Source organism: Ptychodera flava, unplaced genomic scaffold (assembly GCF_041260155.1).
Source record: "Ptychodera flava strain L36383 unplaced genomic scaffold, AS_Pfla_20210202 Scaffold_28__1_contigs__length_4768798_pilon, whole genome shotgun sequence".
In the NCBI taxonomy this organism is placed as follows: Eukaryota; Metazoa; Hemichordata; class Enteropneusta; family Ptychoderidae; genus Ptychodera; species Ptychodera flava.
Window position 1 is genome coordinate 1,583,990 of NW_027248350.1, and position 72,089 is coordinate 1,656,078.

Consider the following 72,089-nt stretch of genomic DNA (forward strand, 5'->3'; position numbering starts at 1 on the left):
GGATGCCTACCTTGATTTGAAATTGCTCTCTGTTTGTCTGCGTGGTTACGGCAGGTTTGGATTTCATGACAAAGAACCCAGTACATCAGTGTAATACCGTACATTGCCACTGTATATGTTGGTATTATTTTCATCTCAAACAGATTTTCTGCAGTCAGAACAACCCCAGTTGTGCTCTCCCAGCAATATTGATGTCGGAAGTCTGAGTTCAGAGAGTGACAAAGCCAAGGTCAGCCTGAGTGTTCAAGCTGAGCCGGAGCAAGCTCCAAAACAACACCGTCATCGCAGGTCAAGGGTCAGGCGAATTCTGAGATGGTTCACAAAGTGCATCAGGGCAAATGCAAGGTTTCTTTCAATATTTTTACGATTATCATCATGACAATTCAAACACTTTTGAACATTGTAAAAAACAGTAACAGTATACGAAAATGAAATTATTCCCGTAATTGATATTCCCAAAGTTTTCAGATCACGAGCTATAGTGTGGAGAAAATCTATATCACTCACCAAGTTTAATTATAGCTCTGATATTCTCATAATTAATGATGGGTAATGTCTTTACCTAAAAGTCATGTTACCATGGTGATAGTCAAAGCCCTTTCCACGGCAGAATGCTTCTCAGGGACAGAAATTTGGATTGCCAAACTGTTACTGGTACCGGTACATTTTGATCCACCCCTTGTTAGGCTCATTTTTAAGCTCATCATAGCCAGTCAAGAAGTAACTAAAATTTACACTTGCTAATTCTTGTTGAAATCGAAAATTTCATTCGTTCCCATAAAGTTAAAACTAGGATGGCGGCCATTCACGCCATTGTAAATTTCAAGAGTCAGTAAATTTTGTGTAATTTGTCTCTCTAGTAAAAAATGTGCATGGTGATCCCTGATATTTATTCTTGATTTTGAAAGGCAATATATTGATTCAAAGTTTCCTTACGGAAAGTCTGAGAGCAAAAGGTCTCAATTTCAAGGCACAAATTACTTTATACTTTCATGATGTGTCACAATATAGCGTAAATTTGTAAGAATTTTCCATTTTGCCTATCTCTTATTTTACAGGACAGTGATGTCGAACACTGATGTCCGGAAATACAGAGGATATTCATATAAACTTCACTGAAAATATCCTATTGGTCAGTGCTACCACCATTTCGCTATGATATACATCCCAAATTAAGCTACAGTATCATTGAGTGTCAACATGGTCTCAGCATTACAGCAGTACTATTCACAAAATGGTCTACATTCTCATTGAAGGAAAGACTAGTTCATTAGAACATTATATGGATCAGCAGCAATGGAACTCTATTATATTTATCCCACAAACAGTAGAACCAAGCATGGACTTGTAACAATATTTACCACATCTCTGGAACAAAAGGTATTAAGTATTTCACACATCATGTATATATATCTGAAGTATTTATCTGATATGTAATTATATTTATATAGGAAATCCAGTTGCTTTTGTGTAATAAACTATTTTTAAATTAGATACACATATGTTTGTAACTTGATTGATTTCTTGTGTTTGGAAGAAATAAAGCAATCTACGTAAGTCACCGAACTTCAACATTATTGGACAAGTATGGATGTAAAGCTACTGTCAACAGAGGGACTCCAGAATAAACAGACAAACAAATATAGGAAAAAAAAATAACTGTAGACATAAAAAATGACAATAATGGCTGAGCAAAACACACACAACATATTCAAGATGTGACATCTGCACCGCTACTCACTAAACTGATATAGATTCTGTCAATTAGGTGTTTCAATATGCTTTTGGGAGTAGAACAAGAACTTCAAATTGACATTCAGAGCAAAAAAAAACGGGAAAGAAAAATTAAAAGTTAAAAGTTACAGTAATTATGTAGTATCACAGAGGTGTAGGGCACTTTACAGAATTTTCTTTTAAAAACATTGTTTTGAAGTTTCATCAATAAAACATCTGTGTCATTGCAAGCTACTAATTTCAATAGTATGAGGGCTATCTTGTCGTGCTACCGTGGTGAATATGACCTTGGGATGACCCTTAGCCTTGACAATGAATGGTCCATAGATCTAACTCTGCATATTCACAGTTGACGAAATCACTTGTTGTAAAATTTGACTGGTGTGCAGAAGAGAGTTACCAAGCAGAGTAGATGAATATGGTGTTGATACATACATCATACATACATACATATATCGCGGTCCAAGTTTCATGTGGGGGTCAATGACCTTTGTAGTATCCCTTTGACAGAAAATAACCATCCAAATACAGAGTCCAAACACTTCTTTATTTAAAAGGCAAGGTATTTGCAATTTGCATTCACAATACAAGACGGGCTTTTCAAGCGAATTCATTTGATAAATAATCATCTACAACTGTGTTGCACTCTACATTTCTACATGATTTTGATACAATGCTATCAAACAGCGGCTGTGACCCACTTCCATAATTTTTATTTCATCAGCGACAGTAGAAGCAATTTCATTGGCTATTACTTATGGTTATAAATCATACAGCGCTGATTTGTAGCAATGGCAAAGCTCATTCCCAAGTTCATTATACAATTACCATGCTGATTTCTATTGCATACAAAGATTATATTCAAGTTTTCAAGAAGAAGTAATAAAGAAATTCAAAACAATTATCACAGAGTGACACAAAATTGCACAGGTTATGCAAATTATCACAAGTTACAAGCTCAATAAAATATCATCTGTCTGGTGAGGACATCTTAGCATAAGGACTCTTTGGTGTACATAGAAATGTCCTTCAGAGAGCCTAGGGAACAATTATTCTGTTTCTCAGTCTTTTACATTATTCTTTAGGCCTTCCACTTGCAGCACTCACTTTAACCCTTTGAACCCGGCTCGGACAGAAATGTCCGATGATGTCATAGAGTACCAGGGGGTCAGGGTGCAAAGGGTTAAAGATTATGGAATAAAGTTTTCACCTGCTTAGCTTTGTGAAAATCTGGAATTTAATCTTCGCCTACAGAAATAACCCAGGGATGGTGGACATTTTGAATTTCAAATATTGGTAAATATCGGGTAATTTGTTTCTGTAATGTTGAAATTTGCTCAATGAGCCCCGATTTCTTTTCTTAATTCTGAAAGATAATGTTTTAAAATTTTCAGACAAAAATTTCAGAATGGATAAATTTTTCTGTTTTCAACAGAAAGGTTGAACTTTGTGTCATTTTGATTTGACATCTTATTTATTTCACAGAAGAATAGCGATGTGCAATTATAAAAGCAGAACAAATACTCCATTTTCTTCAGGACAAGTGCAGAGATCACATGACCTTCTCTGGTGACCCAATTCGACCTCAACAATGATGTCATTCAGGAGTCACATGTGATGACACAAATCTCTCAGTGAACGCATCTTTCAGATCTCTCATGATCCCTAAATGATATATTGTGAGGTGAAATACCCAAGTTAAAAGGGAACTTTCCTGTAAGTTGAAGTTGGACTGGAAATTTACCAAACAATGACATTCAGAGAGGATTACAACATGCCTGCCCAAGTTCACTACTATAATACATCCATAAATATTCAGGGATATTGTATGTATTTACTCGATGTGCATTCAAATCTTACTTCTGGGAAGTTTGTGCTATCTCACATAATCCCTTCCCTGACTGCCAGTGCTCAGTAGAATCCCAGCCAAACTTCAACTTACAGGTAAATTTCCTTGAACTGGGAAATTTTTCATTCATGGTTGTACAGAACTTGTATACGTTTAAATTCTTCTCCTGGCAGTATTAAACACATCAGTCAGAAACATCTCAAAATATGACGAAACAGACAAAATATACAACACCTTTACTCTACAATGGCACAATAAAATCTCTCTCATAACAGTTCACACAGCTATGTCTTTCAATTCACCCAGTGTTGATATCATTCCTGATGAAGAAACTGCACACACGTAATTGCAGACATATGTCATCAAATTATGAAGTTCAAGTTGTCCACAATAGGGCAGTACATTTAAAGATGTCAGTAATGTCATTGTTTTTCTATACAAGTATCAGTAATTGCATAATGTATCCTTGATTATATTAGAAGCTTTATCAATACAAGCTAATTTTGTGACATAATGCCCAAGATAATTACTGATAATCTATCCAATTATCCAGTATTGTGGCCCGAGATATTTTCTACATCTACAAATTTACTGACTATTGCCAAAACTAAAAAGTAGCACTAATGTACCTCCTTCTGGCCAACAATGGACTCAAGCAAACTTTGTACTCCATAATGTACTCTTCTTCACCTGGTACATTGTGTCATACAAGTTTGCGTTATCCATTATGGGCCAGCGGGGGTACATCATTGCATAAACAACGAATAGCAAATACATCATACGTTAATTAAACTTCCCTACAAGACACAACTTGTTCCTAATTACTTGGAAGGTCATGAGCTTTCACACTGTGAGGTCATGAACTTTCACACTGTGACCTCATTCATTGATATTGTTAGAATTAATTTATATTTTTGTTCCTCATTTTGAGCAATAACTTACAATGAATAGTACCGGTAATTTTATAAATTACATCATAAGAATTACCCATCTGTGACTATAGCCCAAGAGTGGCTCTTTGCTAATCTTTCATTAAAGTTTTCAAATTTACAGATTTATGTTTAAAGGTCTGTGAAAGCTTTGAAGCCATTTGAAATGTATAGGTTCATATATGTGTGGTTGCACCACAAGTTATTCATCAATTATATCATTGCATATTGTATGCGAGTCTTTCTGTACGCAAAGCCACTTAAATTTTAGTAAAAAATGTTAAATTATTATAGAGAAGAGAATAAGAAACTGTCCTCATTTTGCATAACAAATAAAATGAAAGCTGATCAACAGATACAGCCATTGTCTGTCTTAATTCTTGTTTCTGAATCGTTCTATGAAACACTGAATACCGGCATTAACTATTGACAATATCTGCCAATAATCACATGGTGCTGAATAATTCACTTAACTAGTTCAGTGTTCCAGCATTTTACATATTTAAGACAAATTACACATTTGTCTGAAATTTCTCATGAGATGTTTAGAAACCACTCTAACACACAAATTGCACTTGTACATCATAACCATCAATGTAGACTGAAATATCTGTCGCTCAAGCGCTATGCTCTCGTAAAAGGGGGGGGGGGGGCATAGACAGCGCCCTCGAGCGATGGATCTTTCATTCTACCGTCAATGTTGTGATTAAAATTATAATAAATAAAATAATAAAATAATAGTAAAATAAAATAACAATAATTACATGCCAGAGGATTCAACTACTAGTTGCAAAATAGACAATAACGAGCAAAATGATAAATTTTATCTGAATTTCTCTTGAAAGTATCTGACTTTGCATGCCTTTATATACCACAACAAATCGTAAAGCTACAATAGAAGGAAACATGAAGTAAAACTGGTGTCCATGATCAAATTCAATTTTCTGGTATGTTCGCTCTTCTGCATTTTTCAAATGCACCATGGCTTTTAAAATCAGATAAACTTAGATTTATCAAGAAGGCAGGGTGACCACTGGAAATTGAATCAAATATGGTGTAATTTCAATCTGGACTCTTTGTCTTGTGTTCTTTGTTTCTCTACCACTACAAATAAAAATCCTTGACCAAAATTAATTGAACAGTAGGAAATGACGAACTGCCAGAAAGTCTCTCATTTGAAAGATTCTTTTTCTTGTAATTGCACAATAGTATTTCTGTCACAGAAGACACTTCAACCAATATTTGGGTCTATCTACGGTACATGTGGTAAATTATGTCCTGCTAGCTTGTGATGTTACCAAGCTCCCTGACACTGGGTCCAAGGTCATGTTCTTCTGAAATCATCCTGTGATCCTGCTGGTTTGTGATGTTATTGGGTGTATCAACACAGGGGCTATGAGACTGAACTTCAACAGCCATATCTCCATCTTGCTGGTTTGTGACATTAATGGGTTTCTCCACACAGTGGCTATGAGACTGCTCTTCAAAGCCCAAATCTCCATCTGGCTTGTTTGTGACATCACTGGGTTCGTTGACCTGTGGGCTAGGCTTATATTCTTCTGAAAGCACGCTTTGGTCCTGCCTGATTACAGTGAGTTTCTCAACACCAGGGCTGAGTGATAGTTCTTCTGAACCCATATCCCCGTCTGGTTTGTTTGTGACATCACTGGGTTCGTTGACCTGTGGACTAGGCTTATATTTTTCTGAAAGCACGCTTTGGTCCTGCCTGATTGCAGCGAGTTTCTCAACACCAGGGCTGAGTGACGGTTCTTCTGAACCCATATCTCCAGCTGGCTGATTTGTGTTATCATTGGATTTATTGAGAGGTGAGCTTTGTGTTTCACCTGAAAAGTTAACTCCATCCTTCTGCTGACTTCTAACATAACTGTTTTCTTCTGAGTAACGGTTTGGAGTTTGTTCTGCGGAATCCATACCTTCATCCTGTTGTGCACTATCATCAAAATGGAGAATCAGAGTTTCACCATCTTGCTGCTTCCTGGGTTGTCCCTTTTCCTTTGAGTGGCTCTCCATGTGCGTGACGAGGCTGCCGTGCGCTATGTAACTTCGGCCGCACACCTTGCAGACATACCGCCGCTCATTTGTGTGTACTCGTTTATGCTGGGTCAGAATCCACTGCTCAGAGAAGTGTCTGCCGCACTCATCGCACTGATACGGCTTACCGTCCACGTGAAGTCGCATGTGCCGTTTCAGGCTGGCTTGCACCGTGTAGCTTTTGCCACACTCCGTGCAGACGTACGGCCTTTCGTTTTTGTGCGTCCGTTGGTGTTGAAGTAACAGCCACTTTTCCCGGAAGAATCTGCCACAAAAGCTGCACTCAAATGGTTTGTCGTTGGAGTGGATATGGATGTGCTTCTGAAGGCAACTGCTGCGGGAAAACGTTTTGCCGCACTCTTTGCACGCAAACGGTCTTTCGTTTGAGTGAGTTCTCAAATGGTTCTTGAGAGTGCTCTTTTCATTGAACGTTTTGCCGCATTCTTGGCACGCGTGCGGTCTCTCGTTGGTGTGGGTCAACATATGCGACCTCAAATGATTTGACTGAGAAAATGCTTTACCGCACCGATTACACAGATACGGCTTTTCCTTTGTGTGCATCCTGGTGTGCTTTGTTAAACTGCCGTTCTCGCGGAACGCTTTGCCGCACACTTTGCACTCGTACGGCTTCTCGCCGGTGTGGATCTTCAGGTGCACCTGAAGGTGGACCCGCAGCTTGAACGCTTTGCCGCACTGATAGCACAGGTACGGTCGGTCACTCCTGTGGGTGCTCATGTGGCTTCGCAGGTAGAAGGGTTCCGTGAACGACTTGCCGCACTCTTCGCAGACGTGTGGCCGGGTGTCAGAGTGAAGTTTCATGTGCCTCTTCAGAGAGTGGTTCTCAGTGAAGGATTTGCCGCACTGCAAACACACAAATGGACGCATATTCAGGTGAATCTTCACATGTCTCCTCAAATTCTCCCGGACACTGAAAGTTTTGCCGCACTCTTCACACGCCAATACACTTCCATCTTGCCGTGTTTTCAGTCGGTCATCCAGATTACCTTGCACGCCATCATATTCTACAGCTCTGTCATCTTGACTGGCGCTTCCATTCATAAAATCAAACAGAAAGGGCCTGGAAGCAGGTATAGTCCCGTCATCCCCATCAACATTTTCAATGCATATTTGTCCATTGTGTTCCAAGTATACCTCACTGTCCTCTGCTGATGGCTGATACTCAACAGACACTTGAGAATTTTCCACAAGTTTCTGAACAATGAATGGTATATCTGGGCAAAAAAAATGATGACAAGGTAGAATTAATTGGAGGTAACAAACTGAGCTGCCTGTTTGTGTGTGTGTGTGTGTGTGTGTGTGCATGTGTGTATGAATATGGAGAAGGAAAGATAGATGTACCGGTACAGTGTATACCAGTGTATCTACCATATACTGTGTCTCCCAGTATACAGATGTGTGTGTGTGTGAGAGAGAGAGAGACAGAGGTGGGGAGGTATGTGACAAACACTGGCAGAAATTAATGTATTGAAATCTCGAATTTATTCTGTAGAGTACTGTACATGCGGAGCATATCATTTAAAGATTTATAGGAGTACTGATCAAATTTACATGGGACAACTGTAAATTCCCATACTGTTACTATTTTTTTTCTACAATACAAATGTATTTTCATACTCGTCTTCTTTAAGAATGTTGAAATGATACAAACCTCTAAATTCCCAAACACAATACATTGTACTTATACAATATGCAATCTTACTATTAACAGTGTTCTCCCCAGGATTTTGTTTAAAGAGGGCGAAGACGTGGTGCAAAGCACCACATGCGACTGTGTTAGCGGTCACGGGGGGGAGGTGAGGAGGGGGGTGTCCCCCCTCCTGCCATTGGAGCTTTTTGAAAAACAGAGATTAAAATAGTGTTATTTGGTGGCACTTGGGGAGTATTTTTTCAGATTTTTTTCATATAAAAAAGCTCAAAGGAAAAGAAATCTGAGACAGTGTTCCATAACTTTTATTCCAGTTCACTGATTTCAATGAAGATTATATTTTTTGAAAACGAAAACATAGCGACAGACATACATTTATTCATTGATGTCAAAATTATCACCATAACACTTACGCTTATTGTGTTCTCAGCCTGATACACGTACACGTCCGACCGAGTCTAACAATAGATCGTTTTGCTTTTGGAAGGAATACACAAGCAAAATTCTAACCTCCTATAAAAACTTCAGAGTACTCTGCTGTCCTTGGTTACCCTCAAGTTCCTAGGCATGTTTATACAGCTAAGTCGGTTACCTAATGCATGGCCCCTATGGAGGGACCGACCGTGGCTAACGTTACGGCCTGTGCCATGCAAATATGGCTGCCATCAATCACCGTCCCTCCACCCATGCACGAGGGAGGAGGGACGGTGCATCAATGAATGAGTTGCACATGGGATGATCTCGGATGACATCACAAACTCGCGAGATTTGCAAGATCGATGAGATATGTTTGAAGCCTGCAGGATCGACGCTCATGCTTGAATTTTGCCTGTAAATCACTGTCAACTTTTTTCCCCGTACATTTTATTGTTTTATTTTTTAAAAAAATAAGTCTTTTTCTTTCTGGCAAGGGGGCGCTCGGAATTTACAAGAGGGCGCCACGCCCCTGTTACCTTATTTAGGGAGAACACTGAATAACAAATGGTCCTACCTGGAATTCAGTTATCAAAATAAGAAAGGATACTATAAAAATACATGTTTTTTTCACATTATCACAGGGTGAACACACGGCATTTCAAAATGACTTAGTGAGTTGAAGGGAAACCCTTTCTTTACAGAAACTGATGAAGCTGAACTGAAAGAGTGCCATGTACATGTACCGGTATTTAGGTATTACTTGTGAGAACTACTGCTAGATCTTTTAGATCCATGAGTTACCTCGGTGTATTAAAGTCAGGACTACAATATGCATCGTAAAATACTGTGTACTTCAACATTTTTCTGGATGGTGAGTAAGAAAATGTGTGTTTGTTTAAGTACAAAAACAACTTGGAAATATTATCACAAGGTGTTTTTGTGTTGCAACTACTGGACTGTGTTCAACATTCAACATTTTGCTGACGAACAACAACAAACTTTTCAGGATAGAATTCACGATTGGTTGGCTGTGACAGAGTGTTCGAGCAATATTGATGGAGTCACGACAGTGTCATGACTATATTTTATCACGATCATAAAAATCATGTTGGCAAATTTACGGATGCCTGGTTAAAAAGATATACTGACAGATGTCATTTGCACATGCTTGATAGCAGAACTAAAACAGAGATCAGCTCTGATGTTGTCATTTCTCATATTTTGAATGTTCACTGAAGGACAGTAGCAACCTTTCATGACTTTCTTCACTACTTTGTTTTGATGTCAACTACATTTCTTGTTCTACTCCCAAATATGATAGATAGTATCGAGTTTGTTAACTCAGTCTATACATGTGTAGACTGTTATTGTTATTGTTGACAGGTGAATTCCAATGTCTAGTCAAGACCAGCATTCAAATGTAAATAATAACAGTACATGTGTTGACAAGCTAATTATTTGGCACTGCAACACCGTCTAGAAAGTCTGACAAGAACTTGTAAGGAAAAAAATTCAGTAAAAGGTACAGCTACTGTTTCATACTTAATAGTGCTAGAGATTCAGATAGTACACTGACAGAGACATTTGCTCTTCATTGGTGTTGCTAAATAATAGTTAAGCAAATGGGACACAGTAACTGCTTTGACTTCTGAAAGGACTAGGCAACCAAAATACAATTAGACCGCCAGCTTTGTTGTACTAGTAGTAAAGGACCTTGTACGATTTACCGGTACTCTGAGTCGGATCTGGTCTCTGCAATGACCAGATGCCAACCCTTTCACCACTATGGTATGGCCCAAACCCATAGTTAACAATGGTGATTGTGGACCTGTTTACAGGGAATTGGGGGTAAACAGGTTAATTGAGTGCGCACTTCCTGAAAAGTGCACAATCTCAGTGTCAGTGTACTGTGTAAATTTCCTGCACTCGTAAATGAACATTCAAAAATGTGAGAAATGACAAGAAAGGTAATTCTATCCAGCAATGTGCTGTTCCTTACAAGTCATACAGTACAGCTGTTACAACAGTCTGACCTTTCACAGTGACCTCTGACCTATCAAAGTGGTCTTGTATATCTTACTATACTTACCACTGTCAGACAATGTATCATCTTCATATTGCTGAATTATTTTCTCACAGGAAACTTGAAATAAAGTGCCAAAAATGTCGAGCATGCCCACTGTTCTAACTTCTTGAAAAATTTCTTGACAGTCTGAAATTATTTAATAAATTCATTTGATTAATTTTTATAAATGTTTCTGACATTGATGAAGGATGCTTGGTTATCAATAAATTGGAATATAAGGGGAGAGATATTCCAATCTGTTTCCTAAATGTACCAATGTATCCATTAACAAGCATTTTCATATGATAAGAATGATATGAATACATGCAAATGAAATATTGTCTAATCATGAATGGAAAATTTTCATTGGCTGAGACCAGAATACATGTAAATCAATGTTAATTAAATCATGGATGGATAATGTTCATCGGCTCACACCTGCAGTTGCTCATATGAAATCATGAACCATTCTCCAATGAAGGATTTGCATGAATTGTTATAGAACACCATGGAGAGGCTCAGATGAAGTGGTTTTCCGAGATAATTTGACATTCATTTCCTTAAATGTTAGCCTGCCAAGTTCATATGTTACCAAGTGGTTAAAACGATCAGACATAACATGTCCAATTTGTTGATTTAAGATCTCTCTAATGACAGTTCACACAGCTACATCTTTCAATTCACTCAGTGTTGACATCATTCCTGATGAAGATTCAATGGAAACTGCACACAGGGTTTTTTTTGACAACAATTGAAACTACAGATACTGTAAACGTGATTTTTACGGACATACACATTGTCAGCTGACGTGGCTTGCTCACAGAGAAGTGTCGGCCAGGCACAGGGCCAGTGATGTGCCTATGCTATACTGCATGCTCGGACTGCAAACAGCACCACCAGAAGAATGGTAGCATGGAGGAAAGGGCGCAGGAATGGGACTTATTATCAGCTATGTGAATGCAGTTGTCTATGGACAAATATGATCTCTGTCAAGGACAGAAATACATATGCAGAACCTCCCCCCTATGTATGGCAACTGCTAGCTGCATCAGTAATTTTGGTTATCAAACACTCCTACAGTCCTATGCATGTGTCCCTCCCTCGTTCTACATTCTACAATGCCAAGCAAGGCAGGGTCCAGGCAGCTCACATGCATATTGTACAAGTCAGCTGACTGTCCTCATACCACGGTGCATGCTAGGTACAAGAAATGTGAGAAAAAGGAATGGTTGGTTGAAACACTTCCCCCAAAACGTCATCCAACTGTGTAGCATTGCCTTTTCGAATGTCTCAGAAATCTCGTGCCAATCCTGCATGTATGTTTAAGGTGGTTGGAAAGGCTATTTTTGCACCAATTCTTTTCTCAGAGTTAATGTCAAGTTTCAAGTGTTAGAATCAAGATATTTAGTTCAAATTTTCAGGATAACTCCCTTAGTTAATATTTTCTCCAAAGAATATAAAAATTGTATATTTGCAGCCATGATTTTGAAATATGACACCAGTAAATATAAAATTTAATTTTTCATATTTTTTTACATATTTGAATTTAATATTAATTGGATAGTATTAATATTACCAAATTAGTTATAAATATGTTGACACTATTTATTGTAAGATTTGTACGGCAGGATTTGTAAATAAAATTTGTTTTTACGATTTTACATGGGTTTATATATCAAAAAATTATTAAAATTCTTTCAAATTTCAAAATGTTATTTTTCAAAAGTACTTCAAATACAGGAAAATTGTGCCGTACAAATCTTATCTGTAACCTTGTTAATAGGCTGTAAAAATTCCATGTCCATATCTCATTTCAAAGTTGGATTAAATTGGTATACAATTATGTAGGAAAACTGTTATTCTGTCAAAAATGTTGAAACAAGCCATACGGTATTTGCTCCCTCTTTTGAAGTCATAGAGCAGTTTTTTTTGGCTAATCTCACTTTTGACACCTCTTTGACACTCAAAGAATCTAAAAATGCATTTACAATAGCAGTCACTCACTCTGAATGCCAGCACCACCTTGTCAAACTTTCCTGAAAAACAGCAAATAATGACTTTCCCTTTTCAAACATTTTATTAAAAGCTAGGGGACCTCTACCATAGTTAATACACTAAGGACTCCCCAACTTCTTCTTATTTGGTCAGTTTTTCAGAAGTTTTAACAAGCTATAACTCTGCAATGCCTTTGTGCCCAAATGTCTAGTTTTTTTATTCCACAGAGAATGTTGACTACTTTATATTTTAATAGCTTTGTTGAAATTTATAACTGACGCTCTAGCCTTTCCAACCACCTTAAAGGGACAAAGTTGGTCATTTTTCATGAATTTTGTTTGATTTGAGATACTACTTATATGTTTGAAATGTTGAAAGATACTGAATGAATGGGTGACCATGCATATAGTCGACCCTGGTTTTAGGCAAATTAAATGAAACCATCACGAAAATGAATTAATGGTCATGACCATTGATTGATTTTCGCAATGGTTTCATGTATCATGTGTAAAACCGGGGTCAAATATATACATGGTCACTCACCCATTCATTCAGTTTCTTTCAACATGTCAAACAATATAATTAGTATCTCGTATCAAACAAAATTCATGAAATATGGCCGACTTTGTCCCTTTAAACTAGATTGGCATATAATTTGGTCATGTACTAACATGAAACTGATGTCTGACCCTACGGATATGACAAGTTTGTGGAATAGAATGTGCCCTTATGATGAATGAATAAATAAATGCATTAATAAGTAAATTCACATACAGAAAACATAAATAAATGAATAATGAAATAAATAAATACATGAATATCTTCCTCTTAACAAACCATAGACTTTGCTATGCTTATTGTGCTTTCTTGAAACAGTAAAAGCTAGCTGTATCAACCTATGACGTTGTGGGGTAGGTATACTAGTCACTACAGTTAGGGTGACCGGACGAGAGGCCCTCCTATTCCCTACAATGGGGCTGACACAAGTTTTCTAAGAGTGAATGCTCGAAATCGAAGGCATAAAGGGGGACCCAGGTAGTGGTACATTGTACAAATTCACCTTAAGTATGCAACAGTTTGTGCACATTTATGTCTATGAACAAGGTAATGACGTGAAAATCTTGAAGTTTATGAACACATTTTGTCAACAAACGTCAGACGGGACGCCATCTTGGAAGTCGTCTACTCGCACGCGAATGGTCACTATGAGAGATCGCGGGAACGGAAACACTTGCATTCACAGTGAATGTTGTGAAGACTAGGAAGTCAATGAGTGCAAAAATTTGCTAAAAAGGTTTTTTTTTCTTCCAAGAAACTGCTGACGAAATTTTACTTTGAAACGGCTATGACTTTTGGCATCATTTCCAAGGAGGGAAGAAATGGCCATGCGGGCAAATTGTACCTTAGATATTTTTCTACTTGTTTTGTGCTTTAAAATAGCTCAGCTATGCAGCGCAAATTAGCGCCCACGGTTTTTTAAAAGCAGGAAGTAAAGTTCGCAATAGTGCCGTACTTGAACAACGTGCTTTTTCACTGGTGCGCACCTGTCTCTGACCAGAAACAATGGCTTGTATCCATGATACTGTAAACACAAAGGTCAGCCTAAGGACAATCTTCCATTTTCTTTCACTGTGACTCATCAACCCATACAATATTCTCACAGAAATAATTTGGAAACTATCAATGCACCTTTCACCAGACTCATTATTGTACAGTTAGTCATCTTTGAGCCATTTTAACAATATTTGATCCGATTTTTGGTCATATTGTCTCATTATTCCTCATTACAATATTCAAGGAAAGAATTTGGAAACTTAGATTTTCCAGAGGCTGCCAAATTGTGATTATGCTAATTAGCCAAATTATTTTTGCAGATTTGGACTTTGTACCAACACTTTCAACAGGTGCCATCAAGATTTTGGCAAAAAAATTCCGTTTTAAAAAATCGTCCGGTCACCCTACTACAGTCTAGCTGTTGTGTGCTTTCAGGTTGGATGCCAACCAGAGCCAAACATACCAGTATGGCTTTCCGAATCCAATCTCCATGATGAAACCCCAGACACAAGCGGTGTCAAATCAAAATGTGGTACACACAAAAAAACCAGACCTTTTTTATGTTACTATTCGCTGACCACCCTAGGCGCCTGTGGATGAAACCATCAGCTATATTCTGGTCTACAATTTTAAATTTCAGCACTTTATATAGCTGCAGTGCTGGAGCTTGAGGTTTTGCCTGGGGCGGACGGCAATGACCCAAATACCAAGGCAAACCTTGAACTTCAGCTATATTATATAGCGATGTACATTATGGGCCAGCATCAGCAGGTCAGGATCGGCCAGGCCATGGCCAGGCAGCGCGGGGCCGCAAGCTATAGCCCGGGCAGCTGCACTGGAGACCCTAGTGACACAATCTTAGACGTAAATCTCAATAGTTCCATAAACTTACCAAGGTCGCTGATATTTGTGACGTCTGCACGGTTCTGTTCATTATCATATTGATGATGCATGGAATTCTCCGGCAAGCCATATTGGATTGAGTCATACTTCTCGACCGAGATAAAATTACAGTCCGCATCAACTGACAGTTTTATACCCCTATTCGGCAACATATTATAAACAATACCAAATTAACCCTACTTCCCGAAAGTATGATTTGCTGAGGTCCACACGCAGCACCTGCAGTACACCAGGGCGTTAGGAAAAGTACCCGATGCACAAAGCCGAGTGAGATTCAGCTGTGACCTGACCTGTGACCTCATTTGACCTCGTCTACATATGACACTGAGGGCGTGTTTCTCGGTTAGCCGACTATGGAGGACCTGGCAGCAGCTAGCAATAGTTGATTATAAAAGCAGACAAAAGTTTTTCAATTTACTACCGCATCAAGTTCAATTTCAAATCTTACTAACTTAACTTTTAAGTTCGCACTAACATAGAGTATTAGGTAACGCAATCCTAGTCTACATGGTTTTCTTTTGCTAAAAGTTTTGCCGTTCATTGTAGACAAGCCAAACTGGTTACCTCAAGACGTTTTGACCGGATAAGAGGATCTTCAAAAAGCAATTTCTGCGTACTGAAGGCTCATTACACATTCCCAACTATGTTATGTGTTCCGACCGCAAAAAAGAGCGTGAAATTGTCCTGACAATCAAGAATGAAACAGAAATTGTAAACATCTTACAGATCTTACGGCCTACAGTTTATCACACAAAATGAAAAGTTGAACAACTGCATTGTGAAGATATTTTCACCATTTAGACCGATATGATCAACCAGCACTGTTTCTAGCATTTTTTTGAATTCAAACCAACAAGCGCTGAAAAGTGGAATACAAATTCTGAGACACTCTTTGGAAGATCCATAGAACAGTTCAGCCAAATATCTCGAAGCATTGAAACAAAACATGGGGGGAACCGATTTTTGAAAGGCTAAGCAAATTACCTGTCACGTGATCGTTGTGTAAACGACGGTGGTTATCAAAATGTTCCCCTATATCAAGGCTTTCAGAAAAAAATATATAATTTACGGGGGTTCTGAGCTTATTGACCACCAGAGAATTGTTAGCTCAAAAAGGTCAATTTCTTGTCTTGGAACCCGATTGTCTATGCAACATAAGAACACCATATTAGTGCTATTTTAGGGTATATTTTGGCGAGAGATCATGCATTTTACCTTAAGATCGGTAGATCATCATTGAAAATCGCATAATTTGTGTTTACGGCACCTCCTTACACCCAATGCCAATGCCTCCGTAGTATTTTTCTTTGAAGTTGGTAGCTTTGATAAAGCCGACTATGGTCTAGTTTCCCCACACACCATGGCAATTATGAGTCTTCATCAAAATCGGGCATTTCATGGAAAAACTTACAACCGAATCTGTTGGGATAAAAGCCGGGCTGGATTGTCTTACTTAGTAACAAGATTCTTGGCAAAACACTGCCGAGAGAAAAAAAAACGACACAACTAAAGAAAACTCGGCCCAGCCTGCATTATAGAAAGAGTTGGGGTTTCTTACGAGCCCTCCTAGACCTTTTATGACGGAAATTGACCCCCTAGGATTACGTGGATTTGTACGGCTTTTCAATATGGACAAATGGAACGTTTTATTGAGGCTTGCCAAACTTTGAATTCGCACGTCAGCCACTTAACTTAATTTCAGGGCAAAAACTCGAGCTTTGCTAAGCTTTACCACAGGCGGCCCAAACACTATTAATAAGCTTATTATTGAGTTTTTCTCAGTTTTCTCTATCAGTTCTTCTCCTTTTCTTCATGCTCTGACTGATCGTAGTAAATAAAAAAAAATGACTTTATAGCCTAACCTAGCCTCTTGACTCTTTATTTATTTTACACCCCATTACAAGGACGTTTATCTCTCATATACACACATCTTGTAATTAATTAGTCAACATGACTAATTATGCTAATCCGTGGACTTATCAGGGATTTTATAGTTTAGTCAACATCGCGAAAGATAGGAAAGGTTACTAAAACGGGCACTTACATCTCTATCTTTGCAATGTGGACCAACCCTTGATAAGTCCACGGATTAGCATAATTAGTTGTGTTAACTAATTAATTACAAGATGTGTATATGAGAGATAAACGTCCTTGTAATGGGGTGTAAAATAAATGAAGAGTCAGGTGGCTATAGGTTAGGCTATATAGTCATTTATTTTATTTACTACGATCAGTCAGAGCATAAAAAAGGAGAGGGACTGACAGTGACAGACAAAACTGAGAAAAACTCAATTATAAGCTTATTAATAGTGATTGGGCCGCCTGTGGCTTTACTTGCAACTCAAAATCCGTTTTATCCATAGGCAATTTATTTATATCTTATCTGTTCCATTCCACTGTGAAAGGTGAACCAGAATGATATTCAGCTGTGCGCAATTCGCCAGCCTGTGTTTCAAACTCACCAAAACTTGGTTTCATCTTTCCCTAAGCGATACGTGAAACTACTGTAATGTTGGCCGTTTTTATTTTAGTTAGAGCAACCATAAACAAATATAAAAGAAGTTCCCACCGAGACCTATCCCCATATCCTAGAAACAATAGCTATAGTATGTATTAACGAATGGTCTTTTCATTAATTCTTGCATTGAATAACTGAATTCAATTTTCGATATCACAGAATTAGAATATTCATTGCAAATCCCTGTGGAATCAACGACTAGGGGAGTAAACTCCTCCTTTTTTTGAAGTGTGATTATTATGGAAATTTAAATTTTTAATAAGATATGAAAACTTTCGTAAAAGAAGCGATCTTCCCAAAATTGTCATCGAGATCGACATTTTTATAGTGATTCTTCTCTGTGACCTTAAAGCCCAAGGCTGCGATTTTGCGAAAGACGGAATGTTATCGATACTGACTTTTATTCACCATTGCGGTTTGCTATTCAATATAAGGGGCAATAGCTCAAACATTTTATAACATTTTAATTAGTACTTATTTGTTCTAGAAAACAACGTGTGTTTTCTTCTTCGCATCCCTATAGTTTATCGAAATACCGAGTATTGCCGATGTAAATATAAAGACTATGTGTTCATCGTGTGACTTTATTGTTGACCATGCCATACCAGTGGGTTGTAGGACTAGTCGTCAACAATAGAATTGTGACGTCACACACGTACAAGTTGCGTTGACACGTTGAACACAGAGGGCGTTTTGACAAGGTGTGTTGGGATTAGAACAAGATCTTTACAAACAGAGATAATAATAATAATAATAATAATAATAATAATAATAATAATAATGAGTTCTTATATAACGCACACATGTGATCAAGGCGCTCTACATTTATTATTACCCCTTGTCACTGGATCTTTGATACCATTCAATTCCCTGGGGAGCAAAAAACAGCTCACAAGTGCAGCCAAATCGGCGCAGCAGAGCTAAACGCACACACTGCAACCACTGTCCTACCTTGGGCCCATCACTCCTGGGTGGGGAGAAGCAATGAGAAATAAAGTGCCTTGCTCAAGGACACAGCACCATGGCCATGCTGGGGCTCAAACTCACCATCCTGTGATCCCGTGCTCTAGTAGCCCATGATAAATGCAGAGAAAACCTACCATCAGTATCGCTTTTAAAATATAGATTTATTTTTTTGGCAAAAAAAAGAACTGAAATGATAAACAAACATTCAGACCGGCGGTAAGGTTTATCTTTGGACACGTTTGGATCGATGCCAACATGGGCCATGGCATACGTACATTTTACTTGTTTGTTATGCAAACCAGCGTACATGCACCAAGAAAACCACACAAAAAATCGTTAATTGAATTGGTTACAAACTATAGGCAGCGAACTATGAATAATCACAGTTGATAATGCGTAATTACAAATGAATGTTTCATTCTTAAACAATACTTATTGTTAATTTTTAAGCTCTGAGATGAATGTCATTATGTAACGCGTCCACCAGCGGCATTTAATATCATGACTTTCATTTTTCAGGTGAAATCTCCACAATTTTCATTGGATTATCTGGCAGAACGGCGCAGACCACTCCATTCATCTTATCCGATTCCGTTATCAATTTCAGAACAGCATCGGTGACGAAGGACATTCTGTGGAGATAGAATACGTGAGAGATAATAAAGATTCGAAAATAATACGTATTTCCTTCATGTGCTGCAATAGTTTACTTTCATGACCACCTAAAGGGGGCGCTCTTTGTTATCAGCTGACCAAACGGATCAAGTGAGAACACATGATTATCAGCACTAAATGCGAGAACAAGGAATTGAGGACTACCACTTTCGTTTTATATAATCTACGTTATTTTAAGCAAATATGGATTTTAAATTGTACAAAACAAACAAACAAACAAACAAACAAACAAACAACAAACAAATAAATAAATAAACAAACTAATAATAAATAAATAAATAAATAAGAAAATAAATAAATAATAATAAATAAATAAATAAATAAGTAAATAAATAAATAAATAAATAAATAAATGAATAAATATTTTCACGTCTCATCAAGACATTCCGACAGTTTCTATTTTCTACTTAGTTTGCCAGTATCTTAGTACGATGTTTCACTTACGGAACTTCCTTATTTTTGGAGATCATTTCTTTAAACTCGTCCATGTATCGACAAACGGCTTTCTGATGCATAGGGGTGAAGACTTTTCCCGGACAACATGCCGCAACGTGCACGTTATTCTCTACGAACATCGATTCTCCCTGTTCGGGTATACAACATGAGTTCGTACTTGTCGTTGTTATTACTTCTTGTTGTTTCTGCTCTTTGGTATGTACAAATTTTATTTCTGCTCCTCGCTTACATTCGAGGTGCATATAACAGCCTGCAGGGCCTTAGCCAAATGGTCCATTAAAACGAACAAACAAACAAACAAATAAATAGATAATACTTTAATAAATAAAAATAAATAAATAAATAAATAACTACTGTCATTTTCGACGTGCACGATGACAACTGAATGAATATTCTGTATGAAACAATATGCATTCAAATAAAAACAAGCCTTATCGTCTCCAGAAAGAATACATCGATAATATAATCTTACGACTTAACTTCATTTTAATATAATTTTGGAGTAGCTGTTGACTTCTGACGAAATGTCATGTGAAAAGTGCTATTATGTGCAAGTATACCTACCGCTACATTTCTTGTGAACGCAATCACCGCGTGTTTTGTAGTACCGTATACAGGGGATACTGGGTTGACGATGAAACCTGGGAAAGAGACACTTAACAAAGCAAATGGGAATATTGTTGCCGAGTTCAAACAGGAGCAAATTACTTCAACCATGAAAGAAACTTCCGTGTGAAAACAGGTTTCAAATTCAGGGAATGTAGCCGTTTGAAAGTATCTAGTTTATTTTTATAGCGTGATTCAAATTCATTATTTATACTATTGTTTGTCGTTTACGTTTATGCGTCGAGAAATTTTACAGTGATTTGTTTGTTTGTTGTCATATACATGTACACCTATTTTGTAAAAGTTTCTGAAGTACCACTAGGAGCAAGCAAGTCTATTCGCCCATATAGCACTCGCTTAGCGGCTCACTCGCCTGACGGCTACAATTGCTATTATGTCGCGCATTGTACCCTAAGTCGCGCCTACGTCGGGGTTAAAATCCATACCATTGCTCGATGCAGTGTTGATAACAATACCGCCATCTCCACCGTGTTTTGTTCCCATGTGTTGCACCGCGAGGTATGTCCCCCTGATCACACCTTTCTGTTGGTAACAAGAAAATGTTTTCACTCAACGAAAGAAGTCATCACATGAATAAATCGTCTGCAGGAACACTGTAAAGTACAAAATTTGCAATGTTTCAAGGTAGAACGCGCCTCGGGGACAGATATTCGAACTCATATTTCTACAATTCTTTTCTGATCTACCACTTGTGGGGGCTCATTTTAAAGCTCTTGGGGAAAGAAAAATTTTCACCGTCTTAGGTTTCCGAAAATCCAAAATTTAAGTTTTTCGCCAACAGAGTTTACACAGGAATGGCGGCCATTTTGAATTTCAAATATCGCAAAATGTTGGGTAATTTGTTTCACTAGTTCCAAACTTTGAAAGGCGACCCCCGATTTGTATAGTTGATTTAGTAAGAGAGTGGTTGGAAGTTTCATTCAGGAAAGTTTAAGCCTTTCACTTTTGAGGAACATATACTAGTTTACTAAAGGCATGAGTCTGGCGTCAGATTGTCTTGACAGGAAATTTACTTACTAGATTACGATTTCAATGCAAAACAAAAGGCTGATGACACCTCCATAATCCTCTCACAGACTAGAACAAACTCGATCTCAGGGATCGAGTCCCCTACCTTTAACGTTTATGCTAAACCCTTTTCAATTGTAACACGAATGAAAGGTTACGCCTGAGGGATCTTTCCTGCTTCAATAAAAGCAAACGATTTGCCGAGTGACAGAACTGGGCTATTCCATGTTCTTTGGTTCTTATAGTTGGATGTTTGAAACACAATTCAAAAAGTGATGTACAATGTATACTAATTCAGAGACGTGGATTTTGTTAGTCGTCGCAGCCAGCCAACGAATGTCGTATAATACCCTATCACAGATTTCTGAATCTATTCAATTACTAAAACTGTATCTTAACTGGTGAAACCAATGGACTTGAATTAGGTAAGAAAATACGCTATAATCAATATTATTCAGAGAGGGCGCCGCAAATTCCTGTGTACACTTTGCAAGCCATAACTGCTATCGTAGCGTAAATGTTCATACAATCGATGTTCATGATTTTCAGAGCTAAATAATATTAGGTGTTTCATGAATTTATGAACACAAGTGTAATGAAAGAAACTGAGTACTTTGCTATGGAAAAGTAAGTCTTCGGCTCTACCTGAAATTAAACAGTAAATAAGACACGACGGCTTCTTACAAAGATGGTTGCAAAGAAAGAAATTATCCGAAGTTTTCATCCAAAATCTTACCAAGTTGGTGTCCACTGTTTCTTCCCAGTTAATTTCATCGTATATTCCAGCATTGTTGCACACCACATTTAAGTGTCCAAATGTTCTCATCACTTGATCAAACGCACCTGAAAATCAATGTGCAAATATCATGACATGACTCGTGTATGTACACATACATATATGTATATACACAGAGGCACATATATATATATATATATATATATATATATATATATTATATATATATATATATATATATATACATACATACATACATACATACATACATACATACATACATACATACATACATACAAACATACATACATGATATAGTTGGATTGCATCATCGAACACGTCTTCCATACATATATTCTACATTTCTTATAGGGAGGATAACTTTGTATAGGGTTTGTTCGCCTATTTTAGTTACTTTCCCCTCTTTAGTCTACATGTCTATCGTTTACATTGGATTAATCTGAATCAATCAATCAATCAATCAATCAATGCGAAGCACTATACTCCTTGAACACCGTTGTTATGAGTACAGGCTGGCAGTATTTCGGGACACCCTCGTATTATGACAACTCAACTTGACAAGTTGTGGGGACGGTGGGGTGAGCTATTCTGAGAGCTCCCCATTAATCGGAGTTCACAAAAGACCACAGTGAAAGATCTCGTGATGAAGTCTCGCGTTGTAAAACCGACAGCCATTGGTATATTTCGAGAAGCTAGCTGATCGTCCGTGTTTGTTCGCAGGTCAATATTACATGTGTGCTCATCATTGAACGACAGAAGAAAATAGGAACAGCAGGATTGTTTTCGAAAGTAAAAGTGCTAGTATACCTTCCATGTCAACTTTGGATTTTACGTCACATCGGACAAACAAAACCTTATCGTCACCATATTGGTTCTGAAGTTCTTGGACGGTAGCTTTTCCCTTTTCTTCATTGAAATCGAGGATCGCAACACCCTTTTGAAAAAAAATCAAATGATGATGCACGCAATTGTCGTAATGTGGTCAGAAAATATGCTGGTCGGATCTTTTTAAATTTAAATCTAATCTCCATTTTCATTTTATTTTCAAAGTGTTTGTATTTATTTACTTCAATAAAGTAAATTATTTTGTCAATATGTGAAAGATTGCATCTAAATAAAGGCAGAGTTAGAAAGCATTTACCAAAACACAGAATAGACGGCACGGTAGGAAATTCAGTCATAAAAACATCTCGAAATCTATGCTTACAAGACGTCTGAGCTGTAAACAATGCCGTTTTATTGTGCCACAATATTGAGAATAAAAAAATTCGCTTTTCTACAATATAAGCTTATGCAGCCTGCAACGCGGAACTCTACAATGAGGTGATTTCAAAAACGGTCAAAAAGGTGCATAAAATGCTAATTTATATAAAGGGTTGAAATGGGAAAATCTTAATGCTCGACTTCGAGGTGTGAGGTCAAGCGGTACCGTTAACTCTTACATATTAAATGTCATTAAGTTTATCTGCTGTACAGAAAACTAGTACAAGAAACAAAGTTAGTGACATCCACCGTTATGTTCATGATGAAAGCAAAGTCAAGAGGGGCTACTTGAGGTTGTCTTGAACTGCAACGTTGAATTATTGCATTTATTCGAGTCTTACAGATGCTTCATTACTAACTCTTACATTTATATAATAACTTAAACATGGGACTACGTGCCCATTTGGACAAATGGTCGTCTGCCTCGAGGGTACATAGTCCCATGTTTGGGCTATAATGTTTTTATTATACGCCTCTCTTACATAATTTTCACACCAAATTTTTGGGTTTACCAATTATAGGCTTTATTTCCATGTTAGACAAACTCTGTTGAAGTAATAGAATGATATCACTGTTATGTGGTCTATCGAGTTTTTCCAGTCCAATGATGATGACTGTGCGGCCCCCGTCGTCATCAACGAGTGAGTAACTATTGAATCCTATATAGCGCACGACATTCGATATACGAGGCATGTAAAATATTATGGTGCATGCTGCATGTTATGTGACTAAATTTGCTGGTGTAAGGAAATGACAACTCTGACCATCACTGAGTCTGTGTCAACCATAAACGAAAGTTAGCTGATTTGTGATAATATTCTTTTCGGGAAAAATGTCGTCCTATGTTTCAGTGGCTGTGAAATTACGACACTGCCGTATATTTTGACAAATTGGAAAATTTGTCATACACGCTGCTAGTAAGGACTGACTTTTGATTTATGAATTATTTAGAGCTATAGGTCACGAAGCTGGTCTGGTCCAATACGCATGACTCCGCCATTACCTTATTTCTCAAAAAAAAAAGATTCTCTCTTTTATATAATTGAGTGATATCGACAAACACAGCTTGTGTATCCTATTTGAATTTTAAACTTGACCTACTTACGAGACTGTGAATCTTGCAAATCCATACCTTAAGTCTAGAAACACAGGAACTGTGTATTATCGTATGTGGTCACGTGATGCCATGTAGTCAATCAGTAGCGACTCTGATAAAATCAAAGGCTACTACTCTATTCTGAAGCTTGTTTAAAAGCTTTACAAATGGCCACCGTATTTGTTGACACAGTCTTCAAGGACCGTAGACCGTTAAGGTTTATCGCTCAAAGCGTGACTACTTATGCAAAGTGTGCTCTTTGCATATCGTTTGTGTATGCAAATCCGAAAAATAACACATCAATGTAGTACGTTCAGGTACCTCGTGTCGCTATTGTATAGCCGTTCGTATACTGGGATTACGCTGGGTCCATATATTTTATATTTTATATTTATCCTTCGAGAGTGACCTAAAATTATTATAGAAGGATTTATAAATACGCGAATCAAATTACAATAATCGTAATCAAGGAAGAGTAAAAGAAGAATTGTTACTGCGACATCGCTCTTGTAAAGAATTATTTCAAAATGAAAATAAAAACTTTCTTAGACTTGATCACAAACTGAAATACCATCGCTTAATACCCCAATGTAATTACGTCCTGGAGTCTGCAATTTACTGGAGAATCTATGAACACGTGTATCCCAGAACTCAGTCCAATTTTCTGTCTGTGGGCGAAATTCGAGGTGCATGTATTCTGTGGAGTACTCTTTTAGTTTCTTACAAGAAATCGAGAATTATCACTGGCTTTAAATATCGTATAAAACTTGAATGGCCAGCAACTGTAACTTTTGATGATTTTCCTTCCATTTGCTTTTAATGTCATCTACAATTTTTTGTTCCGGTACTCCCCAAAGCATTTTGAGATACAGCATGATGTCAACTCCGCCAGCATGTGTATGGACGGCATTGATTCTGTTGACAAATTAATTCTGCAGCTGATTCTGGCCGGGCGCGAATTCAATAAAAGGAAGAACGGTATTTACTATATTTTATACGACGTCTCGACACTGTGAGGGCAGGTTTTTGTGCTGATCCACGTAAAAGACGTTATCAGGCATCAGTTGTCTGAACTGTTGCTACCAGGCATCAGTTCCGAAAACTAACTGCAAAAACTATATATGCGCAAGCGCCAACGGTAATGTAAACAAAAATGTCGTCTGCGGCCGGGCGAAATGATAGCAATGAGGTCCTTGAGGAAGGTAGTAGCATACGTCTGTTACCTGTGTTACTACGCAAGCCTGCGAGTCACCCCACAAACAGTTTGTTTTTTGGCGTGACTCACCGTCCCTCGGGGTACAGATGTTTGCTGTTACCCTAATGGCTAGTCATAGCTGTGGGAACGCAGCTATATCATGTATATATGTGGCTGGGTAGGCTGCGTCTATGCAGGTTATCAAAAATTCAACCCCGCCAAGGGCTGACCTTTTGATGACCTGCATATACGGAGCCTACCTAGCCACAGATAGCTGCGTTTCCAAAGTTTGACTTGTTAATATGTGTATATTTTAACATGCTTTTAGGGAGTAGAACCAGACACTGTAGTTGACATTAAAAATGTAAACAGTGAAAACATATAAAAAATTGGGACTTATGGGCCTTCAATAAAACGGCAATAATAATGTCAAAAACAGTGTTGGTCTCTTGATAATTTGAACGTAGATCTAATACCTTGGCTTGTTGTTCGAGGAATTTCATGGCAAGTGCCTTCCCCATGCCTTCTGCACCGCCGGTAACCACCGCAACCTTCCCTTCCATGATCACGCAGTGCCTAGCAAAACGTTCATGAAATGTTGAACCAAGGAAAATCGACTGCTTCAATGACTAAGTTTACGACGTCACTTCCGGTATTTTAGTACACCGCTATATGTTAGCCAGTGAGTGAAAGTGAATAAAATCTACTCGAAAGCCTTTCAATGACCATATCAGTTTAATATTCCAAAATTAATTTTCAGGGTAAATTTCCCCTTTAACGGATTCAGAGTGCGGATGCGCTATTTTGCGGGTTGCGGGCTGCGGGTTGCGGGCTGCGGGCTGCGGGTTGCGGGCATGAAAAAATGTGTGATTTTTGGTATCATTTTCGCTAGTAGATAGAATAAATGCTAAAATAGTGTCTAGATGTATTTGTTTATGGAATAAAAGCCGTGAACTTCTTGAATAATGCCGTTATTTTAGCTTACATCTGGTAAAGCACCACCAACGTCAGAATAGTCCATTCCCATCCAACATTCGCCGTTGCACAGCGCACTGCCGATCGAAGCTTTCGAAATGATATGACTGAACACGGATGAGTAATAATATGAACACAAGACAGATTTCACAACAACTCGCTATATTAACTTTTTATGTAATGATTAGGACGGATAGTTTAAAAGTAAGTTTCGGATCGTTGACAGCACAGATGAACTGGGAGATGAACTTCGGTTCGTTGAAACTCGACACGCCTAATAATTTGTTACTTTTTTATAGAATGCCATGCCCTTCTCACACTTCAGATTAGTTCAACCGCCGATAAAGCACAATTTTCAGAATCGTTTTCAATGCCGTTTAAAATTATTTTATTGTGGTGAACACGATAATAGTCCTAGGAAACTTTTCATAGTCACGCTGGATCAAATGCATATGGAGCGACTATCATGCTGCAGGTGCAAGTCATAGAATATGTTCATGATATTAGGAGATACACAATTATTGAGAGCTGCAGAACACAAACTCATCCAAAAATATTCCTATTAGATCGATTCCTGAAAATAAGTCAACGCACCGACGTGTTTTTCCCGCTGAAATTCTCGCGTAAAATGTTAGCGGAATGTCGTTCTCTGTGGTCGTGACCTCGGTTGAACCGAAACGGCAAAGTAAGCTAAGTCCATTGTCGTACGTCTTTTTCTTTTTAAAGATTTCATGTTAAATACACGGCATTTAAATACACAACACTTCTACGCTTTTGAAGTCAAATCTTTCCTTACACATTGCATTTAAGTAGGCATTGTTTAATTTTCTGTATGTGTTGCCCTAGAACCGAATTGTGAATAGATGCATTACAAAGAATTTACTTCCTATGGCCTGATACTAGAAATGTAACAATTTTCATTCCGCGATAAGTGGCGACATTTCCGAGCCGCGAATTTTTTTTGTCAGTCTGTTATTATTTCTCACTCACATCCATGGCAAGAAAGAAAAGTGATTTCAGATCCCAAATTATTTGTGATGGCCAGGCAGCTCGGAACAAATAAATTGGTCCTCGGAATCGCCGCTTTTAGTTTAGCAGATTTGATTTTTTTTCAGAAACATGACGTATTTTCACCCACTTGGTATGGTCTGTTATAGCATCTTTAGTCCAAAAAATCAATTTTACAGCATATATGTTTTTAACAGCCTTCAAATGTACAGTATTATGTTAAAATACACAATATGGAATATGTTGTGTTTCATTAATTTTAACCATCTTGACCTGATGTTGAAATAGGACTTGGCAGGAAAAGGGATACTGTACGATAGACCTGATCATGATTATTGATAATAGACACCTTCTAAAGGTTTTATTTCTTATATACTAAATGCCATATTACATATATTAGAAATCTAGCCATAATTCTAAAAACCCGCAGCCCGCAGCCCGCAACCCGCAACCCGCAGCCCGCAACCCGCAGCCCGCACTTTAGCAGATACCGATTCAGAGTGGGGAACACCTTTGTAGTACCCAGACTGGCCAAGTAAATATTGGTGTAGGCCTAAAAGGGTAAATTGACCTGGTTAACTTTGTGTAATTGACAGGATAGTGTATTAGTTTTCTTGCTAAGGGGCCGGTTCAGAGCCCTCTACGGAGCCTCACACAGTGGCTACATGATGACCCGCCATTTGCAATGCCATTTCATGTCTATAGTTGAGATAGCCTTTAGACAACGTTTTTGGTTTTGTAGTACCTAGACTAGGCAGTAAATATTGGTTTTTCTTTTTTTATGGTATGTGGGCATGTCTTATCAGTTTAGCAGGGTCTGAAGAGCCAAAGGTGTTTGACAGGACAATGGAATCGCTCAAGTAATCGGTCGAAGTTCAGGTCGCAGGTCGACCGTTTTGCCTCTCACCTGTTCATTTATTTACAGTAGATGTTTTGTACCATTGATCACGTCGAAACTAGGGGTTCATGAATAAGTTGGGAGGGGGTCGTCGTTGACAAAAGAATAAAAAAGGCAAAAATTGATCGATTAGCATGTAACCTGACGCAGATAAGTGTACCTGTGGACAACCTCCCGACCATAACTCTACCAAGAGCTCTCCTTCAAACCTGATTGGTGGCGCCAATGTACCTTATAGAACTTTGTAAGAGGCTACATACTCGTACAAGACAGTTATTGCAAGACATACTTGCTACTTTGTTACGCCAAAATGTATATTTACTTCGCAGACCATGCGGTATTCAGTAGTCATTAGTGATAACAAAGAAATATGAAAATAATAATTAATAATAATAATAATAATAATAATAATTATTATTATTATTATTATTATTATTATTATTATTATTATTATTATTATTATAAAGAAATATGAAGAATATGAAAATTATTGTTTTGTTGTTGTTATCATCATTATTATCATCATCATCACTATATAACACCATTGGTAATATTGATTTCCTACCAAATTTCGCCAGCTTAGCATTAGTAGATAGAGTACTTTTCGCTAGGCTGGCGAACTTTGGTAAGAATTCAACCTTGCCAATGGTGCTATATAGTGATGATGATGATAATAATGATGATAACAACCACAATAACAATAATTTTCGTATTTTCCATATTTATTTATAACAACAATAATAATGATATTTTTCATATTTCTTTATTATCATTAAAGACTGCAGAATACCCTATGCGCAGACACACGCGCGCGCACATACACATATATGTGCGTGTTGAGCTCGTGTCCATCCGTCTATATATCCATCTGTCTGCGTGTCTGTCTGTCTGAGCTGTCTGTGTCTGCCTGTGTGCGAGCTGTCTGTCTGCTTGTCTGTATATGCTATTCAATACTGCTGAGCAATATTTAATGGACGCTTGAGACATCTTTTTCTAAAAACAGCAATCTTTATCCAGTATTTCTAGGTCTTCGGCCAGAGTTTTACTCACAATCATTTGCACAGTTATAAACCTTAACATGGCTATACTCAAGATTTACCACTTAAAATTTACACCTCATTGTTTTCTTTTTTCCATAGCATAAAACGCACAAATTGCTATTTACGTTCAGAAGAGTCACATCGAATAAAGTGCCATTCGAAAGCAAGGTTTCATAAACCTTAGCAGTTGATGGTACATCCTTGTCAAGACAATAGAAATGGACACGTACAATCGTAAGAAGGTGAGTATTTTAAATACTATTGTTATTTTATAACAGGCCTCAGATATTCCACAACTCCAGGTTTACCAGTGATGTAGTCAGGTATTATTTCTTTAGACACCCTTGTAGCTAAGCCCTGATCGATGTATTCCTCGATCGTCTGAGGCACTGCATATTTTTCATTTTGATATTCGCTCTGCATCACGCCAATGATGGTGAAACCGTCTGTGATAATAAAGATTTATAAACATGTAAGTCCACTTGATGACAACGTAAGCTTAAATCTGGGAGTAATCGTTTTGTGAAAGAAAAATTAAGCATAATTTTCATAAAGGAGAGCTAAGTAGAACGACAGTCGCATGGACAGCGGTTACAGTTCAAGAGATCAAAGGGAGACCGTCACTATGAAGTTCAAAAATACGACAAACAGTACTTAATTGAGAGAAAATAGAAACGAAATGAATGCTGGAATGTCTGATGAACATCAATGGTATCAGCGCCGCAATGCACTCCTCAGCTCCTCTTACATGTAAATCAAGTGGCCAAATGTTATAGCCAATTTACCGAATGGGGTCAAGTTAACCATAACTCTTAAATAGAGAGCGACATTATCCCTTTAAATTATGTAATGGCGTGCATTTGTGCTGGCAAGATTTACATTCAGCATTGGTCAATTGCCATCATTTTATTGGTATTTTTGTGATAAAGCACTGGGGAAGGATGAGTAAGACTCGGCGATATTTGGTTATAAAGTAATTGTACAGGCCAATTCAGGCAACTTCAGAGGTATTATTGTTTTTGAATTTTCAAAACGATAGTCCATTATTAGGTATTTAGAATAATTCAGCGAGAAACGTTTTGGTTTTGATTATATCAAGTATTCAATAGTTCTTCTTGTTTCTGTTCTTACCTTTCTTTGTCAGTCGTAGCCATTCCTTCAGATTCTTTATATCCAGAAACATGCCGCCACCTACCAGCATAACAACGTCATAGGAACCTGACAAATGCAACAGAAATAGCTTTATTTCTGGGTGAATTGTCGTCACCACAACAAATATTACTCATCAAATTTTAACACCACCTACAAATAGAATGGTACACCCCGATCATATATATGGATCATCGCTTTATGTGAAACATATATTACGAATTAACACTATTCCATTCTTACAAATATGACAATGTGTGTTGTTGGTGGTTATCAGCTTGCCTGTCGGAAGACCTGATAGGTCGATGATGATGAATAACCGATTAGATCCACAGTTTTTTCCTTAAAGTATAAGTAGGAGAAATATTTTTGTTGAAAACTAGCTGAAAAATGAGTGACAATTCTGGAAAGCTTTTAATCCTCAAAGTTCTTGTCCGCGAGATTCGGTCGTATAGATGACTCGTCATATTGACTCTTTCAAGATCACCGTTGCTCATAGTGGATCGAAGACTGGACGCGTTGCTGAGAATAATGTGGATGTTAACAAACAACTATTTTAACACTGGCTATATCAGTGGCACTAATGAATCGTCAGGTCTTTTCACATTGGCGCAATCATGGAAACCTCAGCGATCAAATGTATGATCTTGAAGATGCCGAGTCTTGCAGTCAACGTGGTGTCGAGTTATGTATGATCACGCATTACGTAAACTAAAATAAGATCCTGTGCATATGGGAGTCAATGATCAGACTTACACGACTGGAAACTCATCTGTTTTTCGGGATCAATGATCTCATTGACTATCTTTCGGTAAACATTCTTCGCCATCGCGATTTTGATACACTCGTCTGAGATGTCAATACCATCAATATTGCGATACCCAACCTTGTAGAGCTGAGGAGAAATCGAGAAATTGAACTACATAAGTTTGTTTTGTTAATATGAGAATTTCAGCATCACTCTGTTATAGTCTTATCTCGCCGGTCTGGGGAGCGTACTCACTGCTGAGAGGTACTTTGAGATCTTTGACAGAGTAGAGACTCACAGAGTTGTTGGATATCAATGATGGTGGTTTATTACTGAAGTGTAAAGTTTACACATCAGATGCCCAGCTATCTCCCACTGACTATAGTGGGTGATTATCCCTTTTTTTAAAAGAAATTGTAGCATCATAATTAGATTAAATTAGTTAAGCCTCCAATCGCTAATCGACTAGTATTTCTGATTGGTTCAAATAATTAAAATATTCTTCCCTTCAAGAAATACATTACTAAACTTTCTCTGATAGGACATTGATCATATAAAATTTTACATAATCTGCATAAGTGACATCATCGTTATACAACATTTCCCTTACGTAATCGTCCCAGGGTCCTGTCTGGACTTTAGATATTGATGGTAAGAATTCACTTTACTGCCTTGACAATAGATGTCACTAGTACAAGTTTCTACCTGAATCCTTGATACTTAGGTATCAATGACGCAAATACATTGAATGTCCCTGACAACGGAGTTTTAACCAAGATGAAGGAAAATTCGTAATGATCATTAACCCTTACACAGACTTGGAAAGTTCAGCCGTCTCGTTCATTGACCTTTGTACAGATTCCGAAATTACAAAAACAATATCAATAAGCCAGAGAAAATTTAGTCTGTAACACTCCCCTCATTTCAAGGAATGCGTCCCGCATTCGAGTATACAAAAACAATTTAACATACAAGTAAATATTATTAGATAAAGTGAATAAATGCAATAAAAAAATACATAATCGACAAAGTGTTTTGTTAACATACAACATAATTCAAAAATAATAAAACCGATAAAATACATGTCAAGGCTAAAATATAGATGGTATACATACATATAGAATAAGACTGAATATATATCATGAAAGTAATAAAGTAACTTAAGAGACTGAAGTTATTTCCCTATTCTTTCTTAATGGAGTGGTCGAGGAAATAATTCAATCGAGGCATTCGGTTCAAGACTTTCATCCATTTCGAAAGGGAAAAAAACCAACTATTGAAACTGATATAATATTTCCAAGGTTGAACTTAATTTAACTAACAATAGGCGAGCCTATGTCTGACCTGAGTCAACAGTACACACCTTGAAGTCAACACCTGATTGTAAACAGTCGAGGTATTGCTTATTTTAGATCTGAATCCAAACAACAAGAAGTGTTATGTAACTCGCAGGGTCAAGGAATTGGGTCACTCCATTCATACACTCAAACATACTGGAGCGCTCCATTTACACGAACAAACACACAACGATTAACGCGAAGTCAACTTATTTTCACTCATTCACCTGACCACAGTTCCGAGGCCACCCAAGGTAAAGTTAACTTGTCTAACATACCTGGCTATTACGGGTTTGTCTGCTATTTTTACAGGATGTCTCTTAAGAAGTTCCGACAAAGTATCTTTCAGGTTCTCAGCATATTCCCATGTATTTTCTTTATGGAACAACCCTTTCACTTTACCAAATACATGTCATTTTACCATTTCGATACCGGCTTATCAAACGTTATCAACTACAGTCACAAAAATAAAATCGTTATTGGAGGCAGATTGGGTTTTAATCGCCGATTTCTCAATTCATAGTTTCAGAGAATGACAGCTTAAACTATTCCCGTCCTTTTAACCTCGTGCTCCTCCCTTCTTGCGGGGGCGAAAAGTTCTCAATTTCTCTCTTCCCTCTTTTTGGAAAGCTATTTACTGAACGCAAAATAGCAAATTCAATACAAAATAATTTCTCGAGGTAAGTATTCATTAAACCATCAAATAATTACAACTCATAATACTCATCGTTTTCTGTATAAACAAGACTCAAATCAATAATGTCTCAGCTGCTACACGTCGATGCTTCAACAAGTGCATCCTCAAAATAAAAAATAACACATATAAAATATTCTCTTACATGAAGTTTCTCCATAACTTCGTACACAAAGAGTCACTTTTACTCGTCGTGACTGTATAAAATTCCCTTTAAATCTCTTAAACTCGGCTTCTAAATAAACTCAAAAATACCAAGACATTATTCTTTTTTCAAGTACCGTTTACACAGGCAATGCATCAATTACAGAAACACGTTTCGCATCTGAATTCAATAAACATTAAACATATGAATGATAAAGTAATTGGCGAATTACAACCAAAGAAATCCAAGTTAATTCAGCAGGTAGGATTACACTACACACAAACATTCATGCTGCTAAGCCGGCCTCATAACTTATATACAGTTGAATCCTTCAACGCATGACTTAATATCGAAATTTCTCATGCTTCAAAAGTCAAAAACGTTTGTCAAGTTGCTATACGATAGAAAGCGCTCTTTGATAACGAAAAGCAAAGATAATCTATCATGAATGCAAATCATACAAATTACAATCGGCTAAACGCCGGAAATGATATCTCTTACCTTATAAGTCATTACACACTATTTGACTGTTCCACCAAGAACAGATCGAAGGCATTTCAATAATTAAACCACAACCGAAAAATACAATATACATCATGAGTCTTCGTGGGAATCGTTTGCTTAGAGTTCATCGAAAGTTAGTCAGTTATATCATGCATAGAGTCCTTGATTGATGCTTCGAACGTCGATACGTTACTCACGGATGTCTTCACTGAAGAGGCCGATGATGTGCGCGTCCGATCGGTCTTCGCCGTCCGGTTCATGCTGATTAGTTATCCCATTTCGTGGCCACATCATCGGTGTTCTTAGTTGTTCTTAGTCGTTCCTCGAAGTTGGCATTTTTCGAACGTCGTCTCCTCCCTTAAGTTATTTGTAGAGTTTTCAGTGTCTGTCATGTTTCTCGTAGTCGATTTCCAAGCACCATTTTGTCGTTATCGGCTCATGGGTCGTCGTCATTGTAGTCGGCTGCCGGTTTTTGGTCGGCCATCGTCAGGTAATGTCCATAATGAGTTGTCATATACTGATGTGAGCTTGCTTGTTACCCGTCGGATATCTCCACCAAGTGTTATAGTCTTATCTCGCCGGTCTGGGGAGCGTACTCACTGCTGAGAGGTACTTCGAGATCTTTGACAGAGTAGAGACTCACAGAGTTGTTGGATATCAATGATGGTGGTTTATTACTGAAGTGTAAAGTTTACACATCAGATGCCCAGCTATCTCCGACTGACTATAGTGGGTGATTATCCCTTTTTTAAAAGAAATTGTAGCATCCTAATTAGATTAAATTAGTTAAGCCTCCAATCGCTAATCGACTAGTATTTCTTGATTGGTTCAAATAATTAAAATATTCTTCCCTTCAAGAAATACATTACTAAACTTTCTCTGATAGGACATTGATCATATAAAATTTTACATAATCTGCATAAGTGACATCATCGTTATACAACATTTCCCTTATGTAATCGTCCCAGGGTCCTGTCTGGACTTTAGATATTGATGGTAAGAATTCACTTTACTGCCTTGACAATAGATGTCACTAGTACAAGTTTCTACCTGATCCTTGATACTTAGGTATCAATGACGCAAATACATGAATGTCCCTGACAACGAGTTTTAACCAAGATGAAGGAAAATTCGTAATGATCATTAACCCTTACACAGACTTGGAAAGTTCAGCCGTCTCGTTCATTGACCTTTGTACAGATTCCGAAATTACAAAAACAATATCAATAAGCCAGAGAAAATTTAGTCTGTAACAACTCTTTATGATCTCTCTCTCTCTCTCTCTCTCTCTCTCTCTCTCGTGTGTGCAAATTTGGCAGATTCAGAATATTATATTATATATATATATATATAATATATATATATATATATATATATATATATATATATATATATATATATATATATATATAATATGTGGAAAATTTTGAGAACTCGGCCTCGCTTTTATGTCTTTGTCACAGTGTGTGTGGTGTCAGTCTGTGTCCGCTTATCATATCCCAATACACACATCTAAGTCACAAATTTTCTCTCGAACTCCGCAAGTGTCTCAATCCGCATTATCACAGGTTAGTCATATTCATAATTAGCAGCATGCGCAGTATTATCATTAATAATACAGAGATTCTTAATCGGCGGTGGAAACAGGATTGACAATATCTTTTTTTTCTCAACTTTCTTCACCTCCTCCAGTGACAACATTTTGCGAATGATGAATTTCGTATACACTTGTCGACTTCATAAGAAGTCAGGTATTGGAAACGACGCAACGTTCTACGTCGTCGATCTTACCTCTTGCCCGACAAGTCCTGTGCAGCAACCTATGTCCAAAATATCGGCGTCTTTGTCGGTCACTATCTTCGCCAGAGCTTCAGCAACTTTCCTCGGCGCATTGTAATTCATCTTTCCGACGTCCTAATAAGAATATATATATTTTGAAAGAAGAGACACTTCAGAAAACAGCAATCAGGGGATTCATTTTAATTTTATCTGCTTTTTAGCATAATTGTTTCTTGTGCAAGTAATAAAATTGCAATACTTTCCTACACATAAAAGTAAAATAAGTCAAAAACAAAACAAAACAAAACAAAACAAATCACGAATACAGAAGGCATGACGTTCGTACATTTGTGCGCAGATCCATCACTTGTGGTCGTCTCCTTCATTCTTCAAGAGTACAGTGCGACAACTCTGTGTTGTTCTGCTATAACCGCATCAGTCTAAGAAATCGAGTACACTTTTCGATCCATGGCAAGTACACCCATAGTAGTGATAACGAGCTGTCTAAGCAGGGTTCTTGAATGGTACAGCATCGAGTAGCATGATGATATCTAGGGATTCTACTGTTTAAGTGGCTCATCTTTCAGCAGTGTTTCATATGCCTATAGGGCTTAACGCTTTGAGCGATGTATTCTCCCGCCAAAAGTTTAGTGCAAAATTTTACCATTTTTTTATTAATTTTCCTGTATTTTTTTTGATAATTTTGGACCAAATGGACATCACATTTCATTTCCTACAGTTTTTTCACAAACCTTTGGCAAAATTTAAGAAAAATTGACTTGGGTCTATTTTATAAAGGGGAAAAAATAGACTTTGGCACTCAAAGGGTTAAAGCGGCCCAAAGAGACCTATACCTAAGTTTCTGAAGAACGTGCGATGATTTCCACTGCATGAGCTGTATCGATGCACTCCTAGTCATAGCCACTGGTTTGTGGTATGTCACAGCACACACTAGGTACGTTTGTTAATCTCACCTGTTCGTAATTCTTGCTCCAATCATCGTAGAGTTTCTTTAGTTCTTCGGGATCTGAAGTGTCCTCGAACTCTTCTTCATCATCGCACGCGATGTGAATCCCTTCCCCCTCTTTGTCTTGACACTCCTGCTGTTTATCCTCGTGTGTGCAATCGTTGCCATGTTGCCCTGTTCCCTGCTCTGCCATATTGCTTGCTGTCTACCTTTGTCGACTGTAAACAAGTAAAGCGTTGGGGAAATCAATGTGAGTTTCGAAAAAATATAACAAATAGGACTGGTCTACAACAACAACAATAGCCAACAGTTACAGCATGCTAGTATTACTTGTACTTCTACTATTATTATATCAACCTAAGTTCTGTTCTCTCCTACAGCTAGCCATAGCGTCTAACTTTACCAAGTCGAACATTCGCTCGATTATCAACGTTATGTAAATGTGGCTGTACCTCAAATATCTCACGTTTTCTAGGACTTGGTCTTTTTTGATTTCACGACGTTTTTGAACTCTCTATGATATACGCATTGCTCCCTAATATTTCACAGTTTTTCCCTTTTATTTTTCTCCCATTTATTTCGAAATCAGTTTTTCGTTTTCTGATATACATTTTCATTGTACAACTTTCTGTATAGCAATTATGGATATGCGATGTTTTGAAAACTATTGCATAGCTATTGTTGTTGTTGTTGTTGTTGTTGTTGTTGTTATTAGGCCCACTAGAAATCTTAACCTTATAAATTGATGCCGCACAACCTCAATAATGACTGCCGGGAAAGAGTTCGAAAAGTGAAATTAAGGTTGAAATTGAGGTAAAATATGTGTATTTCAATGCAAACAAAAAAGCATGGGAAAGTATACATCATTGATATCTATGGTTGAAAAATAGGTATTTCAATCTATCACTTTATTGCACACACCCAGGGAGTGCTGTAATGCACAAGTTATAAAGCTCATTCAACTTACAGTGTGCGACAAACACTGAGCTTAAAATCTACTGTTTACCAACCGCTCCAGAGTACTTGCCAATTCGAAGGTACACATATGTAAATCCCGACATGAGATTGACCCAGTAAGGTCATAGGATCGTCCTGACCTAGATACGTATATCACGACATGTGAGAGAAAATGTGTCCCGCCACTTGACGTCCACGTTGAGTTTGTGATTACATAGTGACATAGACAGAGCATACGATCCCCTAATCAAAATCCGTCGTCGCCTGGCGACATTCTCATTGCAAGGCTCGACTCTTATTTGCACGTACACTTTGTTCTGAGATGACCTATGTCTGGCTGCGGTGCTGTAGCTCGAAGTTTTGCCTTGGTATTTGGGTCGGACGGCAAAACCAGAAAAACAGATGAAGAAATTGATTAAGATGTCTTTACTCTCTGTGTTGAAATCTGCACCGACTTTGACATTGTAAATGCAAGATGGCGTAAGAGATTCAGGACGACTTAAAAGGGGAAATTTTTATGTAAACAGTAGATGAACGGGAGAGACATACCTCTGTGTAAAGTATACAGAGGCTTAATTGACAAGCTACCTCTCTTGATCAGCAGACCTACTGTGTTCCTGACATGGCGGAGTGCAACCACAAGACACAGTGAAAACTCGAGACAAACGTGTTGCTCTGCACATGTTTGGCATCACTGACTATCTCTTCAACATAATAGAACAGATGACGTGTTCACTCACCTCAATGCAAGGTCGCTTCAACGCATTCACGCTGCTGGGATAGGTCAGGAGATGAATGAATAATGAATCGGTTTACTTCCGGCTGCGAATCAACGAAGAAAGAGGTTAAAGGTCGCATTGACATATATTGCCTTGCAATATAATTTAAAAATATCATTTTTTGCATAATTTTAATCAAATATATCCGTTTATTATTACATATACATGTACATAATGCTAAAGCGCCGACAAAAATGGCAATGTAAGCGATGTAAGGATGTAAGGATGCGCTGTTCTCAACAAGGAAAGCTGTTCCTTTAAAGTAGAAAGTAATAAACCCTTTTCCAGACAATTTCAAAGTGTATGTATATGCTTTTGATTATCTATGAGCCAAAATATAGAATGGAAGAAAACAATAACGATAACCTTAAATCCCCTCAAATTTGGGCGATATCCGTGTGAATACGCAGTGAATAACTGCTGAATTTGCACAAGAATACATACAAAATATCGTGCCTGGTGTACCTACTACTGAGTACTGTAAACGTGCGCACGCATGCATGCATTCATGTATGTATGTATGTATGTATGTATGTATGTATGTATGTATGTATGTATGTATGTATGTATGTATGTATGTATGTATGTATGTATGTATGTATGTATGTATGGGTGTATGCATGTATGTATGTACATTTATCTATCTATGTATCTATCTATCTATCTATCTATCTATCTATCTATCTATCTGTGTACATGTATGTATGTACATTTATCTATCTATCTATCTATCTATCTATCTATCTATCTATCTATCTATCTATCTATCTAAGTGCGATATTTGTTTTGAAATATTCAAGGACTGTTTTTGATATCTTTCTGTAAAACCAGCAATCTTTGCTTACTATTTCTAGACCTACGGCCGATATTTTTCTCATAATAATTTTCAAAATTTATAAACTTTCACATGTAAGTACTTGAGATTAATCACTTAAAATCTACCTTCATTGTTGTCTCATTTCCATAGTATAAATCGCATAGGTTGCTATGTAGGTCACGGGGGAAACTGATAAAGTCTGCGGCGTTACGTCGAAAAATATGCCGTTCGAAAGAATAAAACTTCGGTGTTGATGGTCAACCTTGCCAAGACAATACACAATTATATAATCCTTAAAAGGTGAGTATTTTGAGATACTATTGTCCTGTGATAACTGGCCTCATGCAGCACTCTAGGTTTACCAGTGATGAAGTCAGGTACTATTTCTTTAGACACCCTGGAAGCTAAGCCCTGATCGATGTTTTCCTCAATCGTATGCCATGAGCCACTGCATATTTTTTATTTTCATATTAACTCTGCATCACACCAATGATGTCAAGATGGTCTGTGATAACCAAGATTTTAAACATGTAAGGGACTGGTCAGTTTCTTCGGCCCGGGGGGGATTCATTGGGGGGTCACCCTGTTTTTGACTGTGGTGATTGGGGGTCACCAGTTTTTGAAATACCCAATAGGGGGTCAGTGTGTTTTTGAATTTCGACACAGGCTCATCATTGCCTAAAATGCATCGTGTCAGCCACAAATTTCATCATTCAGTTGCATTTTCCGGCGCGCCCTTCGGGTGCATAACTTTAATAATCAGACATATTTTTCGACACGTCCAACTTACATATTTTTCAGCACGCCCAACTTAACATATCAGGCATACATATATCTGAGATATCTGTATGTTCAATATTTTTCAGCGTGCTCTTCGAGCGCATTACTTTAATATATCAGACATTTTTCAGCACGCCCTTCCTGTGCATGACTTTAATATACAAGACATATATATCAGAGATATCAGGATGTTTCATATTTTTCTCCGCACCCTTCGGGCGCCATACTCTAATAAATCAGAGATATATGCCAGAGATATCTTGATGTTTGCTAATTGAAAGTGTACCGTTATGAAATCTGCATTTCATATGAAAAGCATGACAAATTCCTGATACTTTTCTGTTCTCTCTATGAGAATTCAGTATGAGAAAGCAACATGCACAAATATTTCACAATATATATTTGATACAGTGACTTATTTTAGAGATAGAAAAATGACAAGATATCTTTCGTTCTCATTGATGCAACTGTTTTCCTTTGTGTCTCAGGTTTTCTGTAGAATGATGCTTTTTATGACCAAAATAACAGTTAAAAAGGCAGTTTTTGTCATTATTAGCTGTGCTTTTATGGTTTCAATGTTACAAGAAAAGGTCATCTCAGACACTGCACACATCAGATTTGGCTAAAATGCCTCTCTATGGCTCCTCAGGAGATTTAATTGGATGGCTGGCAAGTCTTAACACCCATCAAAATTTTTGATTTACTGCTTTTTCCTCTTTTATATTAATGATTGACATCCATTTCTGTACAACAGTTCAGGACATCTAGTTAAGCATAGAAAGTGTGAAATACATTCACAGCTCATTCAAAATGTACTGTATTCAAACTTTAAGATTGACACTTTGGAATCTTACAACTGACATGTCAACAGTCCGGGTTATGTCCATATAGAGGATAGTAGGGAAGAGCCAATGGCTTACCGTATATGTAATGAAATTAAGGCAAGAACCAATCACGTACTGTATATGTAACAAGGGTCAAAGGTTACGTTGGTTCACTTTGTTCAGATCGCGATATGACCTGACAGATCCACCGATCGAGTGAGACTGTTGGCTACCCGGAAGTATCTTAGCTCCAGTCGATGGCGACGTTCTACCGTGTTAAAAATTGTAAGATTTCTTCAGGAATAGTTTTCTGAGTTTCTTTACCCTTGACCATATTCGACAAGAGTTATTGGACGTTTTTCGTTCTCTTTTCCAGCTTTTGGTTAACTTCTCGGCGATTGATCCGGCGCGCGTTTTTCTGAACGAAGGGTCAATCGTACCGGGAAACGCATGGTGATCGAAAAAATCGTGCTCCATCGCGCTCCGATGACCGACTAAAACAGTTGACCCATCTTTGTAAAGCTTGGAAAATTCTGCATACTGCAGATGGCAAGGTTAATTGAAATTTGACCAAAAATAGGCGATATTTGGCGACAAATAACTTACTGTAGATTACAAGGGTCAAACGCTGATTTCTAGGAGCCGTACCCGGCCAGGAAATTCATCCAAATAAGTAATTTTCAATGTACTAACCACTTGTGTCGGTCACCATCTCGGCCGCACTGAACATTGTGCGTAACGTCTACATCTAAAAACTACCCAGTGCTAAAAGTAAAGGGCGAAATCAAGCCGAAAAGTTCCAAACTCGTTGCAATGTACGAGCCAAGGTTTGCATGGTTAATTATTCATGACGTTGGCGGCGGCAGGTTCGCTGATTGGTCAATCGTAATATCCTCTCTATGGACATAACCCGGACTGGTCAACAATAAATGGAGACAGGGAGGGCCATGATTGTCCGTTCGTAAACTTGGAGCATTTTGGGAGGATGTCATTTTCCATACCTGTAAACAAGTGTTTTAATAAAACTAGAGCTCCCTTCTAATTCTGTCAAGGCCCTCAGTAAGGGACAATTTTAAATTCACCGTCCATAGCACTGGCTTTAATTTTATAAGTTAAAACTAATTTAGGTCTACTCGTAAATGAAGACGTCAACACTTCATACTTTTCTACGAGTATCTTCGAAACTTGGACATTGCAAAACCGAGGTATTTGGGGCCCAACTGAGCGAAATGGGACCACAGGCATAAACTGTACAAGCCCTTCAAGCAAACACCCCCATGGAAAATAATGGTACTTCCCCAAAGTGCACCAGCTTCTCCTCGTTGATTCTGCTCAGGGCCTAACAATCTCAAAATGTAGGTTGTGTCAGTATGTATAAAAATCCTATGACCCTGTAAAGTCATGGGATTGCCCCGACCCAGATACGTATAATGGTACAACGCCGCGGTGTAGATAGTGCACATAAAGATCGCAATAGCAACAGATGGCATACTGAAGTGGATTATTGTTAGCAAAATCCGTCACCACGCTGTGCTGCTCCCTGCAGGGCACACTTAGCCTTTGCTCTTACAGAAGTCGTACAATCGTATGTTTTGTTATATTTTAAAGTTGGAGTTTGTTGAGAGTTCTCGACTGACCTATATTCACATTCTTACCGAATTTGACATTCGGGTAGCTCGATGGAATGCGCGATCAGGACAGCTTGAACGGGAAAGTGTTCACGTGAAGTAGGTTGATGAGAAAGACGTACCCCATAAGGAAACGCTCTTAGGTATTGGCCCAGAGAAACAGAGCCGTAATAAACTATCTTGAGCTCGACAATGCGCCCTCTATGTTATTACTCATACATGTTTCGCCCGAAAAAAGTTAATGATATTTTGCAAAATATTCAGACCTGCCTCAAAATATCAAATAGCCATAGCCTTTTTATGTTGTTAAACACTGTCTTATTCAAGCGAGCTCTAAACTTTTTTAATTCTAAATTAAAATTGGCATCAATATTTCCACTTGCGAATAAGTGGTGAATATGTTTTGTTCGGGAGCATGGGGAGTATTTAGTGGCCACTGAGCTGAGTTGAGAACGACTGTGGGTTGCGCCCACCACAATGACTCAGCCCAAATCTTGATCGCGACAATAGCTGACTCATCTTATGGTAACTCTTGTAACTCTATGTGTACACTGTAGCGGTAAAATATTTGAGCCTTGAGAAGATTCCTTGAGAAGGGAGACACCATGGGGTGGTGGTTCCCGTACATGTCTTATTGTCCGAGGATGGTGAGTTTGAGACCCTTTGGATCCAGAATAAGCTCTCACTGTCTGATGATGGTGAGTTTGAGACTTCAGCACGGTGTGGTGTCCTTGACGAAGGCACTTTAGTCCTCATAGCTCCATTGGTAAGTAGGTTATGGGTACCTCATCCTGTGATTGGGAGTTCGCCTCTTCGATGGTGGATTGAAGATTGAATAAAAATACAATTAAAAAAGGAATGATAATACTTAAGAATAGACATAACGCCAAGGCATGCCCTATAGTCGAATTTGGGTCAGCAACCTGATACATTTAGAATTTAAACTTTCTATGAATCTATAATTGGGGTCCTTACAATACAGCTTGCATGAACACACTGGCCATGAAAAACTTCAGAAGAAGACGCCTTGGTCAAAGAACAAAATACTAAGGCTCATTACATTATTGGTGACAGCGAAAACTGCAAATCAAGTTGACTTGTAAGGTGTATTATGCCAAGCGAATCGCCCACGCACACTATTGTCTCTAGATGCCAGAGGTGTTTCGTCGTTAGCAACCTCATTAATTTACGATGAAAAGTTTTATGAAACGTTCTATTTAAGTGTACCCTTTCGTATTACCTATCAACAGCATGCTTGTATGACAGGCCACTGGACGACAATCGGTGACCATTTTATCACCACAGGACAATCAACCATAAAATAGTACATGCGATGGGATGAGTACAACTTCATTCCAAATTATTAAAGGGGATTGCTTTAGCTCCCATTGGTGATGCCGAGGAAACAATATGTAGCGCCCTCCCTTGTAGAGCTTATACTATCTCGTAGCGTCGCTCACGCAGCAAAGGCGTGTGAAGGTTGATCACGTCAGTACGAGAACGAGATAGGAGATAGCATTATACTTTCAATTAATTATTGGTAAAGATTTCAATGAGAACATCGACAAAGGGATATCTATGGTGTGATCTTGTTTAATCTCAAGAAAGAAGCAAAGACTAGCGGGAAATTACCATGTGATGACCATAATGATGGTAATTTTGTAATTGTCTATAAGTTTAGAGGAGTATATAACTGTGTGGAGAATGTACACGGAGGACTTAGACTTAAACTTGGAGTGTCACGTTGGCACATTGTAATAAAGATTTAATTTGGTGCTACAATCAACATCGTGGTGTGTCAGCTTCAGTTACTGAAAGCATAACGACCCAGACTGGTACCTCAACTCGTATTCCCCTAAGTAAAAGCGCGACAAATATAGTAAACCGAAACATTGCTTTCAGCCAAACACCAGCTTGTTACTATGCCATACTTAAAATGGTACACGCCAGGGGATGAATACATCTTTATTCCGAAATTCCCAAAGGAGCTTACCTCAGGTCTCTTTCGTGATTGCCGGTGACATCAAATAGCGTACCGAAATATCAATAGGGACAAACACTTGCTGCTATGTCAGTCCGCTATTGCGCAGAAAATTCGAAAAACGGTGGAATGGGGCGCAAGTTAAGTGAGCAAGTTATTCATAAATTCCAAAAGTTGAGACTCTGTTAGACTGAAAGATCCGTCGCTCGAGGACGCCGTTGTGGTTAGTGTGAACAAGAAAGCTTGGTTATTGTCTGCACATTTACACGATTACAATTAGGATCGAAAGAGATCCCCGTCTCAAGTCAAATACAATACATATAATTGAAAAACTGACACCAGTATTTCCACTGTGCAAAAGAAGTGATAAATATGCTTCGTAGGAAGGAGGGGAGTATTCAGTGGCCATTGTGCTGAATTGAGAACGACTCTGAGTCACGCCCACCACAGTGACTAAAACCTGAATCACAATAAAGACAATAGCTGACCCGTCTTACTGTAGCTCCAGTAATTCTACGGGTACACGGTAGTGGTTAAATACATGAAGCCTTGAGGAAAATATAGTGACGATAGGTGTAAATTCAAGGTGAAACATATAAAAATATTTCAATCGAACTCTTACAAATTGTAAGTTTGCAGAATCAAGATATAGCTTGATGTATACTTTATACTGTACTAGCGATTGTAGCATTGTCTGATACAGCGGTGTTATGTTCTTTAATAACGTTTGTAAACGAAGCTGATAAAACGTTCGTACATTTTAATGTAGATTATGCACATCAACGAAAAGTGTTGCAATGGCATTTCACATGCCCGCTATCCATAGCATAGCTTACAGTAGTGTATGCCAGTCGATCGCGGTAGTAAGTACATGAACAAATTGACAATGCACTTATAATCACGATGAAACAAAAGACAAATCGGTCGCTAAGACACAGTTTCGGTCAACAACAAATAGTCTCGGTCACGCCTTTTACATGGATTACAATTAAATTCAAATAGTGGACTTACAAATACACCGATTGGCGATCACACAGGGAAGTGCCGCCATACATGAACGAATATGTATTCGACTGTGTACACTGAAGTACTGTAAATTCAATGTTCCTATCCACACTGCGTGCAGAGAGAATTCGACCGGTGTTTATGGAATGTCAGAGAAGTGAATATTCGCTGAAAGTGATATCACGAATATGTGAGTTGAAAGAGTGGTACAAAAGAATAGACGGAATGCGAAGGCGTGCCCTATAGTCGAGTTTTGTTCGTAATAGCATGCTGATTAATTATCGATTTAAACCTGAATAAAACAGTAGTTTCCCTACGCTACTGTTCCCAATGTCATGAGCTGGCCAAATTTGAAGAACACGCCTTGGGTAAATGACAAAGAACAAAATACTAACGCTCATTATAGTGCTGGTGACTGCGAAAACTATACCAATTCATTACCACATCGCAGAGATCCTTAAAGTGGGTCTACAGGTCGTTTCGGTGATCACTTATGACATTACATGGCACCTTAAAATGTCACTTACAGCCAAACACGTGTTACTCAGGGGTTTCATTAAGTTTTGAAGGAGGGGGCCAGAATGAAAAAGTAGGCGGCTTGCAGCTGCCATGACCACAGGCCGGAAGGCCGGAAACCCTGAAAAATGAGTTAAAATTCACTTTTTACAGCTCACAGTCACTTGAATTTCTAGTATTTTCAGGAGAATTGTCAGCAGTGTTCCAGGGCAATTTGTGTTCATATCATAAAGCCATTTTCCTGGGAGATTTGAGGCTCAAATATGATAATTCATAATTAAAAATGAACCTCTATGCTTTAAGGAGGTAAACTATAATAATTCACTATTATTAATGATATAAATTTGATATTGTAGATGATATTATAAAGTGTTACATCTAGACAGGGGATAGGAGATTCCCCCTCTGTTGAAATGTTGGCACCCCAATTAATTTGTCCAGCGGGACCACTCCCCAAATGAAATGGTGCCAGTCACACCTGAGAGAGGTACAAGTAGAACACATGAACTGGTGAAATCCCCCCGAAATTTTCTGGTAAAGGGGGAAAATCCTTCCTGTTGATGCCATCCTGGATGAAACACCCATATTTTAAGCCACAGTAAATGAGGAACTTTTCATTAATGTATAATCTTATGCATAAAATTAAGAAGTTGCCCTGATGTTTGGTATGGAAATCTGTAGATGAAGAACTTTCATACCACTGGGAAGGTAAAAGGACAATTTATATAACAATAATGAAAAAATTACAATCATTACCATATTTCGCAAATAGAATCAAAGACCCTCAAGGTTATTTGACTATATGGGTATGCAAAGTAAGAACCTTGATACAGGATATGAAAACTTGTATGTTCAGAAGCTCACATTTAGATTTAACCCGAGGATCGTTTTTGAAGTGAATTTAGAGGTTTGATCGCATTTTAACCACTCTGGGCGACATTCTTATTGGCGTCGATAGACCGAAAAGCAGTGCATATCATACATCCCGCTTGTTATATACCTTCACATTTACGCCTGCCGCAGTGCAACGCACGTCGGCTTACTAAAATTACTGTAATCGGGCAGTTTTTTCGTGAGAAAAAATCTGGTCTTTGCCTTCGAAAACAGTTTAAATCCACGTAATTATCCTCCTCTTGTTTCTTGGTCCACTTCAAAACCGAAGATCGTACAGCGAAGCTTGACCTTGCGATCGTTTCCGTCTTCATTTGTTCATCGACCATTTTGAATTAAGCTAACGACGGCCGACAGGCGTAGTACGCACGTTTTCATTGGCGTATATATATGTGACGTAGCCATACAAATGCTTAGAATTTAACCTTTGAATTTGACTGTAATGACCGACAGTAACCCTGCACGTTATCTCCCGTGTTCGTTTTCGTGACCTTTTATTGTTTCAACTCCTGAAGTTATCATCAATGCCTGGACGACCTTTACCCCTGTTTGACATTGTACTTAACAAGAGCATGACTTTGCAGATCCTGAGACCCGATTGTTTTTAGTTAATTATAGACGCATGACTTTGCAGATCCTGAGACCCGATTGTTTTTAGTTAATTATAGACCCATGACTTTGCAGTTTCTGAAAGCCAATATAAACTGTGCATTTTGACTTGTTAGACGCACTTTACCGACGACGCCCCGAGACGACGTTCAACCGTGACCCTGACGACTAGTGTAGGTCATAGAAGCTTACCGTGTAACTAGTGTTACTCAGCTGAATAAAGTACTACGACTTAGAATATATTTCGGTGTATCGTGCCGTCTCTTATACGTCTACTGCCCACGCTACGTGACATATTTGGTTAGCAGCGGAAGGGATCGACTCAAGCCAGAAGCCTTCGCCGTTATTGCTTCATCGGTATGTATGCTGTTCGCTGTTCTACCGTTTGTTGCGTGCTATTCCCGAAGACAGAGATCAGATTGAACTTTTGTAATGGATGGAATCTTTTGATGAAGAACATTGACTAGATGGAATTGACAACTGATATGGTTTCATGGCAGCAGAAATAAGGACATTGAACGATCTTAGAATTTGTGATTATTACGAAGAGACATGTGAATGTGAACCTGTAAATGAACTGTTGATGTAATTCACATTTTTACCGACGACGACGACTATGGCGCGTGTAGCAGTAGACGACAGTAGCAGTAGTAACCGGGTGATGATTCCAGCGCGCGGAGACGATCATCAGCCCACGTTCCGGTCTGTAGTGGACGAAGACCGACGTTCCGGCAGAGGCTTATTACTGTCAACCGGCCACAGGAGGCGTTGACCCGAAGGTAATTTGTAATGCCGAGGAGATGTGTTTTGAAGTTTCTGACGACGACGATGTTATTGTATGTGTATCAAATTTGGGTGCTGGAAATGACGACGTGTGTAATAATGATGATCACCCAGTGAATGCCGGTTCTAGGCAGACGTGCCTTGACGAGAACCGATGAAATTGCGACCCAGGCGAATTACTGGCAACCGGCCCGGATGAGGTGTTGCCCGAAAGGTAATTCGAGGAGCCGCGTGAATCTGTGCGAGACGACAGATGTGTCTGCCGAGCAGACAGGACAGCTGGATGAGCTGTGTGTGTAGATTACGACGATTTTACGGACATTGACGAAGATAAAAGAAAACGGACATGTGTAATATTGTAGTGACAATACGAGTATTTTCGGACTTAACGCACTGCCCTTATTATGTAAGTACCTGCTTGCCAGTGGACTGATAGAAGTGAATATAATCCACGTATGTGTGAGAGATAATTACACTGAAAACATCATCAATGACTCTGTAGTTATTGTTTACGAACAGACTCTGTGATATTGAATTTGTATCATCGTTTGAGAATATTGACATCATTGAATTTAAAAGCGAATATACATCAACTCTTACGAACTCTGAGAGATGATTGCAACTTCAGTGAACTCTAGTTCACAGTGTTTTGTAACACGTGTATTCATTGATTACTTTCTGATGTATTCTTATGATTTTTGACTCTGTTGATTTTCGTTTTGTATTTTGTTGATTTTTGTTTGGTTTTGTTTTATTGTTTTGTTAGTTTTTGATTTTTAGATCGAGCGAGGACGCCTTTCGATCTTGGTTGGGAGGTGTGACGTAGCCATACAAATGCTTAGAATTTAACCTTTGAATTTGACTGTAATGACCGACAGTAACCCTGCACGTTATCTCCCGTGTTCGTTTTCGTGACCTTTTATTGTTTCAACTCCTGAAGTTATCATCAATGCCTGGACGACCTTTACCCCTGTTTGACATTGTACTTAACCAAGAGCATGACTTTGCAGATCCTGAGACCCGATTGTTTTTAGTTAATTATAGACGCATGACTTTGCAGATCCTGAGACCCGATTGTTTTTAGTTAATTATAGACCCATGACTTTGCAGTTTCTGAAAGCCAATATAAACTGTGCATTTTGACTTGTTAGACGCACTTTACCGACGACGCCCCGAGACGACGTTCAACCGTGACCCTGACGACTAGTGTAGGTCATAGAAGCTTACGTGTAACTAGTGTTACTCAGCTGAATAAAGTACTACGACTTAGAATATATTTCGGTGTATCGTGCCGTCTCTTATACGTCTACTGCCCACGCTATAAAGTACTACGACTTAGAATATATTTCGGTGTATCGTGCCGTCTCTTATACGTCTACTGCCCACGCTACGTGACATATAGGTCACCACATAGGAAACGGCAATTCAGTTAGCCAATAGAATCGTCCGTTGCAATTCCGATTTTTATTGAGGCAGTATACGCAAGACCGTGCCACATCGTAGTACAACTGTACAAGGCGATCGTAGTAGTCGTTCGTCTTCTAAAGTTTGTGTCACATAAAAGCCGTTGGAAAGTTTGATTACACACTGCTTGAGAAACTTGTCCGTATCATTCAAGAAGGTAAAAAATATTTTAGCGATAAAAGAGTTCAAATTTTCCGAAAAAAGTAGCCGGCGAAATCGTGAGAGTAACCGGTCAATTTCGCCGACTGCCGGCTCTTAATGAAACCCCTGTCCCAGTTACTATGTCAGCCGTCAATACGTTCAAAAGAAATCCTTGCATGGTCGACTGGAGCGCAAGCTAAGTGAGAATATTTATGACTATTTCAAAAAGTTAAGGCACCATAAAGTGCTGTGGTGAGTAAACGAGAAAGCTTAAGTATCGACCGCAGATAGTATGAGATTACTAAGAGGATGCCAGCCCGAACACAAATGCAGTATATGTACCGGTAATTGCAAAAGAAGGACTTGATTGCTATAGGTTTTACAATATTAAGACCGTAGAGAAATACAATGTATTTTTTTTTGCAAGTGAAGAAAAGCGAAGGCACAACATTTTGACCAAGCGTATCTAGAGCTGTTGTTGGCGTTGTAAGCGTTGCCGTGCAGGGTGTATACTTCTAGGGCAACGATTGCCAGAGTATCATACGGGTGCCTTGAAATCTGCAATTTTACATCGAAATATCTTTGAAGGTGTCCAAAAGTGTTTTAAGCGAATTCAAATTCTTATAAATGTTATCGTACATTCAATACGTAAGTCCTCACAAAAAGAACGAATTAATCCGGGTTGTCGGGGACATAATAGCAATCTTATGTATTTAGAATTTAGACTTTTTATGAACTTTAGTTGAGCTCCCTAAAGTACTAGTACAGATAGCATGAACAGACATTGCCATGGAAAACTATGGAAGAAGATGCCTTGGTCAAAGAAGTAGATACTAAGGCTCATTATATTATTGGTGACAGCGAAAACTATAAATCACATAGACTTGTAAGGTAGTGTAATAAATCAGATCAGTGTTATGCCCAGCAAGACGCCCACACATACTTAGTCTCGGGACACATAAGTGTTGTGTTTGAATTTACCGTAGAAACCTGATTACTTTACGATTTCAAATTCTATGAAGCATTCTATTTAACTTTACTCTTTCATTTTACCTATCAACAGCATGCTTGTACGATTGCCTATTGGAAGCCAATCAGTGACCATATGACTACCGGGCAGACAACCTTTAGTTAAAATCGTACATGCGACGGGATTACTACAACTACTTTCCAAAATTCTCAAATGAGATGGCCTAAGGTCCCTACTGTGATTGCCAATGACACCTGATACCATACTTAAGTATTGCTTACCGACAAACACTTGTTGCTATACCAATCTGTTAATGCGTTAAAAATCCTAAAATGGTCAATAGGAGCACTTACATTGTGTTCCCACTAGCCAAACCAACGCGCGCCGGTAACTAACGGTTTTGATTGGTAAACACCTGTGGATTAACCCTTAATCTCTACTTATGTCCATACACGGAATTTCCTCCGGTGTTTGAGGAAAACACCGGTGTTTTGCGCCCTCTACGTTCAATATATGTCTATAGTACAGGTTGGATATAAACAACAATGGCGGATGTCCAGGACGCAACTGTAGCGGCGTGTCTCCTGTATTTTCACCTTCATATGCGATCCAGACGGATTCAACAGTTCAATCGTCGCCTCAGGAATGCCCAGCAACATGGACACAACGTACTTCAGTTTGACCATGACGAGTACGCAAGAAATTTTCAAGAACGCCGTAGGCGATCGACCATGCGTTTCATGTACATGCTGCTTCAGCATTTAAACAATGCATTGACGCCAGGGCTACTTCATCTTCCGACCAGTTATTTCCCCTGAAAGCTGGAGGGCATTGAACGGGAGCGAGAGATCTGTTGTCTTCCATGGTTCGTGTCGAGTCCAGCTATGCGTACTGTGCACTCGAGCTGATAGGTCAGAGGTAATGTTTTGGACAAAAGTCGTCGCGAGAGGGCGTTTACACCGTCGTTAACCGTTCTGACACACAATTTGCGTCGGCGCGCCGTTGCAGGTCTGACGAAATTCGACGCCGTAGATCGACGCCGTCGCAGCACCGTCGTTAACTGTTCTCACACGTGGTTTTCGTCGTTGTTTACCATAACAACGGCGTTCACAACGTTGTTAAATGCTGTGTCAGAACGGCCCTTTACATGTTGAAGACAAAATCAAACAGTGTCGTCAGTGTACACAAGAAAGCTTAATTATTGACTAAATATACTTTGCGATTACTGCAAGGACCGAAAGAGATCCCAGTCTGAAAACAAATGCAAAACACGCGAAATTGACAGCAGTATTTCCACTGTGCATCATGGGTGATGAATATGCTTCGTTCAGAAGGTGGGGAGTATTCTGTAGCCATCGCAGTGAGTTTAGAGCGACTCCGAGTCACGCCCACCACGATGACTAAAACCTGAACCCAAATCAACCGCAGCTCCAGTAAATCTACCTCTACACGGTAGTGGTTAAATACATGAAGCCTCCAGGAAAATACAGTGACGATAGGAGTAACTTTAAGGTGAAATATATGAAATCATTTTGATTGAACTCTTTCATATTCTAAGCTTGCAGAATACTGCATTGGCGATTGTAGTATTTTTGCAAAAGCAGTTCTGATCTTTGATAATGTCTACTAATGAAGCTGGCACAAAGTCCGTACATTTTGAACGCATGTTACACAGACCATGCACAACAGCGCACCGTGTTAAAATGGTATTCTACATACCCACCGATCCCCAACGTAGCATATAGTGTACACCAGTAAATCTCGGTAATTAGTACAGGGAAAACCCAATAAAACACTGCACTCGTAGTCACGATGAAACAAAAGACAAGTCGATCGTTCAGACACCGTTGTGTTCAAACAACAGAATGTCTGGGTGCAACGTTTACGTTTATTACAATTTAATTAAACTAGCGGACGTACAAATAAACGTGTCGGAAATACTGAATTAAGCAATGAACGAATATGTATTCGATAGTGTACACAAAAGGATCGTTAATTCGATTTCTTGTTCTCGTCGAATCGCCAAAATAGAAGAGGACGAGAGAAGTGATCGGTGTTTATGGAATGTCAGAGAAGTGAGTGTTCGCCGAGAGTGATATCACGAATATATGAGTTGAAAGAGTGGTAAAAGAGGAACAGGCGGAATGCAAGGGCATGCCCAATGGTTGAGTTTGGGTCACGATAGCAACATGATTAATTAACGATTTAAACATCGTATAGAATATTAGTAGTTGTATCCACACTACTGATCACGCGAATAAACTCCGCGAAGAAAAACTTAAGAAGAATTTGCCTCGGTCAAATAACAGAGAACAAAACGCTAGGGCTTATATTATTATAGGTAACAGAGAAAACTACAAATCAAATAAATTTGTATAGTAGTTAGATAAATTAGACGCCGGATCTAATGCCCAGGAAGTCGCCTACACACTCCTTGTGATAAAGCTGATGTTTTTAAGTTTAGCATGAGTGACTTTACCTTTTAACTTTACCGGTGAACAGCATGCTTCTTCCATAAATAGCCGTAAAAATAGGTCATGCGGTGAGATGACCACGGGTCGTTTCGGTGATCACCGATGACACTTCATAGCACATTAAAATGTTATTCCATTACAGGAAAACACTTGATACTATGATTTCTATACATGGTCGACTGGAGCGCAAGCTAGGTGAGCATATTTATGACTATTTTAAAAAGTTAAGACACAATTAGAGAGGTGCGACAAAGCTTAATTATCGACCGCACATAATTTGAGATTGCTACGAGGATCTCAATCTGAAATTTAAAACAAACACAGTGTAATTGTAAAAAGGGCTTGATTCGTATAGGTTTTACGATGCTAACACTACAGGTAAATACGGCATAGTAATTTTTTTCCGAGTGGAGAAACAACATTCGGACCAAGCGTATGTAGAGCTATTACGAGCGTTGTGAGCGTTGCCGTACAGAATGTATACTTCCAGGGGCACCGTGGGACAATGGTTAGGTTACCGGCCTCACTATCACCCGGTACATGTAAGTCCAGAGTAACGGACTCACTGTCGGAGGATGGTGAGTTTCGAGTCTCTAAGGCACTTTACTCCTCATTGCTCCATAGGGTAGTGGGTTATGGGTACCTCATCCTGTAATTGGGCAATGCCTGTTGGATGATGGATTGAATAAAAAACAATAAACGATTTCAAGACAATCATACGAATGCCTTGTTATCTGCGATGTTGCTTCGAAATAACTTTGAATGTGTCCAAAAGCGTTTATAGCGTACCCAAATCCTTATTAGTTTTATCATACATTCAATTCTTATTCCATCCCCACAAAACTTACTTTATCATACATGCTGTGCCTGTATTACCATTTTGCTATTGTTTAGAGAGCAATGATATTAACCTGCATTTTAACATATTAAAATATAAATCGTATTTTTACTGTAACGGCAACTTCTTACAGCTACGCGTAAGCATTGGTATGATCATATTCATAAAAAACTCAGCACACGGAACTTATGACACAAAGAAATATTATTTATAATTTTGGTCAAAAGTTTGAAGTTTGGTATGAGCTTTTTTGGCCTTGCACCTAAGTACAATAACAGTCTTACCAAAACAAAAAAAATAACAACAAAAACGAACGACAAAAAACCGAAACGAACGCAGTGAAAATTTGTAATTATTGCTCCGACATCGCGACACCTCTCATCGCTCACGGTACCTTAGAGGTGTTTTCTCGTCGTCTACACTGCTGAAGAATACGGTCACCACGATTGGTACTAATTATGAATAATTTGGTTGTTCTTTTTTTTTTAATTTCTCAAAAAGTGTTAGGTGCCCTATAGCTGAATGTTGCAATATTACAAATTACTCATAAAAACAAGTGCATAACTTAAAAAGAAAAGCAAAATAGCTTACATTTGCAGATTTAACCGAGATTATTCACCATCCAATTATCCCAAATTAGTTCAAATCGTGTTGGTCCTGGTCGACCGCATCATGACAGAACCGCTACATGACAATTTTTTCTTGACTAATGTTAACATCTGTATAGTGAGTGGATTATATTGAGTATATCCCTACAAAAATCCGCGACTACACCACTGACTGGAAAGACACGACACAGAAGGTGCACATTCCAACGTGACGTTTATGATTCGTACATAATAAACATACATCCTACATCCATACATACAGTAACTCAGAAAGGTCGTGATCCTATTCCGTGAAAGTTCGAACAAAAAATGCAAGATACTCCCAAGAAAGTCAAATATTTCCTTAGGTTGTTAAAACAAGTTTGATTATATATAGGCAAGCCAGTAATGTAAATATACGAGAAGACGATACAAATACCTTTGAAAGGTTTTATTCATAGAGCAACAACAACACCTCCAACACAATGAACGAGTTCGATGCTGTACTGTCTTCAAGTTTTCTCTAATCCTGTCACAAATTTCTTACTAAGTTTACTAATTAGGTATATTGGACGTCTAAGGGCAAGTATAATTATTGGAGATAAACTGACTGGTACGACTGGTTTATTAACCTTGCAGTCGTAGGTGCTGTTGAGGTGGTCGCTCTGAGCCTCTGTCGACTGCGCAGCAGGCACTGCTTTGAATGCATGCTGCTTGCGCAAGCTCTATTTTGACCTAATTTTTATTGGGCCTCGAAACTTTCGTGAAGGGGTGAGATTATTTTTTACAACACAAAAATTACTCACATTCAACACTGCAGCTTATATTTTACATCTACCGTCGTACCGAACTTAAACATCAACGTCCTTCAAATTTTGAAAACCTGTGACGACATCTTAATATGTAAATTGTTCGCTCTAAAGGTGCAGCACAACCATCCTGTAAATGGAACGGCCCAACAGCGGAATAATTTCAACAAGTGATACGGATGCCATTCTTCCTTAGAAACCAACTTTCTATGAGTACAGCTAGGCACAAGCAAGGTTGATTTCGTCCCAAATTCAGAAAGTCGCCAGGAAAACAGTCATAACCAAAGTATGCGTCTATGATAAAGGGGCTATTACACGAAGTTTGGTTGATACCGTGTCGTATTTTAGTGATGTGTTCGCATTTTGACTCGTCGCTGCGCAACTCGTTAAAACTCCATCTAAAACTCCATCTCTTTTAACGATTCATTACATAATTTCAGAGATTTATACTACATGTGTACATTCCCAAATTCAATTTCGTCTCCAGTGGTCGAAGGTATAGGTTCAGCCAGTGTAAGGTTGTTGCTTGGTGAAAACACTGTGTATTTTGATTGCTATTCTTTTCCTGTCCTAGCGATGTGGCGATATGTTATTTGCTGCAATGACGTTTTTAATCAAAATTCTCATTAAAAACGCGTTTAGTAGAATCACACATATCGACAGACATTTCAATTGGAAATATTTTTCCATGTACTACTCTACCATCACTTGACCCAGGGATGTTTCTATTTAAGTGACGCAATGACGTTTTTAATCAAAATTCTCATTAAAAACGCGTTTAGTAGAATCACACATATCGACAGACATTTCAATTGGAAATATTTTTCCATGTACTACTCTACCATCACTTGACCCAGGGATGTTTCTATTTAAGTGACGCAATGACGTTTTTTAATCAAAATTCTCATTAATAACGCGTTTAGTAGAATCACACATATCGACAGACATTTCAATTGGAAATATTTTTCCATGTACTACTCTACCATCACTTGACCCAGGGATGTTTCTATTTAAGTTTCTCATATTTAGAGAGACACAAAAAAAAAACAAGATGGGAATAATTGTCAAAAAACACGTCAATAATTATGGTAAAGCGGAAGACAGCAAAAGCTGATATAAAGGTAAAAAAATAATAGAATCAGTGAGAATAAATGTTTTGGGAGAGAATAAATGTTTTTGGAGCAACCCAAAACATTTATTTCTCGCTGTGTGAGAAGGATAGGCGTTGACGGAAGGGAGGTTTTCAACTAAACGACTGTCAAGACGCAAATCGTATCTACAACGTAGAACTTGCAATATTGTTTGCATCTGATAAAGTAAATAAAATAAGCAGTTGTGAGGGTAGACATCACGTAAATTTTAAACAATGCCAGGAGGACAATAAATAATTTTCCTGGAAACAGATCATTTTTTCAAAATGTCTCGAAAGAGAAAATTATTCAGGTGATTTCGCGACTTCATATAATGACAATACTTTTTTTTCGCTAATTGAAGCACTAACTGTTCTGGACATCATAAACTTTAAATGACAAGCCAAGGTGAATTGACAAAGAATCGTGAAGACTATTGATTCATTATATTGTTTTGATACAGCGTAAACTGCGAATTGACAAGATGTGAATAGAAGCTTGATAAATCAGGTTTTTGTCATGTTACTCGCCCACGCACACCATTTGTATTTTCTTGGTGTGGTAAAGCAGCTCTGTCCTAAGTTTCCCATGCGAAGCTTACATCGTAAATATTGACTTCAACACCAATTTTAACGACACCTTATTTATTGACTATTTCTAACATGACCAGACATGGAATGACAGACATTGGAACGAAGACCAAAGATTAAATGACAAAAACAAAAAACTTTTGAGACAAAGTAAACTACAAATCAAATTGATTTAAATCGTAGTTGGATAAGAAAGATGAGTTTTAAAGCCTGTTAATTGTCCATGCATAGATTTGCCTTTTGTCTGTGTATGATAAAGGTGCTGTCCTTAAGGCAAGCATGGATGACTTTACTCTTTTAAATTTACCTATAAACAGCATGCCTATTGAACATTCCACTGTCCAACAGTTAGCGTATCCTTGACTAACTTTATCACCACAGGGAAGACAGTCATAAATTCAGTAGTTTTCAATCGGAATCGAACCCACAACGTACGGCACATATTCATCTTTACGAAGAAGCCGCAGTCAAAACCGCTCGGCTAAATCACCACCCTTTAAAAAGAGCTGTTCAGTTAAGTAACTGAAAACCCTAAAAGATGATTGTCTCAGCTTGTTTCGGTGATCGTAGATGATACTGGTGTAGGCATAAATATCGCTACAGCAAAATATTGGTTTCTCTGTCAGCCCATCATAACGTCCAAAATGCTCGATTGCAGCATGCTCGACTGCAGCAGTAGCTAGATGAACATGTTTATGACGATTTTCAAAAAGTTAAGACACCATAAAGACTTGTGGTTAGTAAACGAGAAGGCTTAATTATTGACTACACTTAATTGTAGATTTGTACGAGGATTTCAGTCTTAAAAGAAATACAGAGACAGGAGCTTGATTCGTGCAGAGTTGACAATGTTAACTCTACAGATAAATTCGACAAAATACGACTTTTCCTAGTGAGGAAAAACAACTGCACACCATTAGAGCCATAGGTAAAGTTGCCGTACAGAATGTATACTTCTAGAGGGAACGATTGCAAAAGTGTCCCAAGTATGTGTTATTTGCAATCTGCATTCGTATGCCACCCTTCCAAATATCATTATATTGCACTAATATTCATAAACGGAGACTGAAGGCAGAGGGGGCTTATTTGTGAATTCGATGTAAGATATGACTCGTGATTCCAATGCACATATTTGATGAGTTATAATACAATAAAACTTTACCAGTTGCGAAGTTGCCTGATTGAAGATTTATTGTTGTATATCTGAAAATTTGAGAGCAATTTTAATGTAGACTTGAGACACAACCCATGTCGAGACTAGCGTTAAACTTGTCATAGCAACATTGCATAAATTTTATGGTTGTGATCAGCCCCATTTAGAGCGGCCACGCTGACAACTGAACAGAAAGAACATTGGAAAAAATATGTTTTGATTGGTTTGAAGTATGTTTATGCAGATAATGGCACGTAGACACTATTTTCATTGAAGCGCTTGAGATGTAATGCAAGAAGCGTCCATTGTGTGTGACCAGTCAAGTGAATTCAGGACGATCTGACTGTGGGCTCTTTCCCTTTTTGGTTGCACGTCAATAAGGCTGCTCTCTTTTTTACATGGTAGAAGTGACCTAAGCTGTCGGCAGTTTAAATGGGACCTTGCAAAAATTTTAATATATGGCTTCATTTATTGATTCAAAAAATAACGCTAGGCACGAAAAACTGGGGACAAAAACTCCTTTAAACAAAATGCTAACTCTTCATTATGTTCTTGACAACATAAATAGACGCTAACAAATCAAGCAGATTTGAGCTGCATTTCGATTTGGGTTAACTTTTGTCTAGTTAACTCGCCCACGCCCACCTCTACGTATTTACTTTGTGTCACTCTGTCCAGAGCTTTCGTCGCCTAGCTTCACTCATCTCCTGCCACAGAGAAAAAACAGCAGTTTTAACAATCTATTTCATCTTTTAAGGAATAAAGACAGCTTTCCGACGTCCAAGTGCTCCAATCAACCGTTGCCAAGCGTTCGGTCTTCATTGGCCTTTGTATGAGTTCAGCCAATGTGAGGTTGTTGCTTGGTGAAAACAGGGTACATTTCGATGGTTATTCTCTTCCAGTCCTAGCGATGTGGCGATGCACTCTGCTGTTTTAATGACGTTTTTAACAAAGTTTCCATCATCAGTGCCATTGGTTAGATCATACTGATCGACGCACACTTCGATGGAAACTATTTTTCCGTGCACTACTTTACCTTACTTGACCCTGGTAAGCTTATAAGATTTCATTTTACACCTGTCATATTTAGTAATAGGTACAGAAAGAGGAAAAATATACAAGACGTTAAAAATAGTGAAAACGCTTTAACAGTTATGATAAAGCGGAAGGCGGCAAACCTGAGATCAAGGTGAAAACTAGAAACAGGGAGTAAACAAATATATATCCAACAAAACCAAATCTCTCAGCCCCGTCGTTCAGAGTAGTTTAAAGCTCATCTTAAGCCATCCAAGAATTTTCAGGAATATTTTGGTTGGTCTATATAAAAAACTCACTTACGTCCTAGCCCTTGTTGTTGTTGAGATACGACAAAGTAGGTCTAGGTCATTTTAGGTCATCGCAAATTTTGGAGAAACAATATGGTCCTAACTCAGTAAGCATCCAACAAACACAAAATTTCTGGTGCTTGTAGTTGCTGACATATGTGAAAGTAGCTCAACGTTCATCCCAGCTCCTCCAAAAAATATTTGTGAAATCTTCGTTGCCTTCTGCCCAATATAAAATACCAAAACTCTTAGGCAATGTAGTTGCTGAGATACACGAAAGTAGTTCAAATGTCATTTAAGATCTCCCAAATTTTGGAAGAATGTATGATCCAATATTGGTCATTACCCAACAAACAACAAACATCTAGTGCCTGTAGTTGCTGAAATATGCCAAAGTAGGTCAAAGGTCGTCCAGGGTCTTCTCACAGATTTGTGGAAAATCTTGGTCGCGCACTGCCTAGTAAACGATTAAAAGTTTATGCCAAATTCAGAGAAATAATTTAACACTATACTTGTTCATGTGAGCTTGAATATTCTGTTTGTTCTCAGTTTTTTTTTGCAGTGCACTTTAGCACAATCATCTTACCAAAAATAACAAACAAACAAAAAACAAAGGAATGCATTGAAGATTTGTATGCATTGTTCCGACATCGCGACACCTCTCTTCGTTCACGGTCCCCTAGAGGTGTTTTGACGTCGTCTACACGGGTGAAGATTACGGTCAAGGGGATTGGAAGTAATTTGGGATAATTGGTTATTCATATTTTTTAAATTTCTTAAAATTGTTAGGTGGCCTATAGCTGAATGTTCCAATTTTGCAAATTACTCATATAACAAGTCTATAACTTAAAAAGGAAGTAAATTAGCTTACATTTGCAAATTAAACCGACATAACTTCACAACTTCACGACATAACTTAGCACAAATCATCAAATTATCCCAAATTACTTCCAATCGTGTTGACCATCTTGGTCGACCGCACCATTACAGAACCGCTACACGACAAATTTTGTCTTGACTAGTTTTAATATCTGTATAGTGAGTGGATTATATTGAGTATATCCCCATAAAAATCCGCGACTACACCACTGACTGGAAAGGCACCGCACAGAAGGTGCACATACCAACGTGATGTTTACTATTCGTACATAATATACATACTTCCTACATCCATACATACAGTAATTCACAAAGGTCGTGATCCTGGTCCCTGGAAGTTTCGAACACAAAGTGTAAGATACTCCCAAGAAAGTCAAACATTTGCGTAGGTCGTTTAAACAAATTTAGTTATATTTAGGCAAGCCAGAAACGTAAATATACGAGTAGACGATGCAAATACATTGAAAGGTTTTATTCACACAGCAACAACAACACCTCCGTCACAATGAACGAGTTGGATGTACTTACTTACTTCAAGTTTTCTTTAATCCCATTACAAATTTCTTACTAAATTGACAAATAAGGTACATGGGACGTCTAAGGGCAAGTATAATTCTTGGAGATGAACTGACTGGTACAACTAGTTTATTCCCCTTGCAGTCGTAGGTGCTGTAGAGATGCTCGCTCTGTCGACTGCGCAGCCGGCACTGCCCTGAATGCATGCTGCTTGCGCAAGTTCTATTTTGACCTGATTTTTGGTGGGCCTCGAAACTTTCGTGAAGGGGTGAGGTTATTTTTCACAACACAAAAATTACTCACTTTATTACACACTGCAGCTTATATTTTACATCTGTCGTCGTACCGAATTTTAACATAAACGTCCTTCAAATTGGGAAAACCTGAAATATGTAAATTGTCCGCTCTAAAAGTGTAGCACAGCCCTCCAGTAAATGGAATGGCCCAACAGCGGAATAATTTCAACAAGTGATACGGATGCCATTATTCCTTAGCAATCAACTTTCTATGAGTACAGCTAGGCACAAGCAAGGTCGATTTCTGTCGATTTCGTCCCAAATCCAGAAAGTCGCAAGGAAAACAGTCATAACCAAAGCATGCGTCTATGATAAAGGTGTTATTATACGAGGTTTGGTTGATATCGTATCGTGTTCGAGTGATGTGTTCGCATTAAAACATTGGCCTGATTAAAATCCATAGAGGTGTTTAAAAAGATCAATCTTCAGCAATCGTTTAAAATTATCGAGGGAAGTACACTGTTTGATGAGAATCTGCAGGTCATTGCATAATGTCGGTGCAGTGTACCTTATGTTGGATTACCAAATGACTTGGTTGAAACTCTCGGCAATTTTACGAGTTATAATACAAGAAAACTTTATCACTTTCAATGTTGCATGTAGTTGAACATTTATGATTTATGATTATAAAACTGATTTTGATATCAAAGTAAAATTTGTCAAAACATACACTAATATTACGGAAATTTTAACGTGTGATCAGTCACATGTAAAGCAGTCATGTTGACAAATGGACAGTAAGAACATGGGACAAAAAATTACTGTGATTCGTTTTGAAGTATATTTCGGAATTCATTGCGACCTGACTCTGTGGTGGGTACTTTGCGTTTGGTTTTACGCATAGATAAAGCTACCCCTTTTTACACATTAGAATACCGCTTTTTACCGCTTTTTACACATTAGAAATGACCTAAAATGTCTACAGTTTAAATAAGACTTTCCAAAACTTAACTGTAAGATGTCATTTACAGATACCAACATGGATAAGGGTAAGCACAAAAAACTATAATAAAATGCTAATAAAATGCAAGTGGATTTGAAATGCAATTAGATAAACAGCCTGGGCTTGATTTTTGCCTAGTTACTCGCCCACGCACACCTCTACCTCTACCTAAAGCCGCTCTTTCCCAAGTTTCCAACGCCAAGCTTCACTTATTTTGGAAGTAGATGGTAGGCGAATTATGTACAGAGAATTGTTTTGACGAGTGTTTCCAAAAGTATTTGCTTTTCCCTATTTAAAATGGGTTTAAAACAAAGATCATCACCGGTGTAATAATCAACCATAGACGAAATATTGGAAAGAGGACACTAAATTATTTTTTTGCTGTGAGAATTAAGGATATGAGGTACATTCTTCTCCTAACACCTAAAAATCCATCTCTTTTAACTATTCATTTCATCATTGCAGAAATTTAGACTACTTTGTGGTGTGTACATTCTCAAATTCAAATTCGTCTCTTGTTGCCGTACGTATTAGTTCAGCCAGTGTAAGGTTGTTGCTGGGTGAAAACAGGGTGTATTTTGATTGTTATTATTTTCCTGTCCTAGCGATGTGGCGATATGTTCTTTGCTGCAATGACGTTTCTAATCAAAATTCTCATCATTAGCGCGTTTAGTAGAATCACACATATCGACGGACATGAGATGAATTGACAGAGAATGGTGAAGACTAACGATTGACTATATTGTTTTGATGCAGCATAAACTACGAATTAAATAAATGTGAATGGTAGTTGAAGAAATCCGGCTTTTGTCATGTTACTCGCCCACGCACACGACTTGTATTTTCTTGGTGTGATAAAGCAGCTCTGTCCTAAGTTTCCCATGCGAAGCTTACATCATAAATATTCATTTTAACACCATTTTAAACGACACATTATTTATGGACTATTTCTAGCATGTCTAGGCATGGAACGAAAGATATTGAAATGAAGAACATCGATTAAATGACGATGAAAAAACTTTTGAGACAGAGTAAACCACAAATCAAATTTATTTGAATCGTAGTTGGATAGGAAAGATGAGTTTTAAAGCCTGTTAATTGTCGATGCATAGATTTGCCTTTTGTCTGTGTATGATAAAGGTGCTGTCCTTAAGGCCAGCATGGATGACTTTACTCTTTTCAATTTACCTGTAAACAGCATGCCTATGGAACATTCCACCGGCCAACAGGTAGCGTATCCTTGACTAACTTTATCACCACAGGGAAGACAGTCATAAATTCAGTAGTTTTAAATCGGATACGAACTCACAACGTTCGGCACATATTCACCTAGCCACTGTCCGGTTGGTGGAGGGACGGCGTCCTGACGAAGAAGCCACATTCAAAACTGCGCAGCTAAATCCCCACCCTTACAAATAGTGGTTCAATAAACGTAATTGAAAACTCTAAAAGATTATTTTCTCAGTTTGTTTCGATGATTGCAGTTGCATTACGTTGTAACCCTAAATATAGCTAACAGCAAAATATTGGTTTCTCTGCCAGCCCGTCATAACGTCCAAAATGCTCAACTGCAGCATGCTCGACTGGAGCGCAAGCAAGGTGAGCACGTTTATAACGATTTTAAAAAGTAAAGGCATCATAAAGACTCGTGGTTGGTAAACGATAAGACCACTGCACTTAATTTTAGATTTCTATGAGTATCTCAGTCTAAAAAAAATATAGTACAAGTTTCGCTATGTAAACAATAAAGATAGACCCAACAAAAGACGACTTTTCCTAGTGAGGGAAAGTAACTGCACACCATTACAATCATAGGTTGCCGTACAGAATGAGTACGTCTGGGGGGAACGATGGCAAGTCACAAGTATGTGTTATTTGCAATCTGCTCTATTTCTTCGAAGTAATTTAGAGGTGTCAACAATAATTCCAGCGAATCAAAATTTTTACTTAATTTTATCATACATTCTTATGCCACCCTTCCAAATATCATTATATTGCACTAATATTCATAAACGGAAACTGAAGGCAGAGAGGGCTTTTTTGTGAATTCGATGTAAGATATGACTCGTAATTCCAATGCACATATTTGATGAGTTATAATATAATAAAACTTTACCAGTATCGAAGTTGCATGATTGAAGATTTATGGTTGTAAATTTGAAAATTTGAGAGAAATTTTAAAGTAGACTTGAGAGAACCCATGTTGATACTAGCGTTAAATTTATCATATCAATATTGCATCAATATTATGCGTGTGATCAGCCCCATTTAGAGCGGCCACACTGACAAGTGGACAGAAAGCACATTGGACAAAAATGTGTTTTGATTCGTTTGAAGTATGTTTAGGAAGATAATGGTATGTCGACACATTTCATTGAAACGATTTAGATATAATGCAAGAAGCGTCCATTGTGTGTGACCAATCACGTGGAATTCCGGACGATCTGACTCTTTCGGCACTTTCCCTTTTTGGTTGCACGTCAATGAAGATACCCCCTGTTTACATAGTAGGAATGACCTAAGCTGTCGGCACTTTAAATGGTACCTTGCAAAAATTATAATAAATGACTTCAATTATTGATTCTAACATGAATAAGGCTAGGGACGAAAACCTCGGGACGAAATCTCCTTGAAACAAAATGCTAACGATTCGTTATGTTCTTGACAACATAAAAAGACGCTAACAAATCAAGCAGATTTGAGCTGCATTTCGATTTGGGTTAGCCTTTTGTCTAGTTAACTCGCCCACGCCCACCTCTACATATTTACTTTGTGTGATGAAGCAACTCTGTCCAGAGGTTACGTTGCCTAGCTTCACTCATCTCCAGACATATAGAAAAACAGCAGTTTTAACAAACTATTTATATTTTAAGGAATTGAGATAGCTTTCCGACGTCTAAGTGCTCCAATCATCCGTTGCCAAGCGTTCGGTCTTCAATGTCCTTTGTACGAGTTCAGCCAATGTGAGGTCGTTGCTTGGTGAAAACGGTACATTTTGATGGCTATTCTCTTCCAGTGCTAGCGATGTGGCGATGTACTCTGTTGTTATAATGACGTTTTTAACAAAGTTTCCATCATCAGTGCCTTTGGTTAGATCATACTGATCGACGCACACTTCGATGGAAACTATTTTCCCGTGCACTACTTTACCCTTACTTGACCCTGGTAAGCTTATAAGCTTCCAATTTACACCCGTTATATTTAGTAATAAGTACAGAAAGAGGAAAAATGGAAACAAGACGTTAAAATAGTAAAGACGCTTTAACAGTTGTGATAAAGTGGAAGGCAGCAAACCTTAGAAAAAAGGAAAAACTAGAAACAAAATGTGTTTTGAATGCAACCCAAAGTCCATGTGTGAGGAAGTATTGAAGATATTTCATTTGACGAAAAGAAATAAGCAACAAAAACTTATGAAAGGATGAGATGCAGAACGGTTAAATTCAATCATAAAAATCAGAAACAAATTCCAATCAGATAGCTGACTGGCGGAGGGCAGTGAACATGACGTTAATAACAGCTTGCGCCTGCGTACAAAGCTTGTGAATAAAAGATTGTTCTCTGGTTTGACTGATTGAGTAGTTAACTTGAACGAAAACAAAATCATAAACGCTTCTGCTATGTCTAGCTGAGAGTGGTGGTTTGCGACAATTCCAGCATGGTTCAATACACAAACTGCTCAGCTTAGCTCAATCACATCACCCACTGATTTTAATCGCAATTCCTGTACGTTTCCCCTGCATACACGTTTGACACATTCCTGAATGATGAAACGCGATTGACGAAATTAGGAGTACAAGTTCTAGCTATTTTAATTTGCTCACAATGTATACGATAATGTTTTGTCTCGACATCTCATTACATCTTAACAAACTATGAGAACACATAGCGAGTTTTGAGTTTATCGAAGTACAGTGTCATTAAAAGTGCTGTTGTTAGTAAACTATAAGGCTTAATTATTGACTTTACATAGTTTGAAATTACTACGAGGATCTAATGAGTGGTGAATATGCTTCGTTCAGGAGTTGGGGAGTATTCTGTAGCCATCGCACTGAGTTTAGAGCGACTCCGAGTCACGCCCACCACGATGATTAAAACCTGAACCCCAATTGCAATCAACCGCAGCTCCAGAAAATCTACCCGCACACGGTAGTGGTTAAATACATGAAGCCTCCAGGAGAATACAGTGACGATAGGTGTGACTTTAAGGTGAAATATATGAAAACATTTTAATTGAACTCTTCCAAACTCTAAGTTTGCAGAATCAAGAATATAGCTTGGTGTATATTATATACTGCATTAGCGATTGTAGTACTTTCTGCTAAAGCTGTGTTCTGTTCTTCAATAACGTCTATTAATGAAGCTGGCACAAAGTCCGTACATTTTGATCACATGTTACACGGACCATGCACAACAACGCGCCGTGTAAAATGGTATTCTACATGCCCACCGACGCGGGCATGTAGAATACGTAGCATATAGTGTACACCAGTAAATCTCGGTAGTTATTGCAGAAAAAGCCCCAATAAAACACTGCTCTTGTAGTCATGATGAAACAAAGACAAGTCGGTCGTTAAGACACCGACTTGTTCAACAATATATAGTCTTGGTAGAACGTGTACATTTATTTCGTTTTTTGAGGGCTTAACCGTGTCGGTAGTGTGAACTAAAGGATCTTTAATTCAACGTTCTCGTCTACGCTCAGTTGCCATGACACTGGGGGACGAGAGAATTTGCTCGGTGTTTGGGGAATGTCAGAGAAGTGTATATTCGCAGAGAGTGATATCACGAATATGTTAGTTGAAAAAGTTGTAAAGAAGAATACGCGGAATGCGAAGGCATGTCCTAGGTTGAGTTTGGGTCACAATATCAACGTGATTTATTTAAGATTCAAACATCCCATGAAACATTAGTTGTTGTCCTGAGACCACTGCTCGCATGAACAGACACGGTCAAAAAAAACTTTAGGAAAAAGACGCCTTGGTCAAATAATAAAAGAACAAAATGATCATAGCGTCACTGGTGACAGTGAAAACTATAAATCAAATGGATTCAAATGGTGTCTTTACTTTTGAAAATCAAATAGATGTGTATAGTAGTTAAATAAATTAGACAGGTGTTAGCCTTTGCCCAGTAAATCGCCTACACACGCCTTTACATATTGTCTTGGCGTGGGAAAGCTGATGTTTTTAAGTTTAGCATGAGTGACTTTACTCTTTAACTCTAACGATTTACAGCATGCTTCTTCCACGGTCTAATCGGGAACCATCTATTAACGTGTCCGTTGGGGGCAATTATTTGCAGCACCATAGATAGCCTTAAAATGGGTCACGCGGAGGGACGAGTACAGGTCGTTTCGGTGATCGCCGATGACACTGCATAGCACATTAAAATGTCACTTACTTACAGACAAATAGTTGTTAGTATCAATTCTATACATGGTCGACTGGAGCGCAAGCTAGGTGAGAATGTTTATGATGACTTGCAAAAGTTAAGACATTATTAAAGTGCTGCGAGAAAGCTTAATTATCGACCGCACATATTTTGAGATCACTACGAGGATCCCCGTCCGAAAATAATCACACTTTGTTTAATTGCAAAAGAAAGGCTTGATAGGTATAGACTTTACCATTAACACCAGAGATAAATACGGCATAAAATAATTGTTCCAAGTGAAGAAAAGTGACGGCACAACTTTGGAACCAAGCTTATGTAGAACTGTTGTGGGCGTCGTGAGCGTTTCCGTATAGAGTGTGTGTTTTTAGAGGAAACTATGCAAGAGCATCATACGAGTGCCTTACAGGCGGCGATATAACTTCGGAATCACTTTGGAATTGTCAAAAAGTGTGTCTAGACAATAAGAATTTTTCGTAATGTTACTATACATTCAATGCTTATGCCATTCTCCCAAAACTAATCATATTGCACTTACATTCATATATGTGTAACGAAGGCATAGGGAACTTTGTTTTGAATAAAAAATATGATTTTTCTTTTACAGATGTACGATATACCTGGTAATTCTAAAGCTCATATTTAATAAACTATATGTCTAAGACCGAAAAAAAAAAATCAATTTCGATCTGCATATATATGAACATTTATGATTATAAATCCGAAAAATGAGAAGAAATTTAGATATAGTCTCAAGATGCAACTGAGTCTGATATCAACATTAAATTTGTCAAAACACACGTCAATATTACGGACATTTTGAGCGTGTGATATTAGTCATATGTAAAGCGGCCCAGCTGACAGGCTGACAAACAGAGCATTTGACAAAAATATGTTTTGATTCGTTTGAAGTATGTTTATGAAGAGAATGGCACGTAGACCCGTGTCAATTCAACACCTTGAGCTTTATTGCAAGAACAGTCCATTGCTTGTGACCAGTCATGTGGAATTTATGGCAACCTGACACACTTTGCATTGTCATGTGATCTCCAAACGCGCGCTTTAGTAAAAAGCCGTGAGGAAAATCCCTTTCTCCGGCGCACACGATCAGGTCTTTGTCTCGCGTGGCGTAAAATGTCATACATGTTGAATATTTTGCTCAACGACTCGACAGGAAAAAAATTCACGAAAATCGCCCGCACACGAGAGTAAACTAGCTCACCAAACAGCTTCAATGAAATGTTGACCAAGTCTCTCGTATTCGGTAGGCTTTAGGTTGCCATATTTATGACAAAGTCAAACAGTTGAGACTCTGTAAAATGTAGTGGTTTGTGTTAACAAGAAAGCTTAATGATTGGCCACACATATTTAGCGACTACGACTACCGAAAGAGATCCCCGTCTGAAAACAAATAGAATTCATATAATTGAATTATTGACATGAATATTTCCATTGCGCACAGTAAAAGATAAATATCCTTCGTTCGGGAGGTGGGGAGTATTCAGTGGCCTTGAGCTGAATTGAGAACGCCTCTGAGTCAGGCCAACCACAGTGACCAAGTTCTAACCCCTTAGTCATTACAACAGCTTAGTTGTTTAATCGTAACTCCTTTAACTCTACGTGTGCATTGTAGTGGTAACATACATTAGCCTTGAGAAGATCCTTTGAGAGGGAGGCACCATGGGGCAGTGGTACGGTACCGGTCTTACTACAAGGGGATGGTGAGTTCGAGACCGTGTAAGTCCAGAGTAACAGACTAACTGCAAGAGGATGGTAAGGTCGAGACTCCAGCACGGTGTTGTGCTCTCATTGCTCTATTTGGAAGTGGGTTATGGGTACCTCATCCTGTAATTCGTACTTCGGCTGTTAGATGATGGATCGAATAAAAACAAAAAAGATAACATAAAAACTGACGGAATGTGAAGACGTCGCGTATATTGAGTTTGGGACATAATAACAACCAGATTCTATGAAACTTTAATTGTGGCCCCAACAAGACTGCCAGCATGATTAGACCACTAAGTTGCCCACGCACACCTTTACCAATTGTATCGGGATGCTAAAGCTGCTGTGTTTGAGCTTAATATGGCAACTTGAGCTGATCAATTTAAAATGTAAAATTCTATGATACATTTTATTTATTTTTACTCTCTGATTTTTCCCATGCTTGTACCTCAACATGGTCCATTCAAAGGAATGAATACAATTTCATTCCGAAATTCTAAAAGCAGATTGCTTTAGGTCGCTTCAGTGATTCGCAAAGACACCAAAAAGCAAACCGAAATATTACTTACAGAAAACCACTTGTTGCTATGGCAACCTTAAATGGCACATGTGATGGTGTAATACAATTTCATTCTGAAATTCTCACTATATGACAAACAGAATTATTACTTACAGACAAACGCTTGTTGTTTGTCAAACCTTATTTGTGTCAAAACATTTTGAAAATGGTTGACATGAGGGCAAGTCAAGTGCATGGGCATGTTTATGACAACTTTAAACAGTTTACACTCTAAAACATAAGGTTGTGGTTAGTGTTCATGATTAACTGCACATACGTAGCGTGTACTTACGAGGACCGAAATGATCCCCGTCTGACGTCAATAGTTTCATTGCGCATAACATTCTTCGTTCGGGGGGGGGGGAGTATTCAGTGGCCTTGAGCTGAATTAAGAACGTCTCTCGGTGAGGCTAACCACAGTGACAAGATGCTGAACCCCAATCAAGACAATAGCCGAGCCGTCTTACCGTAGCTCCAGTAATTATACTTGTACACGGTAGTGGTTATATACATGAAACCATGAGGAGAATACAGTTACGATAGGTATAACTTTACAGTCAAACATTTAAAAACATTGGAATTATTTACAGTTTTAAGTTTGCAGATTCAAAAACATATCATTATGTATATTATATATCTCGCATAAGCGATCGTAATATTGCCTGATGACGGTGTGTTCTGTTTTTAATAACGTTTGCAAACGCAGCTGATACCAAGTTCAGACTACGCAAATCATGGTACCCAGATCATACACATGAACGCAGTGTGTAAAAGTGGCATTCCACATACCTAGCGAACCCGAAGGTAGCATATAGTGCACACCAGTCAATCTCGGTAGTTAATTCGGAAGAAACTAAACAATAAAACACTGCACTTGTAGTCAAACTGAAAGAAAAATACAAATTTGTCGTTATGACACAGTTTTGTTTCAACAACATATAGACCTGGTTCATTGTGTACATTATAACGTTGGGATCAAACTAGCGAACGTGCAAATGAACGTGTCGGAAGTATGAAATAACTAAAACTATATTGGCCATGAATGCGAATAAAATTAAGCTTACTGAAAATAAAAACATGATCATCACACCTCAGACACGGTGATCACACAGAGGAGTACCGACATACATCAACGAATATATACTCGATTGTATACACTTAAGTATCGTTAATTTAATGTTCTTATCCACACTGGGTAGCGAAAGTAGCAGAGGACGAGAAAATGTGAACGATGTTAAGGGAATGTCAGACAAGTAATCGTGAATATTCGTTGAGAATGATATCACATATATGTTAGTTAAAAGAGTGGTATGGAAGAACAGACTGAATGCGAAGGCGTACACAATTGTCGAATTTGGGTCATAATTGCATCATGATTAACTTACGAGTTAAACTATTTAAACATTCTATGAAACATAAGTTTTTGCCGCTGTACTACTAACACTTCAGATAATAAACTCGACAAAATTCGACTTTTTCTTGTAAGTGAGGAAAAAAGGGCACACGATTAGATCCAGTGTATTTGATGCTATGTAGAACTGATGTGAGCCTTGCCGGAAAGAATGTTTACTTCTGGTGGGAATGATTGCGAAAGTGGCACTTATGTTCTTTGCAATCTATCATATTACTTACAATTAACTTTGAAGGTGTCAAAAGCTATTCCGCGATTTCAAATTCTTTTAATTAGATTTTGAATTCAATTCGTGTGTCAACCTTCCAAAATTAACTATATTGTTCAAATATTCACATACGGGGACTGA

General features: G+C 38.3%; 3 protein-coding genes across 5 annotated transcripts; all 3 read right to left on the reverse strand.

Annotated features, from left to right (window-relative positions):
* Positions 1-5,238: 5,238 nt before the first annotated feature.
* LOC139127086 (uncharacterized) lies at positions 5,239-15,621 on the reverse strand. Its single transcript, XM_070693008.1, has 3 exons — positions 15,154-15,621; positions 10,737-10,859; positions 5,239-7,796 (listed from the first exon to the last, which is right to left on the reverse strand). The coding sequence occupies exons 1-3, from the start codon at positions 15,314-15,316 to the stop codon at positions 5,794-5,796; spliced, it is 2,289 nt and encodes a 762-aa protein (XP_070549109.1). The 5' UTR covers positions 15,317-15,621; the 3' UTR covers positions 5,239-5,793.
* A 3,011-nt stretch (positions 15,622-18,632) lies between these two features.
* On the reverse strand, positions 18,633-26,370 carry LOC139127036 (15-hydroxyprostaglandin dehydrogenase [NAD(+)]-like). Of its 2 annotated transcripts, XM_070692960.1 has the most exons (7): positions 26,202-26,370; positions 22,979-23,105; positions 22,151-22,257; positions 20,832-20,928; positions 20,344-20,420; positions 19,768-19,907; positions 18,633-19,280 (listed from the first exon to the last, which is right to left on the reverse strand). In XM_070692960.1, the coding sequence occupies exons 1-7, from the start codon at positions 26,286-26,288 to the stop codon at positions 19,157-19,159; spliced, it is 759 nt and encodes a 252-aa protein (XP_070549061.1). In that variant the 5' UTR covers positions 26,289-26,370; the 3' UTR covers positions 18,633-19,156. The 2 variants fall into 2 exon arrangements, with proteins under 2 accessions (XP_070549061.1, XP_070549062.1); XM_070692961.1 differs by lacking the exon at positions 19,768-19,907.
* A 3,224-nt stretch (positions 26,371-29,594) lies between these two features.
* LOC139127026 (uncharacterized) lies at positions 29,595-38,738 on the reverse strand. 2 transcript variants are annotated; one of them, XM_070692954.1, is made up of 6 exons: positions 38,667-38,738; positions 36,977-37,187; positions 36,015-36,137; positions 31,552-31,690; positions 30,778-30,864; positions 29,595-30,092 (listed from the first exon to the last, which is right to left on the reverse strand). In XM_070692954.1, exons 2-6 carry the CDS (start codon positions 37,160-37,162, stop codon positions 29,911-29,913), a joined length of 717 nt encoding a protein of 238 aa, XP_070549055.1. In that variant the 5' UTR covers positions 37,163-37,187; positions 38,667-38,738; the 3' UTR covers positions 29,595-29,910. The 2 variants fall into 2 exon arrangements, with proteins under 2 accessions (XP_070549055.1, XP_070549054.1); XM_070692953.1 differs by lacking the exon at positions 38,667-38,738 and adding an exon at positions 38,476-38,635.
* Positions 38,739-72,089: the final 33,351 nt, after the last annotated feature.

Bases quoted from the DNA above. Each gene is read 5' to 3' on its own strand.
- LOC139127086 (XM_070693008.1), bottom strand. From the start codon at position 15,316: ATGTTGCCGAATAGGGGTATAAAACTGTCAGTTGATGCGGACTGTAAT. The intron at 10,860-15,153 runs GTAAGTTTATGG...AAATAATTTCAG, and splicing joins CACAAATATCAGCGACCTTG to ACTGTCAAGAAATTTTTCAA. The intron at 7,797-10,736 runs GTAAGTATAGTA...TTTTTTGCCCAG, and splicing joins TGATACATTGTCTGACAGTG to ATATACCATTCATTGTTCAG.
- LOC139127036 (XM_070692960.1), bottom strand. From the start codon at position 26,288: ATGGAAGGGAAGGTTGCGGTGGTTACCGGCGGTGCAGAAGGCATGGGG. The intron at 22,258-22,978 runs GTATACTAGCAC...ATTGATTTTCAG, and splicing joins ATCCAAAGTTGACATGGAAG to GTGCGTTTGATCAAGTGATG. The intron at 20,421-20,831 runs GTATGGATTTTA...TCTCTTTCCCAG, and splicing joins CAACACTGCATCGAGCAATG to GTTTCATCGTCAACCCAGTA.
- LOC139127026 (XM_070692954.1), bottom strand. From the start codon at position 37,162: ATGGCAGAGCAGGGAACAGGGCAACATGGCAACGATTGCACACACGAG. The intron at 36,138-36,976 runs GTGAGATTAACA...TATTCTTATTAG, and splicing joins GGAGCAAGAATTACGAACAG to GACGTCGGAAAGATGAATTA. The intron at 31,691-36,014 runs GTAAGATCGACG...ATTTCTCCTCAG, and splicing joins CAGGACTTGTCGGGCAAGAG to CTCTACAAGGTTGGGTATCG.